The sequence below is a fragment of the Prunus mume genome, linkage group LG8, assembly GCF_029339155.1.
Source record: "Prunus mume cultivar Tortuosa linkage group LG8, ASM2933915v1, whole genome shotgun sequence".
NCBI lineage: Eukaryota > Viridiplantae > Streptophyta > Magnoliopsida > Rosales > Rosaceae > Prunus > Prunus mume.
In genome coordinates, this window is record NC_142705.1 from 15,810,363 (window position 1) to 15,871,310 (window position 60,948).

At 38.5% G+C, this 60,948-nt stretch overlaps 3 protein-coding genes and 2 long non-coding RNA genes across 5 annotated transcripts; 3 read left to right on the forward strand and 2 right to left on the reverse strand.

The window, feature by feature from the left end:
• The first annotated feature begins 10,302 nt into the window (after positions 1-10,302).
• On the forward strand, positions 10,303-13,157 carry BOP2 (Ankyrin repeat family protein / BTB/POZ domain-containing protein). Its single transcript, XM_008242510.2, has 2 exons — positions 10,303-11,092; positions 11,975-13,157. Exons 1-2 carry the CDS (start codon positions 10,595-10,597, stop codon positions 12,986-12,988), a joined length of 1,512 nt encoding a protein of 503 aa, XP_008240732.1. The 5' UTR covers positions 10,303-10,594; the 3' UTR covers positions 12,989-13,157.
• Positions 13,158-33,243: 20,086 nt separating this feature from the next.
• LOC103339237 (uncharacterized) lies at positions 33,244-36,248 on the forward strand. The gene is made up of 3 exons (XR_514664.3): positions 33,244-33,576; positions 33,682-33,772; positions 36,064-36,248. It is a non-coding gene; the product is annotated as an uncharacterized LOC103339237 (long non-coding RNA).
• An 11,153-nt stretch (positions 36,249-47,401) lies between these two features.
• On the forward strand, positions 47,402-48,481 carry LOC103339236 (uncharacterized). The gene is made up of 3 exons (XR_514663.3): positions 47,402-47,572; positions 47,661-47,751; positions 48,226-48,481. It is a non-coding gene; the product is annotated as an uncharacterized LOC103339236 (long non-coding RNA).
• Positions 48,482-48,801: 320 nt separating this feature from the next.
• On the reverse strand, positions 48,802-53,955 carry GLDH (L-galactono-1,4-lactone dehydrogenase). Its single transcript, XM_008242509.2, has 6 exons — positions 53,237-53,955; positions 52,860-53,110; positions 51,945-52,130; positions 50,865-51,267; positions 49,566-49,706; positions 48,802-49,175 (listed from the first exon to the last, which is right to left on the reverse strand). Exons 1-6 carry the CDS (start codon positions 53,882-53,884, stop codon positions 49,017-49,019), a joined length of 1,788 nt encoding a protein of 595 aa, XP_008240731.2. The 5' UTR covers positions 53,885-53,955; the 3' UTR covers positions 48,802-49,016.
• A 1,553-nt stretch (positions 53,956-55,508) lies between these two features.
• Positions 55,509-58,139, reverse strand: LOC103339234 (SEC14 cytosolic factor family protein / phosphoglyceride transfer family protein). The gene is made up of 3 exons (XM_008242508.3): positions 57,793-58,139; positions 56,382-56,646; positions 55,509-55,936 (listed from the first exon to the last, which is right to left on the reverse strand). Exons 1-3 carry the CDS (start codon positions 58,034-58,036, stop codon positions 55,702-55,704), a joined length of 744 nt encoding a protein of 247 aa, XP_008240730.2. The 5' UTR covers positions 58,037-58,139; the 3' UTR covers positions 55,509-55,701.
• Positions 58,140-60,948: the final 2,809 nt, after the last annotated feature.

Consider the following 60,948-nt stretch of genomic DNA (forward strand, 5'->3'; position numbering starts at 1 on the left):
ACAATCATTGATGGGTTCAAATGTGTGTGTGTGTGTGAGAGAGAGATATATATATATATACACACACACGCACACATGGTAGCTTGTACGGCGACTTATTGTTGATGTTGACTCACCTAAAAGATGCGAAAGGAATAAAAGAAACGGTTATTCAAAAGAGCTGTAGACGAGTTAACTCGTGCTTGAGCAGACAGAGACGTTTTTCGCCTGTGCCTAGCTGCTCGAGCGGTAGAGAGGTGTCTCAACTGGACGTAGGCGCTCGAGCGGGAGGCACGAGTCCAATGCAGATCCTTGGCGAATTAGGATAAATTTCTTCCTAATTTTGGGGGTTTTTTTAAGTTTCCTATTCCTTGTATGATTGTACTAAAGTCTTATAACGTATAAATATGCAATTTAGTGCTAGGGTTTTATCGAACAAGTACAAGAGAGAAAACTAAGGCATCAAATTGGGTTTGAGCCAAGGGTGAGAGAAAAGAGTGTGAGAGAGCAAGTGGGGTTCTTCATTGTAACAAAATGTGCTCTTTCTTACTGGAGAATTTATCAAAGATCAGCAAAGACGACGTAGGCACAATGAAGAACCTCTATAAATTCTTGTGTTCTTTATATGTGTTTATTTTTCGGTTGGTGTCTGTGTTTTATCTTTGCATGACTTGTGTGTGGTAGTTGCATAGCCCATCAACGACAATGTCTTGGAGTGTTTTCGCACAACAAGTGGTATCAGAGCCGCGGTTGCGGGGAGTATTAGTTTATGCCCAAATGCTCTTATAACTTCTAAAGTGGCAGTGTGTTAACGATGTCAAGCGACAAGGAGGGAGGAGAAAGCTCCCAGACAAAGACACCATGTGTGGCGAGTGTGAAGGTCTAGTTGAAGTCATTCACCGGCAACGAAAACTTCATGCTTTGGCAAAGGAGGATGAAACACGTCCTTAAGCAGCAAGGTCTCAACACAGTTTTGGCACGCAAGGAAAAGAAGCCAGACACCATGACGGATGCCGAATGGGAAGACCTAGAAAAGTTTGCTAGAGGGTCCATCGAACAACACCTCATTGATGAAGTGTTGTGTAAAGAGATGGAATATATCCCGAAGTAGACATGGGATAAACTTGAAAAGATGTTTGCATTAAAATTGCTGTCCAACAAGCTTTTCTTGAAGGAAAAGCTTCACTTTCTAAAGATAGAGAAGGGTGTAAGCATGATGGAGCACGTGAGTGTCTTTAATAGGTGTACTGCGGACTTGCAAAGATTGGATGAGATTTATAAGTCGGAAGACAATTTCATGATGTTGTTGACATCTATGCCTCCTTCTTATAAGCACTTCCACATGACGCTTATGTTCGACAAAGCAAATTTGAAGTATGAAGAAGTGATGAAAGACATCCTGATGCATCACAGAATGGTTCAATGTTCCGGTGATAGCTCTCAAGGTGAAGGTCTTATGGAAAAGGCCAGAGAGAAGGGTTGATCAAGTAGGCACGAAGGCAAGAAGAGCAATAGGAGAAGATCAAAATCCAAGATGAAAGATGGTTGCTTTGAGTATGGGCCAAAAGATCATCGGAGAATAATTGTCTTACATGGAGAGAGAAGAGAAACAAAGGGTAGACGTCGGATGAAGCCGATCTTTTATTTACTGATATCATTGTTATTACTGATGCACTTGCTATCTCTTCCAGGATTTCATCTTCTGATTGGATTTTGAAATCTGGGTGCTCATATCAGATGTGTTCAAACAAATCTTGGGTTGACATATATATCAAACAAACAAAGTATCGTATTAAAACTACCATGTGTTTGTTATCCTTAATCTTATGAGCTAGATCATGCATGCAATGTATTAAACCCACACACAATCACACAAGTAGTCTAGATGCAAATTCTAGAGATTGACAATCAAAAGAATTAAACATATAGAACCAAATAAACCAGAGATTAAAAATAATTCAATATGATAACTTGAAATTCAATAAGTTTGCATCCAAAAATATGAATATTTGAATTAGGGTTTCATTCTAGCCTTTGCAAATAATTTAGTTACATATAATCATTGAAATAAAGCAAAACAAAATCATAAGCAAGACAAGATGGCTACATCAAGGGGGCTCCAAGGCGGGCAACAGCTGCTCCAAGCTCCCTCCCTCTCTCTCTCTCTCTCTCTCTCTCTCTCTCCATTTAGGTTGATTTGGAGCTTAATGAGTTAACTCTGCATAAGCCGCGCATCTCTTCCTTTTAGAGAGAGGAGGAACATCTAGTATTTCTCCTAAAATCACAAGGACTTAGGTTTTTTTTTTTTAATATTGGCCTTGTTGAGATTGTTAAGAAAATGAATGTGAATGTGTACCATAAGATATCGCCATACTTTAGATGTGTTTGTTAAGAGTCTGATTCCTTATCATAGTAACACTTCTAAAGAAGAATACCTGCATTCAAGGGGAAAATTCTTTCCAACATGGGGAGAATGATGCAGATTGTGTCGCAACAAGTATTTGGACGTGATTGACTAGTGTAAGGATTTGGAAAGGACGGTTACAAGGAGTGGTGCTCATATGGGACGTGTTGAGAGTATTTGTCCCACATTAGAGGATAGAAGTCTTGCATAAGTGCTTAAAATCTTGGGTCTCTACACGCACTGTTAATTGATTCCAAATTGAATGCTCACATTCTAATTATGATATCAAAGCATACTATTCACAAGACAACCATGGTTGGTGGAGCATAATAGAAATACCAAACAATAATTAAGGGGCAAGGTTTGTGATTGCCCAAAACTAATGGGCTCTTCCTGCAACAAAAATTAGGGATGGGAATCCGACCTAAAAGAATTAGGGATGAGAAAACGACAATATTCGTTTCAACATTCAGTCCGTGGCAGCATTGTCGTTTATTATACAGTGAACTCTGGGTCTTCTCCTCCACATGGACTTCATTTGGTGGCCCTTCCACGAACTGCACAATTCATGTCCCTAATTGAGGACTTTTTTTGTCCTCCTCTTCCTCATTTTCGTCTCATATGCACTCTTCGGGATACCAAATACTATTGCAAACAGTTTCCATTTGTTTGTTTGTTTTTGTTTTTTTGGGTATCAGTTAATAGTAAAAACTGAAATTAATTGTTATATGTGCAAAATTGTCATCATCTTCTCTAATGTGTTCATGATCCACTTTTGAAATTTTAGTATATCTTAGATTCCCTCGCCTAATCCTCTTCGCATGTTACCTTTTTCATAAAAATTAAAAAAAAAATATAGATTTTTACAAGCTAGCATTGATTGAGAGGAAATCTTGCATGGTTATATATAAGCTTTGTATTTTCCTTTGTTTTGCTTGATGAAAATGAGAAGTCAATATCTGAATGTGTCAAGGGGAAATGATTTTCATGAAGACCATGGGGCTAATTTGCACTTTCAGATGTTATACATGTGGCTGTCCACATATCATCAAATGTTAGTGTTTGTCACCTTTAGGTCAATCAGCTCGCCAAGTCAAAGCTGGCCAACCTTCCAATATTGGACAAAAACAAAACAGAAAGAAAATGTCTTCTCAGAAACCCATTTGAGAAAAAAGAAAAATGGTCTTCTCGGAAACCCTGAGGTTGGGAAATGGGGGAGAGAGAGAGAGAGAGATCATTGGTGGAATGTGCATTAGAAGAGGGCTATAGACTTTGAGATGACTACAATAACATTCCACCACTAGATATAGAAAAATAATTGTGGGTTTTTGACCCTTTAGCCTCCACACAAAGAAAAAAAACCCAAATGTCATTGATCTCACGCACTTCCAATTATGGAGTTGTCATTTTTTTCCAGAGTAACAAAATATCTAATCACCAACATACTCACATTCAACATATAGAAAGAGATCGTAGAGTAGTTCAACGGTAGCAATCATCGGATTTTGTTGACTTTTGACTATAGACCATATGTGGCATTTGAATGAATTGTTCTTCTCTCTCTCTCTCTCTCTCTCTCTCTCTCTCTCTCTGAGGTAACAAAATGATTTTTGAAGCTGACTTTGATCAGTCTAGGATTTGTACATTTTTCAAGTCTCATAGAAATGATGCATCTACTCTCCAGCTAGCATATCTGAATGAGGGTCTACTTTGAAGACTATGGATAACCAATTAAATTTATTGGACATGGGATGCAATTAAGGACAGGCCATTTCAAAGTGGTCAATCAAATCTTATCAATGTTCAACAATTAGCTTGCCAAACTAGGTAGGGCATAAGAGTATCTTGCATAGATCTCCAATTTTCGTAGAATGGAACTTCCACACAATTAGACCCTTTCATTGTTGACAAACTAATTTGTATACCAATTTATAGCTAACTTCAATCTGCATATGTACTGTTGTTGTCACATCTTGTTTCGCAGTTATAATTTGTTGAGATTATTGCACATTAATTTGTGCATCTAAGTATCGACCATAATGTTCAGGGTTCACAATATGATACTTCTCTTAATGTTGAAAAATATTCGAAATTCAAATATAAAAAGCACCGAATGTGAAGCTTTAAAAAAAAAAAAAAAAAAAAAAAAAAAGAAAAAAGAAGAAGATAAAAAGAACTGAATGTAACTTTTACCATATATAGTGAAACGCATATACTGCTGCCATGCCATGTACTAGTAGTGGGGAGAGCCTTTTGCTAACATAAAAAACTAGCAAATTGGTTTTTGGTAGAAAATATGTTACTTAAGCAAGGGATAAAGTGAAAATAATAATAATAATAATAATAACAAAGGTTGAAAAGACTCCTCAGTGGACAAAAAGGACAATACAACATCTTCTTTTGTGATGCCTAGGGATTTTTATACCCTAATCTTAAGGCACCTGCAAAAAGGAACGTGTAGAGAAGACGCAAATGCCATCCATTTTTCGGGAAAGTGACTGCTAAATTATACACGCTTGTCTGCGGGCCTCTCTCTATCATCCATATAAACACATTAAATATGTTAGGCCGTGTCAAAACTCAAACCTGAAAAACTGGCTTTAACCAAAAGCTACCTCTCACCTGCCACATTCACAGATTACATTCACTCCAAAAATTTTGTATTAGTTTGGTAAATATAGTCCAAAAAGCTAGCATCAATGGTTTCATCAACCATGTGATGAGGTTTGGAAGATGATCATGTTTTCTTTCAAGAGTTTGGAAGATGTTTCTTTCATGAAAAGATTTGACACTCGTAGGGTTTGATATGTGATCAAAATATGGGGTCAAATGCAAGATCCGAGAGTTTGGAAGCTGTTTTAATCAACAGACAGAGAATTAAATTGGTTATGTTTAATCTTCAGGTTGCAAGAAATTAATTTGTTGGGCTACTTTGACTGGAGATATATACCGCGTATACGTACATCTAAGTGACGATGAACTTGTATTCTTAATTACTCTAAGAATTTACAGATGCACAGTATACTGTCTGTATATAGGGTGACATTACAAGAATGAAAATAGGACGATCTTTGTTGAGAGAAATCATAACATTTCCTACTGTTATAGGTTGGAAATTATATTCCTTTTTGGGTATAATGTACTTGGAAATTATTTTGCACTACTGACAAAAGGAAAAATACAACAGTTATGAGCAAGCTTGGACATACTCTTCTTTCTGTGAATCTTTTTCCTTTTCCCTTCCAAAATAGTCAAATTGAAGAATATAGCATTTTAGTTTTAATTTTTTTTTCTTTTGGTTATCTTTCTTTTTTTGTTGTCCAAGTTAGAAAGGGGGAGGGGGGTTTCTCACAAACATACTGCCAATGTATCATGGGAGTTCAAACCTGAGACAACTTGTTTTGCAAGTTAAAACCCTTTTTCACTCAACTAGACTTTATTGGCTTTTTCTTTTGGTTATCGTGAGAGTCTGATATATAAAATAATTATGTTAAAGGTCGGAGAAACTAAGCGGTCAAAGCCGCTCAAACAACCATTAAACTTACATCACTAAAATTAAGCATGATATGAAGTTAAGCCTACAAAATTCAAAACATCCAAAATCCTGAAACAACCATAAACGTCCTAAGTGAAACAGACTCTTGTTGTTTATTTACCCCTCAATCGGCCTTTTCCCTATGATTGGGGACCTTTTATTTTTTTAATTTTTTACTTATTTAGGACGTTTTAGAAGTCCAGCAACTTTTATCCAAATAGGCTTTTAGCACTCACTGCTTATACTAAACTATGTCAATAGGTAATACCACAACAACTAATTAAGCTTTTCGTTTTTATTTATTTATAGTAATATACCTGCATTTTTATTTAAACATTTTGTCTTCAAATTCTATGGTCTAACGGCCAAAAAAGACAACAATTAATTCATGAGTTATTTACACTAAAATCTCTTCAGATTTTTGGCTTTGTCATTTGGAGAATTTTTTAATATAAAAGGACGGAGGGTTTTATTTCCCCTTCTGTTTTTCCCATGTGCCAATAAATTATCTCATATACTTGAATTGACTAAACATTGAAAATCAAATAATTTCTTATTTTGAAGCCCCTTTTTTCATGAACCAAACACACCCGTAATTTATTCTCTATGCCTCCAAATTAATGATCATAAATTTGTGCCTAACTTTCCTTCCCCCCTCTAAAAAGACCTTAGCCAGTTAGCCGTTCTCCTCAAAGCCTTTTCCAACCCCGAGTGGTTGACTCTCTTCAGCACCAAGTGGGGTTCTCCCACCACTCAAGTGTGAGTTGGTCATGACACATGTGGTCTTATTTCCTACTTTGTCTGTTTTTTTTTTCCTCCTTTCTTTTTGTTTTTTTGTCTGTTGGAATTTATTTCATATTTGTTACTTAAAAAAAAAATTGTGGAGAGAGATAGACTGTTTAAAGTAAGAGTTACTAATGAAATTTACTGAGAAAAAATATAATATAAAAGAGAGATCCAAAATGTGTGCACAAATTATAATTGGAGTATTAAATTAACCCTAATTTTTAACCTATTAATATTGAATTAGTTAAAATTAATAGGGACCAACTAGAGGGTTGATTTAGTAATTTTGTGAATAAGTTTAAGATTAGAATTTGACCCCAAAAAAAGGTTTAAGATTAGAAAATTTTTGTTAATTCCTAGTTTTTCATAAAATAAGCAATTCTTATAGTTTGTTGTCGTGAAAGCATTTACAAACATTCCAACAATGGGATAAATCAACAAGGGTGCGAATCACAGTGTGAGAAAAAGAGAAGTACGTAGTGTGTGCTTTTCCTCTTTTTTATATGGGAAATTTTAAAGAAAGAGAATTCGAACACAGAACGTTGGATGCAAACGTGATTTTTTAAAATTATTTGAGTTACAAACTCCTTACGAAAGAGATAATGTATATTAAATAATACACTATGTATTAAACTCGTACAATACTATGTACTCAGTGTTGGCATTTGAGATGTACATGTAAATAAATATGTATAATATGAGTAAATTGTTACATAGGTCGTTTTCACAAGAAGACAAGAGAGAGAGAGAGAGAGAGAGAGGAGCACAAAAGGAGTGGTGGGGAGAGTGAAAAGACAAGTCAAACGTCAAATCGGAGGTCTTTGGTATCATAAGACAGTCAGTGGGTTGTGCTGTCAATCCAAAGGATTTGATTTCTCTTCTTCTTTCTTTCTATTTATTAGGGGGCAAAACAACAGCTTTCTTTCTTTTCCCAATTTTCCATTTTTCTTCTGCTTCTTCCTCTTTCATCTTATTGTCCCAAAAATAAATAACACTTAGCTCAAAATTAAGTAACAAACAGTGTTCTAGGTCTCTTCTGTTGCACGTGACAGGCCTTGTCTCACGTGCACACTACCATGCACTGGTATCAAATTTAATAAACTTGGTGTTGTTTGGTGGCAGCAGTCCCTATATATATATATATATACACACACACACACATACACGAATATGTGAATCTTGAACCCCCAAAGGCCCAGCCGACACGCTTTCCCATGCCCACTTTCATCTCTTGTCCACTCTGTCGTCCCCCAGTCTCTCATATGCCCTCTTCAATATTTTATTCAAGTAACATTTAACCCAGCAGAAAAGAATGTTTTGACAATTCACATCTAAATTTTTATTTTATTTTATTTTTGTTGTTGGTTTCAAATTCAATGGAGGCTAGAGGGGACCTTCCAAGTGCGGGGATAAAACTTTCAGAGAATATTATGTTTTAATTAACTTAATTATAGAGGTCGCTCACTTGATTATTATATATATTTTCTTAATTATTTTATTTTTTTTCCTTAGAAAGTTAGCTCATTAACATTAACCACCCAGTTAATTAGCTTAAACTTGATTTAACTGCCTTTCCACGAAGAGACATTTAACCGTTGGACTCAAAATGGTGTCATTGGTAATCATCATGGCTGTTTTCGAAAGTTGGTGTTTGATTGTTATGCATCAATAAACACAAACCGGACACAAAACTATTCAATATTCTTTTGTCCCATTTTGTGTTTTAGAATTCCAAAATCCTCTTGCACCAAATTTGTGTTTATCTATGTAAATTGGCAACCCTCACTTGTGATAATTAGTCTTAATTCCAACACTATCACAAATTCACAACATAAAATTTGGAACCAACAGTTGGAGTTAAGTCGATCGAAATTGAGAAATTGTTGTAATCAGTGTTGAGAGTATCCCACATTGAAGGATGAAAGTTCAATTTAGGAGCTTCAAAGTTTTGGGTCCTCAGTATTCATTGTCAAATGGTTTAGAATTGTATGCTCACGTTCTAACATGATATGAAAACATACTATCTAAGTGAGATTCGGCTGGATGGTGTTAATTGTATTGCAACACAACCATAAGTATACATAGCCTAAGATAATGTCTACCTAGAAATTTGGACAATGAATTTTGAGGAAAAACGACTAAAGATCGAGAAAAGAAGTAATGGGCAATTGTAACAAATTACTAAAGGATTTGGACAGTTTGATGGGGTAGTTAGGTGTAGTCTTTTAGTGCATGCCTCGCTTACATGTAAGGAACTAATGAACCACTGGTGCCATGTGAGTATATTTACCAAATAAATTTTCTTGACAGAAATGGACATACAGAGAAATTCGTAGCTTAAGTTTCACGGTATGTATATGCAAAACTTCTACCATTTTAGTCCTTTTTTGGTCGGATATGATACTTTGTTTCTTTCTATATTATTAAAAATATATATTTTTTAAATTAATAAAACATCTGTCATATGCGAGATTTGAACTTGAGAATTCTGCTAAAAAAGTAAAGATTGAATGCCATTAACTAAATAATCATTCTACGTACTAATGAAACTATCAATATGATTACTTTATTTTCATCATTATTTTCAATACTTTACATTTGGTGGAATTCCAAACAGTGGAGGAACCGAAATAATAATAATAATAATTATTATTTTTACATTACAACAGCAGCATAGTCACAATGGAATAATTTCAATTCTGTTTTTTTTTAACTTTTTTAGTTCTTGAGGTTCTTATGGGATGATGGATCATGGATCTAAATCACATCTGTTGAATGGACAGATGGAAAGGTAGTGCAAACTGCTAGAATGGCTACACAAAGTCTCCCCTCCCCACATTTTCTCTTTCCTTAGGACAAAAGAAAAGAAACAAAAAGAAAAAAATAAAATAAAGTAGAAGCTGCAAAATAAAACGCATCCAGTTTGTAAAGGTTTTATTATAATAATTAATATGAAAGAGAGTCAGGGATAGATATTTCAAAATGCGAGTAAATATAGAGGCTCGGATCCATTTTGTCACACCTTATAGTTCACATGCTATAAGCTTAAGTAGGGCATGAAAAGCCAAGCACACAAGTAAAGAGAAATAATTAGCATGTATTAATTGCACTCTAAACCTTACCCTATGATTGAGAAAAGTTAAAGAAATACAGGCCTCTAGAGATGCATAGAGGCTAAAAGTGGTTCGGGCCACATTAGTCATTAGTCTAAGAGCAGTCAACAGAAATCAGGAAAAAAATGATATCCTAATATCCAATATCCCCCACTTCCATAAAAGGGTGAAAATTTAAACTTGTTTTTCTGACAACTTATTTCTATAATGAGGTAATTACTGTTAACTTAGGGTTGTTGATAGTAAAACACGGGGCTAATCATGAATGTTAATGATATAATATGCAGCCAAAAAACAATATTATTATTAATTAAATAAAATAAAACCTTTTGTTCATTTTCTCTTCTTGAATTCCCCTCTACCCCTGACCCCCTCCCATCATTTTCTCCCCTTTCCCATCAATTTTTTAACTAATCAATTATTTTATTTCTTTTTAGATTTCTTTTTTTAAATACCACAGCCGCCCAGAACAGCCACCCAATTTGCTCTCTCTCTCTCTCTCTCTCACACACACAAAATATCTACCAACACACACACAAACACAATATCACTCCATTGAGACAAAAGAATCTGTCAAAAAACAATAACAGTAGAGAGAGTTCCTCTTCTTCTTCTTCATCCTTCAACAGCTAAACCAATCAATCCTCCCAAAAAGTAAGAATTACAGAAAATAAACATGAACCCATTACAGTTTTAGCTCCTCTCTCCAGCTCTCAATTTCTCTCGCTCCCAACCCTAAAAAATTGCCCTTACCACCATATCCAGAACGAAAGCATCATGAGCAGCCTTGAAGAGTCTCTAAGATCTCTGTCCCTAGACTACCTAAATCTGCTCATCAATGGCCAAGCCTTCAGTGACGTCACCTTCAGCGTGGAGGGTCGTCTAGTCCATGCCCACAGGTGCATCCTAGCTGCCCGGAGCCTCTTCTTCCGCAAATTCTTCTGTGGGCCGGACCCGCCTTCGGGTCTCGACCCGATATCAGGGTCGAGGATGAGCCCTGGTGGCACGTCGTCCTCGTGCCACCGTGCGGCCAATTCTCAGCAGCAGCAGCAGGTGATACCGGTGAACTCGGTGGGGTACGAGGTGTTCTTGTTGCTGTTGCAGTTCTTGTATAGTGGACAAGTCTCGATAGTGCCTCAGAAACATGAGCCAAGGCCTAATTGTGGAGAGAGAGGGTGCTGGCACACGCATTGCACCTCCGCCGTTGATCTTGCTCTTGACACTCTTGCTGCCGCTAGATCCTTTGGTGTTGAACAACTTGCATTGCTCACTCAGGTACTGTGTGTTTTGTGTGTGTCTAATCACTCACTCTCTCTCTCTCTCTCTCTCTGCTCTCTTTCTTGGTTTTTGTGTGTGTTGTTCTGTCTTATGTTTTGTGGGTTTTGGGAATTTCTACAATTCCTTGGTTTTGATTTGGTGTTTCTCTCTCTTTTGTTGATACTGGTTTGTTTTTTTCTCTCTCTTTCATCACCTCATTTGTTCTTTGTTCTCCAAACTATTGGTCTTTATGATGAACTGGGTGAAGTTGGGATGTTTTTCTGTCCAATCTCCAACTATTCTCCCTCCCAATTTCTCTTTTTATTTCTTCTTTTTAGGAGTAGCATTGTCTAATTATTTTATTTTGATTAACCACAGTACTTACAATAATCCCTTTTATGGTGTGCTTAATTATATTTATACCTCAGAGGGCTCTCTCCTCCTCCTCCTCATTTTCTTCTTCTTCTTCTTCTTCTTCTTCCTTAGTGAAGGTTGTATTGAACTTCCTTAGTAAAGGAAAGAATACATGTTTTTCTTGATTTCATGTACCATTTCGCAAGTTTCTTGAATTTGGTCTTTTTTTCTTTCTATCTTTTAATTGCACATCCCTGACTTTCTAAATTTAGATCTTGATATCCAGTCTTGTCTTCCACAGTAAAACACCACAAATCTTATTTGGTTTAACTGCAAAGGAATACAAAATTTTAAGAAAAGGACTCCTATAGCTCCCCCACACATAATTTTAGCACAAAAACATCCCATCACTTTTATCAATACAAATCTTATTATTAATAAACAAAAACATCCCAAAAGTACATCCGTCTCACTAATGGAATTCCAACTACACTTCTCATCTATACATGTCCTTGTTTTTTTTTTCTTCTTCTTATGTCCTCACAGAAGCAATTGGCAAGCATGGTGGAAAAGGCCTCAATTGATGATGTGATGAAAGTCCTCTTAGCTTCAAGAAAACAAGACATGCATCAACTCTGGACAACTTGCTCTCACCTTGTTGCCAAATCGGGCCTCCCACCAGAAGTCCTGGCCAAGCACCTCCCCATCGATGTCGTGGCCAAAATCGAAGAGCTTCGTCTCAAATCCTCCCTCGCCCGCCGCTCAATGATGCCTCATCACCACCACCACCATCACCACCACGACCTCGGGGCAGCAGCCGATCTCGAGGACCAGAAAATCCGCCGGATGAGGCGGGCATTGGACTCATCCGATGTCGAACTCGTCAAGCTCATGGTAATGGGCGAAGGCCTAAATCTCGACGATGCATTGGCATTACACTATGCGGTCGAAAATTGTAGCCGAGAGGTTGTCAAAGCATTACTAGAACTCGGAGCAGCAGATGTTAACTACCCGGCAGGGCCAGCTGGCAAAACCCCACTTCACATTGCATCCGAAATGGTGTCGCCCGACATGGTGGCCGTCCTGCTCGACCACCACGCCGACCCGAATGTCCGGACCGTCGACGGGGTTACTCCCCTCGACGTATTAAGAACCCTAACTTCAGATTTTCTCTTCAAAGGGGCCGTCCCGGGACTTACCCACATTGAACCAAACAAGCTCAGGCTCTGCCTGGAGCTTGTTCAATCTGCTGCTCTTGTTCTTTCCCGCGAAGAAGGCAACAACAATGCAAACAACGCTCCCAATTCTTCGAATTCGACCGCGATCTACCCGCCTATCAACGACGATCACCACAGTAGTGGCAGCAACAGCGGCAACATTGGCAACCTAAACTTGGATTCTAGATTGGTGTATCTCAATCTTGGAGCAACTCAAATGGGGTCTAGAAATATGGACGGTCATGATCATCAAGATCATGATCATCATGGGAGCCATAGTAGCCATAGGGCACAAGGTGGCTGTGACCCAGCAACAATGTACCACCACTCTCATGACTACTAGCTATTTTATTATATTATTTTGCTAAGACTCTTCATGATCAGTTATAATATTATTATTTATATATCTTCTTTTTTCTAAATAGATGCATCCACTTGGATGGTCATGAAGCAGAAAAAAAAACATCATCAAAATTTCATGAAATCTAATGTCTATGGAGATTACTGGATCATCTGGTTTTGTTTCTTTGTTTTTTCTCTGCTTCTCTGTGGTTGCTTCTGATATTTTTTTGTAGGCTTTCGTCGATCGTTCGTCGTATGAAATTGGAGCCATGGGGTTGAATGTTGATGACACAAATGGAGAATGTGAGATGTTTGCTAATGCATGATGGATCCATGGAGATTGGAGAGAGACGCAGGTCAATCTTTTCAACCCCTTTGGCCTGTCATCTCCTTTGTATTTATTGATCTATCTAATTTCATCGCGTATTTATTATGGTCCTTATATTTTCTTGTCCCCCACCCACCTCTCATCATCCCTCTATACATATTATATTCACATTATTTTATATTATTTTCTTAAATCCCATATAAAAAAATGTTCATATCTGATTTAATGATTGACATAATAATTTTTAACTTCTTTTTATGGGAATTTTCAACTTAAATCCTGATTAGAATAAGGTTATGGGTATCTTCTGGTAGGGGTATCTTGCTCCAATTTTAATGTGTAAGGCTTTGTTTGGACCATGGGCACTTTCACACAGGGAATTATAGGGAAATGAGCTGTCTCTTCCTCCATTTTCTTATTACTTTTCATACAAGTGCAATAATCTGTCTGAAGAAAGTCTTCATTGGCTGTAATTTTGGCTAATTATTTTTTAAAGGGACGTACGAGAACTCTAGGCTATGGACAAATTGAGTGGTTGTCTTGCATGAATGCAACAATTGAGTGTGACAGACAGCACCCTACAGACTAGAAACTATTGGGTTGTTTTTTTTCGTGTCTCCCTGTAGTGTACCTTATCGGGCCCTCTTATATATTATCCAGAACGCTTCCACAAGCTTAAGGATAAAACCCTAGTTTTTTTAAAATGTAGTTAATTTTTGTCCAGGCCTACGGGGTATGTATTGTGGTCAGTGGTCTATTGTAGATGTAGATCTCTTAATTAATTAGCTACTCTCTTTAATCTCCTGCATGTATATGATTCTTTTTTTATTTTCATTTTTTTTTTGGAAAATATATATATTTTTTTCACATCAGCTTCGAACTAAAGGAAAAAAACTATAATCAAAGAGGGTTCCCTTAATTTAATTGACTCAGTAATCTATGCCAATCAATTTGGTAAGTGCAATAAAGAAGAGAAAACATGCATTAATCCATTTTAAAATTTGCTTATGGATCTTTGAAAGTTTCCTGATTTCTTCTGGTACAAGTGGTGTTTAGTATAAAGCATTCTGGACGTCCTTTGCTTGATTATACCATTTTATGCAAGGTATATGAATTCAAGATTTCGGTGTCGAGACGTATACATAATTCAGATAACAAAAATACATTTAATGCCGAAATCGGATATCTCTCAGTTTCTTATTTCTGATTTGACTCTAGCTGATGAGCTATATTCTTGGTTTTGTTAGCCTCCAGGTAAATGTATATCTCTTAGGCTGATTATGGTTTCTTGTTGAAGTATATATTCTTGGTTTTGTTAGCCTCTAGATACGCAGCAAGCAGCCGTTAACCATTATTATATAATAAAAATTCCCCCATGCATACTGATGATACCAAAATGAAGAACATTTTGTATGATGCAGATATAGGGCTTAAATTGTATGTTTAACATGCAAGGAAGGTTTCAACTTTCCGAGATATGCAAACGTTCTTAATAGATATTGTCTTTTGAAATCATCGCATCATTGGCAATCCCCAAAACTTCTTGCACTTCTCTGCAACTAATTAATTTCCACCATCCATAGATGATCAATATTGTCTTTAATTTTTTTTTTTGGTGGAAGTGTGAGAAGCTTTCTCGGGAAGATAACTATCGTTTTCCTTCATTCTTTTGTTTGCCAAAAGAAAGAACTAATAAAAACAACAAAAAGTGAATCTGCCAATTAGGCATTAACATTTCTCTAGAAACTTAAGCATGACAAAATTATCTTGTCGAAGATAAAGAAAGAGTATATAAAATTGTTTTGTATGTAATCATGCAACATTCCAGTCGTCTCTCACATTCTAGCTCATGCAAGTACCAGTATGGGAGTTATGTATTGTGCCATATATATAAGCTAGAGAAGTACCGACATCATTGGATGTTCATGTAGAACTACTTGTCTTATAATATGTCAAGTTTGCATTTTGACATGTTGTTTCCCTCTTTTCAGTCGGGTAGGTCGATTGAAGGAATTTTTAGTCCTCCTTTTAATGGAGTGTGCGGCGTGCCACTAACAAGCTACAAATTGGGCTTCAATGGAATGTGAGTAGATGATGCGTCCATAATCTGACTCTAATCAAACAATTGTTCGGCCGAGAAAGCAACCTAATTACGGCCTGAGTTCTTTCGCTACCTCGAGGTTAAGGCTTTATGTGAGCAACCAAATGATGTGGAGTGGGTGTAAATGAAACGACACTACCAAAAAAAAAAAAAAAGTGGCATCAATCTCCATTATTTGGTGACATTTGGTGACTAATGCAAGGGTGACTAAAAGCTTTAGTCACCTTTTTTTTGTAGTGCGAGAACAAGGTGCGTAAAGTAAATGTGCTTCAATTCAAATATAATTGAAAAGATGAGTGCGGAAAGTAAAATGCATAAATTAAATAATTTAAAGACAAGTGCGCAAAGTAAAATGCATAAATTAAATAATTTAAAGACAAATACGTAATGTAAATTACATAAAGTAAATAATTCAAATGTAAATACATAAATTAAAGTGCGGAAAGTCAACTAAATTAATAAGAGCAATGAGGGGTAAACTAAGACTTGAATTGAAATGGAATTGAAAAACAAGAACAAGAATGTAAATGCATAATTAAAATCTACGGGAACTAAGGTGGAAAAATAAGAACTAGACTACGTCTGGGATCTTTCTCTCTTCCAAAAGCTTGGTATTTATAAGGGTTTCGGTGCATCTCAATTAGTATTCAAATCTGTCATAATTTCCTTGTTGATAAATATCATTAATTCTAGTTGATTGCTTGAATCGTCTTAGTTGACCCAAAATGCATTCAATCCCCTTGATTCATGCTTGTGGTTTAATCTAAAAAATAATGTTGATTTGATTTTCATTCCATCTTGAGCTCTTTCATAATAACTTCAGTTGACCATCAGGTTAGCATAATCCCTTATATATGTGCATTGTAACATGTGTGAAAATCCTTATACGGATTATCTCTCCTCATTTAAGCCTCGACTTATTTTATGCATTCAGTCGTATCTAAAGGTTCTGCTATATGCTCGGTTGTTTTAGGCGATCGGCAGTTTTCACATGCTCCACCAATTTTACATGTTGCTGCATTTCATAAGATCGGCCGCATTTCATGTGTTCACAAAGATTTAGGTTTTTGGCCGCATTTATGATTTTGGGCTTGTAGCCAACCTTTATTAATTAGGGACATTTGAACATAGCTTGGGGCCCAAAGGTAATTTGGGATTGCTCGAGCATAACTTGGGCCCCTTATTAATTTAATTGTCGGATCTTGGGTCTGACTTGGCCATTTCAACCATGCTCAAACACATGCTTTCACTAAAATCCTGTTTGTAAAAAAAAAAAAAAAAGGAGGGAGGGAGGGAGAGAGAGAGAGAGAGAGGCATTGAATTATAACAAAAAATATGTGTTAAATATTGGAAATTTTTGTGTTCATTTATGTCGAAAGAAACACTCTTACGAGGGTGTATTCAATTAATATTTTAAATGAGTTATAAAGTTGATGGAGTTTAATTGAATTTAATTGAGTTTGACTGAATTTCACAAACTCCACATAGATTTTGACTGAATTCATGTATATATGTTAACTGAGTTTGTTAGACTTTTATTATTGATTTTAATGGAGCTTATAGCACTCAATAAAATAAAAAATTTGTAACACCAATAATGCAATTATATAAGAATAAAAAAAAAAGGTGGTGGCAACGACATGTGGTGGTGGTGGTGGCACTGGGGGTGGCAGCGTTGGTGACAGTTGTGGTGGTGGTCATGATGGTGAGAGTGGTGGTGGAGGTGGCAGCGATGATGGTGGTGGTGGCAATAGTGGTGGGGATGGCAATGTTGGTAGGGTTGGTAGTAGGGGTGGTAATGGCGATGGCATGGGTGGTAGAGGTAGCGGCAGTGGCGGTGATAGCCATGACAAGATGGTGGTAGTAGAGGTGGTGAAATCATATCTTGATAATAAAAATAATATATCTATCAAAATCTTTGGGGGGAAGCAAAGATTTGTCATGGCCTAATAATAGTCTAAAATCAAACGAAATCCACCACTTTTTGTATTTCCTTTAAAATCAATGAGTTTTTTAATGCACCCAAACTTTTGCCGAGTCTTTCAAAGTCATGATTGAACATATCCAAATTTGAATGGAGTTTAAATTATTATTTATTGCACACAAAAGCGTGCCACGAAAGGCCTGACCGTAAAAAGTCTATATCATTCAAGGCGCATAAAGCATACTGTGAAAGGCCTAACAGAGTTTACAGCTTGCATAGCGTGCCGTAAAACACTTTTTAGGGCATAAATTGCACGCCCTAAAAGAGTAATTTCAATCCTTTTTAAGGCGTTTAGTCTAAAATTTCTTGCTCCTATCAGTGTCCCTCCTATATGAGCCAGCCTGAACATTAATAGATCACTACTTCCACAATCCAAGCTTTCCTCCAAACCAAGAGTCTCCCTCATTTTTTGCAAAGCTTCAAACTTAGACCATTGGCTCTTACTTCTAGAACCCTTGTTACCGTTTTCATTAGCAATAAACTTGGATTTTTTTCGAGCACGCACATTAATCTAGGGCCCCTTCAACCCCGTTTGCACCATCTGTGTTAGCACCAGCTGCATCACCTAGAGCCATCTAAGCAAGATCAGGGACTTTCATCTCATAGTTCTCTTTCTAGTGCCCATAACAACCACAAAAGTAATAAATATCATGCAAGTGTTTGCATTCAATATTATACTAGGTTTGATTGATTTGGACAAAAGCCTCAAATGGCTTGGTCAATTCTAGGTCAATACAAAGGTGAGCAAACTTCCCCCCCTCTTTGAATATCATGCTTTATTTTCATCATTTTTTTAAATTTTCCCTCCATGTTGGAATTTATGATCGGTACTACCATTTTACCAGGAAAAATGGAATTTGCCCAACGATTTATAGGTCATATTCAAGATCATATTGTACAAAACCCGTTAAGGTTGTTGTAATGGGTGCGTCTGTTGGCTTTTACAACTTTACTATAAATGATCAAGATGATAGGGTAGCCCACAATGGAAAATTATTCCAAAATCCAAATGGTGATGGTATAGATCTGATACGCCTACGCATCCAAAGGACCAAAATTTCATTCCATAAGCCACATATCGGCTCAAAAGAGGAAAAATATATTTTGACATGCTCTGTGGGACACACTATATGAGGGATCAATATCAATGAAACTGTTCCTATCAGCTGATGAATCTCCTTGTGACTTGGCCAACTAGCCTAGGGGAAAAATCTCAACTATAGAACTAGGCCCTAAGCTCTAAAAGTCTACATAGGGTGGGGTGAAGTAGGCTATAGGACAATAACCAATCTTTTTAAAAATTAAGTTCTTTAAAGGCACACAAGCACAAACACAAACAATTTCGTGGTTAATAAATTAAAACCAGTAACAACGGAATGTAAATAACACACGAGAATTGTTGACCTAGAAAACCCAACAAGGGGAAAAACTGGGGGCACCAAGCCAGGAGAGATCCAATCTACTCAATTAAGAAATACAAGAAAAACGAAAGAAGACTTAGCTCATCTATCACCTATAGGCAGCTACATTCCAACCTTTCTGCAATCACCTTTTCTTTATCTCTTAGCAGCAAATCCTCTCAAGAGCACCAAGCTCTAGTTGCATGTAGTTTGATGTATGAAGTGAGTTGTGGTTTCACTAGTTCATCTATGTCAATCACAAAGTATGATTGAGCTAGACAAATGAAACCTAAGTGTTGTGATGATTAAACTAGAAGTAGTGAACTTGAAGCATATAGTTTAAACCAAAATAATAACAATGAAACAAAACAAATGGTCAGCTGAAATCTTGTAAATGTTTAATTGGAGAAAGCTACATGTATACAATCAATCGTATACTCACAAGTAACATATACTAGCTGAACAAATAATAATGAACTCAAGCAATGAAAAACATTTAGCCATAAAGAGTATAAATCAACTTGGGGAAGCGTTTATGTGTATGCAATCATCCACATAGCCCTCAAGTGGTCAAGAGTGGCTAAACCAGTAAATGAGTTCTTGAATGCTCAAAGGCACATAAGAAGTTTTTTCAAAAACCTTTGAAATGATTCTGTTGGGCAAGTAGAAAGTGAGATGCAGAAAAGTTTTCTAAAAAATGAAATGAGTTCCTTTGAAAAACGCCAGCCGAGGAAGAATATATAGATTCTTTGAAACATTTTGTTTTCAAGACAGCAGCCCCACGTTTTGAAAGACCAGCCACAAGAAACACAAAGGAAGAGAAATGAGTTTTTAATTTCTTTTGGGAACCAAATGCACTGACACAACACCAAGGCTTTTAGAAAGATGAAATAAAATAAGCCAATATTGTTTTGATGGGTTGGAATCAAGAAGCTGCATGCTTTTGAAAAAAGAAGTGGAGAATGTTTTCTTACAAGCTTTTAATAAAGATGAAATAAAATAAGCCATAAAACCAATAGCTCATGTCTCTAGCAAAGCAAAAAAGAAAAGAAAGAAGGATAAGATACTTCAAAGGAAACAAATGGGTTATGAAAAATAGCACACATGTTGTTTGAAATAGTTTAACCAAAAGAAAGAATAGAAGGTTGGCAGACAACATCATGGTTAAAAATATTAGGCTTAATATCACAAAACGTCCCTAAGGTTTACGAAACTATCAAACTACATCCTTAATGTTTTCTTTTTTTGTTAATCCGTGGTCCTTAAGGTTAGTATGTGTGATCACAAATGGTCTTTGCCGTTAGGTTCTGTCAAAAACTCCTTTAGTTTACTGACGTGTCATATATATATCACAAAACATCCATGAGGGTCACGCACCTACCACAAATGGTCCCTGCGAAATTTTTTAATTTAAAATTTATAAAATTTTGGTTTTCTTTTTTAAATTTTATGAATTTTAAATTATTTAAAAATATATATTGTATTTTAAATACATGTGATACTATATTATTGGAGATGTGGGCTCCACATATATGCCACATTAACAAACTAATGGAGTTTTAAAAAAATAATTAAAAATTCATAAAACATAAAAATGGAAAAATCAAAGGTTTAGGGTTCATAAATGGTCCTCAAGGTTAAAATCTTCAATAAAGGGTTAATGACTCAAATGACCCTCAAAATTATATCCGATTTACATTTTGATCTCTCAATTAAATTATTCGTTCAAATGGTCCATCAACTCTATATTATTCGGTCAGTTGGTCCTACCTTTACATTATGTCAATGTTTCTGTTAAATATGAGGGCAAATGGGTCATTTTGCACGTTAAACATAAATAAATACTTAAAAATGAAATAAAAAGCTCTCTCTCTCTCTCTCTCTCTCTCTCTCTCTCTCTCTCTCTCTCTCTCTATCCCTCTCTCCCCCTATTCCCCCATGACCACCACCCTCAAGCTCCAACCCCCAAACCCATCCCACAACCACCCTCCACCCCATACCCCATGAACCCAGAACCCCAGCTCCTCCCCACCCTCCACCCGAGCCAGCAACTACAGAAAAAGAGAAGAAGAAAAAAACCTTCCACAGACCCTTTCCCAACGAACCTAGAACACCAACTCAACTTAGCCAATCAAACAAATTCTTTTTGGATATGGCTATTTTAAACAAAGGTGAAAGTTTTAAGGAAAAGAGATTTTAAATACTATAAAAAAACTCATGCTTGGTCAGACAAAAATAAGTGGAGAAATAAAAGATTGACCAAGGAATAAAATACTAATACAAGGATGACACATAGTAGATTAATAATTCCATAGAATGTATGAATGGTTTTAAAAACAAACTTAGAGAAATATGTTGCAGCATGCAAGAATGAACTTTGGATCAATCCAAGTAAAGTATGGATTAATCCATGTGAACAATGCAAATGATTTTACCTTTTGAATTGCAACGAGGAGACTTGGAAGCCTTTCAACCCACACTGATTCTAACCTAGAATCTACTTAATATATTACAATGATTTTTTTTAGTTTAAGAGAAGAGCTATACAATAAAGGTCCAAATAAAAACCTTACATCAACCTTATCATGATTATCATCCACAAGAGGAAAATCATTGTATTAATCTCAACCCAATCTTGATTGAGAAATAGGTGACAATTCAACCTTAGAGTCAAATTCTCAGGTTGAATTTCCTATTGAGAACTTCTCATTGGGTGAGGAAAATGAGTCCACCTACGGAGATGAGACCTAAAAGGTGACTGAGGAGGAGGATTGAAATATGGTACAACCTAAGGCGACTATCCTAAGAGATAATGGCCTAAATCTAGTGAAAGAAAAGGTTGGAGAACGACCCAATGTGCTGCAATATTGATAGACATGGTTGTAAGAGAAATGTCAACATAGCGAGAGAGTGGTCGAACTTCAAGAGAAGTTTTAGATGAAAGAATTGGAATTAACCAAGGATGAGGTTGTGGCCTCTCTAGAAGCAACAACGGCTGCAAAAGATGAAAATGCACCGAGAATAGATGAATGATGGTAATGGTACCAAAAGAGCCAATCTTGGAGTTGGAGGCTCATCTGACTGAAGCTTTCAAGGAATATAATTCCTAGGTCAAGTCCAGGCAGCCAACAAATGTGGTAGATGAGAGACCACCAAAAGTTGAGAAGGCTTGGTCTATTTAGCCAAAGGTCTAATCGCCCCTAGCCAAAATCGAGTTATGGCCAAGGTGGTTAACCAATCATGATGTAGAAAGGAAAGAAAATGAGGACCAGGAAATGGTCGAATATGTTAAGGGATAGAGGAAGACCACTTCATGGTGATTTTAATACCAATGAGGTAGAACAAGGGCTTGAACCTACAACCAAATTAAAGGCTAAATAAGCCTAATAAAATCTCAAGCAGACCACAGTTGAGGATGAGGCGCTCTATGGGAATGATGAGTGCCTCGAAGAATTCCTAAAAGAAATTATGGAGCATATGAACAATCATGAGAATATGAAAAGGCTGGCCAAGTTAGAAAGTGCTTGGAAGGTGGGTAAGACCAAGTTGAAGTTTAGGGACATTGATGAGGTTGATGCCATGGTGGTCACACTTCTGTCGTTTTCCAAAGCTTAGCCGGGCTAACCTAAGTCCATTGAGGGTGATGTCTTTGATGAGGTCAAGTCAATGGTTTAGATGAGCAAACCAAAAGAAATCTAAGTAACTTGAGAAGTTCTAAATGTAGATGTGGCTCAACCTCAAATAATTGTGTCAAGGCTGAATGAAAAAGGTCGAGAAAATGTGTTTTATGAGATGTTGCCAAGAAAATGGCTACCAACCTTAAGCCCTTACATATATGTGCTTTTTTTGATGGGGTGATAGTGAGCAAAGCTGAAATTGATACGAGGCCCACGGTGAACATCCTTCTAGCTTCGATTATGAAGAAGTTGAAGAAAGGTTCGAATAGACGAATTCCCACCGAGTATAAGCATAACATATTTGTGATATCCATGACTTTACTGACTTGACATATGTACCTAAAATATCAAAAACTATGAAGAGTAAAGTCAATCATTCAACTAATTCAATCAAAATTATGGAACTCATTAATCATGTGCCACTAATGATTTACATTACAAGTTTCATTGGAGCACTTTTAATAAAGATTGATTTTCTGCAACATATTCCCTCCGTTGATGGGTGGACCCATTTCACATCTCAAACTCAAAAGATCTATTTGTGCAGTCATTTCTTAAATAATTTTTTTTTGTACAAATATCACCTAAACTTGACATTTTGAAGCAATGTGTTAATGGTTCTAAAATATGCATAAGTAGTATTTTGAACGGAAAAAAAAGGAAATTGAGCTATATATGACACGCATTGCTTCAATTTTTCTTTGTTTAAGGTGACATCTTACAACAAAAGCTACAGTTCAGATGGCATGGGTAAAATTACAAATCTTATTATAAAATTTTCATTTATGTTTCGTTACAAGTGGTGTTATAATCCAATCAGTCTGGCTCAAGATGAGGATGAGCACAGTAGAAGTGGGACATCACAATTGAAGATGATGGGTGGTAGTCTGGTCCATTGTTATTTGCTGGAGATGGGCTTTAGGTTTCACTATCAGGGCCCAACCAGCCACACCCAAGATGAGGGGCTGTAAATATAAGGTGTTGTTCTCACCTTTTTTACCATGGCTTCAGCCTTATTTCTGTTGCCGCTCTTCTCTTGGTTCACTTGAGCACTATCTCTCTCATCGCTCTACTCAGTTTCTTCAAGTTCATCTTTATGTTTCCTTTCTTATAAGTATTATGTTATGCGTTCTCTCGCCTTTTTCATTGAATATTATACATTTTATTTTTATTTTTATTATATTTCTTTTCCCTCCATGTTGGAATTTATGAATATTACTACCATTTTCCAGAAAAAATGCAATTTGTCCAACAATTTATAGGTCGTATTTAAGATCAGATTGCACAAACCGTTAAGGGTTGTTGTAATGGGTGCGTTTGTTGGCTTTTACAACGTTACTATAAATGATCAAGTTGAGAGGGTAGCTTGCGATGAGAAATTATTCCACAACCCATATAGTGATGGTATAGATCCGACACGCCTACACATCCAAAAAAAAAAGACCAAAAGTTCCTTCCATAAGCCACATTGGCAGAAAAAAGGAAAAACATATTTTGGCACGCTCGATGACACACACTACATGAGAGATCAATATCAATGAAACTATTCCTATCAGCCGATGAATCTACTTGCGACTTGGCCAACTAACCAAGGGAAAAAATCTCAACCTTATCCTAATTCTCACCCACAAGAGGAAAATAATCATATGGATATCAACCCCAATATTGATTCGGAAATAAGTGACAATTCAGCCTTAGAGTCAAATGCTCAAGTTGAATTTCCTATTGAGAACCTCCAATTGGGTGGGGAAAATGAGTCCACCGAAGGAGATGAAACGCAAAACGTGACTGAGCAGGAAGATTGAAATATGGTACAACCTAAGGTGACCATCCTAAGAGATCATCGCCTTTATCCAGTGAAAGAAAAGGTCAGAGCACGACTAATCATGCTCCAATAATGATAAACATGGTTATAAGAGAAAAGGTCAACATAGCGATGCCACATTTTAAAGTGGTCAAATTATCGAACACCAGCAAAGGCCAAGATTAGCCAATCAGGGGCATATATGGGGCATGGAAGGTGGTCCAAAGAGATGGCCAGAGATCATCTGGATCGTACTAGTCATACTAGTACTTCAACCTATTGCAAAGCGAATGGCAAGATCTATGTAGAGGAATAATGATGGGCAAATGAGAGGCCAACCCAACTTAATCGAGTGGTCAACCTTCGAGAAAAGCTTTAGATGGAAGAGTTGGAACTAACCAACACGGAAGTTGTGGCCTCGCTAGAGAAGCAACAATTGTTGAAAAGATGAAAATGCACCGAGAATGGATGAATTGCTCAGTTGTGGTTATGGTCCCATATAAGCCAATCTTGGGGTTGAAGACTCATCTGCCTGAATCTTTCAAGGCAAATAATTTATAGGTAGAGTCCAAGCAGCCAACAAGGGTGGTGGATGAAAGGCCACCAAAAGTTGAGAAGGCTAAGTCAGTTTAGCCAAAGGTCTAACAGACCGTAGGCAAAACCAAGTCATGGGCAAGGTGGTTAACAAGCCAAGGTTGAAAAGAAAGAAGAGGAGGACCATGAAATGGTTGAAGATGATAGGGATGATCCTCAGATGAAATATGAAGAGCCAAAGGTAGAGGAGGACCAAGTCATGGTGATTTTCATACCAAAGAGGTAGAACAAAGGCTTGAACCTATGACCAAAGTAGAGGCTGAATAAGCCTAAGAAAATCCTGAGCATAAAGGTTGAGGCGTTCTATGGGGACGATAAGTATGGTGATGGTGAGTGTCTCTAAGAATTCCCAAAATAAATTATGGAGCATTCGAACAGTCATGAGAATATGAAAAGGCTGGCCAAGTTAGAAAGTGCTTGGAAGGTGGGTAAGACCAAGTTGAAGTTTGGGAACTTTGATGAGGTCGATGCCATGGTGGTCACACTTCTCTTGTTTTTCAGAGTTTAGCCAAGCCAACCTAATTCCATTTATGGTGATGTCTTCGACAAGGTCGAGTCAATGTTTCAGATGAGCAAAATAGAAGAAATCTAAGTAACCTGAGAAGTTCTAAATGTAGACATGGCTCGACCTCAAATCATTGTGTCAAGGCCAAATGAAAAACGTCGAGAAATGTGTGTTATGAGATGCTGCTAAGAAAATAGCTACCCACCTTAAGCCCTTACAAGTATGGGCTCATTTTAATGGGGTGCTGGTGAGCAAAATTCAAATTAATACGAGTGCCCATGTTGAACATCCTTCCAGCTTTAATTATGAGGAAGTTGAAGAAACATTCGGATAAAGGAATTCCCATCGAGATAAAGGGGATCACCCCACTCCAAGTCAAGGTGGGCCAAAAGTTCAAAATGCAAACCTTCTTTGTGGTGGAGACAATTGGTCACTACAATGCTTTTTCGAGCTGACTTTATCATTCTCTACTTTCCTTTTTCCCCGAGTTGTAAATTTAATTCTTTTGTCACTATGCTAGCTTGTTTAAGTTTGGGTAGAGGGCTTGATGTCCATTTGCATAGTCTTAACTATCGTGTGTGCCTTATCTTTTGCATGTTGAAAGTTGAGATTATTCTAGCGCTTATTTGCAGGTACTGTAAATTGGGAAATGTTCCAATTACAAGGGAGACTTTATCGAAATTTCGGTAGAAGTCGAATTGTCTATCTGTTTAAATTAGGGTTTTTTTTAATTTAAGTGGGTCCGATATCGGCCATATATTAGACGAGCAATAGGGTTTGTCACAGATTCCAATGGGAAATTAGGGGTGGGTCCTGTCAGACAACTTGAACACATTCACAACTTTAAGACTCTAGCTGTGATTTTGCTAATCCACCTTTCAATCTTTCTATTTACAATTTTTTTTTTTGGTGATTCTCCCACTTTGTATCTTATTTGTCTCCTATTTCAATATATGGTTATGTCTATGTATTGAATGTGTAATGGTGCATCTTATAGGCTTAGTGTCCCTCTTTGATTCACTTGGTTGTTTTGGCCAGTTTGGAGTGTTATTTTTGTTGTGCGACAACACTTTAAGACCTTGTCATTGATGGATTATGAGGCGGCACACACATAAATCCTTACGAGGTTCGGCCTCGTGCCTACGTCCTCTTGGTAATCCACCCAACTTGAACTCCCTTAGCTCTCACAAGAACCCCAGCTCTCTTTTCTCTCATCCTTGCTCAAACTCTTGATGCCCTTGTAAACACCCTAGAATTCCCTCTTGAATTCTCTTGTGTCTCTCTCTTAAAATTAACATAGCCCTAAAATCCTATTTATAATGCTTAGGACTTTAGCCACAAGTTAACTAGGAATAGGAAACCAAAACCCTATTAAATTTGGCTAAGAAACCCCAATAAAATAGGAAATCACTTCAATACCCGAGGAAAACACGCGAGCCACTAAAAAACCGATCGATTGAGCGTTCACTTGCACTTGTCAGTGCTCTAGAGCTCACTACTCAAAAAGATCAATCGCTTGGCTCTAGTCATTGCACCTTCTTCTCCTTCAACTGCTCTTCTTTGCAGCCCCTTTGGTTCCTTCTTCCTCCCGCATCTGTAGTGAGCCAATCTTTAACAATTTCTTATGTAATTTCTTTGAAAGTATAAGTATACAAATTTGTTTATTACCTTGATGTTTTGGGAATTTCACAATGATTAAAAACAAAGTGTTAACATGCAATTAGAAAGAACGAAAAAACAAAATGCAAGAAGAGCTAAAAACCGCTGAACCTATTCCCAATTAAAACTTGACACTTGAGTATCCAATTGCAAATAGTCCATAGCAATTGGCTTCATTAAATGAAATTCGTCATCGAGAACTACAAATTGGAACCCGAAATAAATTGGAAACATAACAAATAGTCACTAGTTATGGATAAGCTCCTAGCACGATAGATGCACACTTGTAAGAGCTATTCCACCAATTGCCCCAAGCTAGGGCAGGGCAGGACAGGACCTAAGCCCAAGTGACGCCTTCTAGTGGGCCAAGCTTGCCCAGGCAAGCATCGTCCCCGTGACCGGGCCAGCTTGAGGAAGAAACGAGCTCGTGCTCCAGCCCGTGGGTTGCTAATGCTAGCTTGACTTTAGCACCCAGGTTAAACTTTTTTGTTGCACACGTCAACGTTAAAAAAAATTTGAATTTACGTGCGTTGACGCCTTGGTCGCCTTCAGCCCGATGTCCGCCAACAGTAACATGCCACGCGGCGCTTCTAGTTGCTCTGATAATTTTTTTCCTCAAATCCAATGCTTGTCCTTTTTTTTTTTTTTTTAAAATTTAAAAAATATGAAGAAAAAAAATTACCAAAAATTACTGGATTTTTTTTTTCTATAAATACCTACCAATGTTGTTCACTTTCAACACCAAATCCTCATACATTATCTTCTCCTTCTATTGTTTTCCACTTTCTACACAAAAATTTCTTCACTTTCAATTTTCATTTTTATTCACCCTCTTATGGCATCTTCCATAAAAGTCGGAGGGATGTGGACAACTATGAAATATGTTATGTTGTGTGAGTGTTAGGTCCAAGATTGTCCAGTCACGGGCAATGAGATGAAATTTTGTCATATGTGGAGAAAAATTCATGCCGAATTTTGTGAAAGATTGGGTTCTGCTAGTATGGAAATGACATTGGCTAGTAGGTGGAAAATTTTGAATAAAGAGTTGGGGAAATGGAGAGATGCATTGGCAAAAGAAAGGGACAACCATCGAAGTGGCAAAAATCTTGGCAATGAGGTAACTTATTTGTAATTTCCATTTTATTAAATTTAATGTCCTAATTTTTGTTAATGTTTATTGCATTTCCAATATTTTTGTAATGTTACTTGCATTTTCATTTTTTTTAAAAATATTTCTTGCATTTTCAATATTTTATTAATGTGTCTTGCATTTCTAATTTTTTTTTAAAAATAGATTATGCAGGCACAAATGTGGTTCAATGCCCTTGGGCAAGGCAGAAAATCTTTCAATCATCAACAATGTTGGGAGGTGGTGAAAAATTGCAAACGATTTAGAATTATTCCCACAGGTCCGACTGTTGTGTTAAACGAGACGCCACTCCATGATTAAACAGCATCGGATTCGCTTTTAGATTCCCCGATGAGTCAAGACTCACCAATCCAAAAGGAGTCGAGGCCTATTGGTTGAAAGGCAGTGAAGGCAAAGAGAGGGAGTAATTCCAGCAATGATATTGCAAAATTGTTGGAGCAAATTGCAAGGAACGGCACCATGACAATTGAGTTAGACATGAAAAAAGATGCGGAAGAGAATGCAATGAATGAAGAATATGCAAGAGAAAGGGAGCATACACGCAAACAAGACATTGAGAAGAAGAATCGGGAAACCATGACCATGGATACAAGCCATATGTCCCTTGAAACAAAACAATTTTGGAAGCTAAAACGAAGGGATGTTATGAAAAGAAGACTTTTCCGTGACAATGGACCTAGCAACATCGATTGGTTAAATGATCAAAACTATTAAGTTAGTTTGCTTGCCTATTATTTAATTGTATTGCTTGTTTTGTATTAAAGTAGTTGTAATTCTTAATTAGTTGTATTGCTTTCTTTGAGTGAATAAAGAAATCATTCAATAAAATACATTTTTATTCAACACATTGCATACATCAAACAAAAGGCAAGGAAAAAAAAAACCACAACCAAAGCATAATTAAAAGTAAAACATCAACACAAAGCAAAATTAAAAACAAATCATCTTCACTTCACTTCATTCACCTTCATTGCCTCTCACCACCCATAAATGCTCCATCAAGTCAACTTGACGTTGTTCATGAATATAAGATGATTGCATATCCGTATATCGATCAATCATATGGTTCATGAAACGACCGTCCCTAACCAACGGTTCATGCTCCAGTTGTTGTCCATTTGGGCCTATGGGCCTTTCATAAATTCTTGTCAAGGCCGTGTTCATAGGATCCGGTTCGAACACGTTTGGAGTAACATAATCATACTTATCCTCCACAATCATGTTATGGAGGATGATGCAAGTCATCATAATGCTCATCATCAAACATACGCGCAGCACCCCTAATAATTGCCCATCGAACTTGGAGGGTACCAAAACATCTTTCGACATCTTTCTTGTAACCCTCTTGATAGGCAGAAAATAATTTTTCCTTCTTAGATCGAGGATGCAGAATTTATTTGACAAATGTAGTCCACCTCAGGTAGATGTCGTCTGCTAGATAATACCCATTCCAGTAGACGGTATTGTTGATTTCATAGGTGATATTCGGGGCTTCACCTCTCAAGACATCGTTGAATACCAGGGATTGGCCCAGCACGTTCAGGTCATTTTGAGATCCGACAACTCCGAAGAATGCATGCCAAACCCATGTATCGAATCCAGCAACGGCTTCGAGGATGATACTTTTTTGCCCTTTCCTATTTCCATAATCTCCTTGCCAGACAGTTGGGCAATTCTTCCATTGTCAGTGCATGCATTCGATACTTCCAATCATGCCTGGAAAACCTTGAGCTTTAGATTTTTATAGAAGCCTTTAGAGGTCCCTAGGCGTAGGTTTGCAAAGGTAGTCCCTGGTATAGACAGTTTTGATTACATCACAGAATCTGACTAGGCTCTAGAGTAGTGTACTTCCCCATCCTAGCAATCTTATCTACCTGATCAGCAGATGCACCATACGCCAGCATTCGTAAAATAGCTGTAAGCTTTTGCTCTAGAAGAAGCCCCAAAACCGCATCAACATCACACTTCTGAACGAAGTATGCATTATAATTGCAAACATTATGTATGACTTTATTGAACAAATGAGGTTGCATTCTATATCGCCCTCGAAAATCAACATTAGAGTACATAGAATTTGGGATAAAGTAATCTTCCAAAAGATTCTTACCCCAAGAATACCTATGTCTATCCACGTTCGGGCCACAGTGGCGGCCTTGGCTTGATAGTTCGAGTATATGCACTGCCATGGCAATTTGTTCATCATTTTCTTGCTGCACCTTTTTTTCTTCAGCTCGTTTACACATTTTTTCTTTAAATTCTCACTCTTGCCTCTCCAAGCATCTCCTCATGTCTGACATTGAGAGTGGAGTATGAAATTTAAAATCTGAGAAATGAAATGATAGAGAAGATCTGGTGTGAGAGGGATGTTATGAGCCTATGGTTTTATAGAGAAATTTAAAAGATAGAGATGACTAGTGGCGCGATTTTCGAGAGTGAAAATCATATCTAAATATGAGATTTGTATTTTATAAGAAACATCGACACGTGGCACTCGAGAATCTAATTCTAAAATCTTATCTGAAATTTGAGATTTTTTTAAAAAAGTAAATATTGACACGTGGCAACCGAGAATCTTATCCAAAAATTTTATCCGAAAAATTCATTAGAATTATGAGATATGAATTTTATAATAAATATTGGCACATGGGAACCCAAAATCTTATCCGAAAATCTTCTCCAAATTAATTGTTTAGGTAAAAAAAATAAAAACTATAGGCTAAAAGTGAATACTATTTGCCCTTTGCCATGGTAATGGGTGGAAACACACCTTGCCTTTTGCAAGGGCTTTCACTATTTATGTGAATAGTAATAGCCATTGCCTCCCCTTTCTCTTTGGCATGTCAAATGGGTGAAAGTGCTCTAAATACATATTCTTGCATGTGTGAAATTTTGGAGGTGAAACCTCATATACGGTTTGACAAAAAAATAATTTCGACCGTGCATTATTTCGAGTTTTTGGCACTTCGTATTGAAGATAATGGTGTGAGGAGTTTTTAGAAATTTTTGGTGTACATTTAAGTTTTTAATTTTTAATTTATGAATTTTCTAAGTTTAACAATAACAAAAAATATAAATGTAAATAAAACGTACCAGAGATTGCCAGAAGAAACCCTATGACACTAGGTTAAAGAGAATTAACTTTTCTCGCTAACCCTCTTCCTCCAATTATTGCTTTTCAATTTCCCTTGAGTCAAAATATGATTCTGGCACTTTATAGTCAAAGATAATGTTGTAAGGAGTTTTTAGCAAATTTTGGTTTATTTTTCTGATTTTTTAACTTAATTTTTGTGAATTTTTTAAGAAAAACAATAACAAAATATAAAAAGAAAACTTAAATAACAAGTGGCGGCACAAGAGAGTGACACATTTCAGAAGAATTGAAGGCGCACCACTCAGACGCTGCGACATGTCATTGTCTTCAACTTATTGTTATTTTCAATGTTTAAACTTCCAAAATTCATAATAAATTTATAAAACTCATAAAAAGAAATCAAAATTATGTGAAATCATTATGACATTTTCTCCATATTTGAAGCTTTAAAACATAATTTTGATTTAGAAAACAATTCAAATAATTTCTCAAACAATTTCAAAGTTTGAGAGAATTAACTTTTATTTTTTGCCACAGTCATGCTCCCATAGCAATCTTCGAATAAAGACATTCTCATAATTATATTATACAGTTATTCTCTCATCCAGATGTCCTCACGTTATTATCGTGCGAATGTCATTGTAAACAGAAAAGAAAGCATGGTAGTAGAAAATATATGGCGTCTGCATAATAATAATGACATGACGTCCGCATATGAGAAGTTCTATATACATATACACACACATGTGAATACCATAAATACAATCACAACATGATATGGTCATTCACCAAAAAATACCATCCATTTCTCTGAACACTAAGAAAATTCATTTAAAATCGAAACAGGTTCCATTTACCCATGAACTGTTGTCGAAAAAGTCCAAATAATTTTAAATCAACAAAACAATTTATAAACCACATCAACATGTTAATCATAATCCATTAACATTAAGCAAATCCACATTATAATAAATATAATACTTGTGATTTAATCACCTCTCGTCCACGAATCCACAATCTTAACGAGGAACTCTGGTCATGGTTGAAATACTAAGAAGCAACTAGTTTGCTTTCATGGTCATATAATTATAGGGAGTTTCACTAAAACACCCAAAATGGAGGTTGAAATTATAAAAAAACCCAACACCCAAAACACTTTATAAACACATCCAAAACTCATCATTACACACACTCAAAACCCATTTATAAACACACCCAAAAAGTTGATTTTGGAGTTGATTTTGGGTGTGTTTCTATGTTTAAATAGTGCTTGGGTTTTTTTATAAATACATGTCTAGGATTGAGTTTATTTATAAATTTATAATAATTATATTACTTCCATCACAATAATCTTCAAAATAGTTGTTAAAATTAACCCTAAACCTCAGGTTAAAACATTGCAATGTTTGCCTTTTCTTTGGTTGATTGTCAAGTCAACTGTTTTATGCCCATATGGCACGTTTTGAACCCCACTTTTATACTGATGTGGACAAAAAATTTGAGCTGCATGAGAAAATGAAAATCTAAAATTAAAAAACTCCAGTTGTCTCTTAAAAAAATATTAAAATTTTAAAGATAAATTAAAATATCGCAGCTCATAGGAGCATATGTCAACCCCTTGTTCTTAATGCATTTCTTTTATAAAACAGTGGAAGCATATATTCTCTGTATAAATAAGCATTAAAATTGCGAACAATTATCACTGATTGAAAACCTGTGTAGAGAATTCCTGTGTTCACACCTTTTATCAACTCTTTTTATGCTTTTTCCACTGCTTTTTATTCTCCTCTTCAGCAAGTGAAGAATCCAAATCAAAATCAACCCACAAGTCTTTTGGATTTAAGACCCTGTTTTCTTGCCTTTTATTAGCCTTTCCTGCTTTGTTTTGGAATTGTATGACGTGGATGAACCTTGCTTTATTTCAGTGTTTTAATACAAATTTTGGCTCACCAATCTGGCTTCAAACAATTGATGCTGAGAAGATGATAGTAGCCAAAAGTTGAAGGACGTATCTGGTGCCCTTTCTCAAGAATCAGAACCACATGTCAGCTGGACAGATTCATAACCAAACTCAAATCCACAATATGCTCTGCCTTTAGAAAAAGGCTCTTTAGACATTACATTACTAGAAGCCGACCAATATCAGAATCTTTACACATACAGATTTATACTAGAGTCACCTAGACACCGATCTTTGAATCGAATTTGATCTTTCGTCTTAAGTTAGATCATAGCTTCTGCTGTTTCTTCTCCAAGATGGCCAAGACACAGGCACAAGAGAACAAACCTCCAGCAGGTACCTTCTTTCTGTGCGACAAATTTTATTTTTATCCTTATGATATGGCAGGACTCACTTTTGTTTTGTTTTGTTTTTTGTTTTTAATATGGTTTTGGTTTGAAGGAAACCCAACTGCAACTGAGAATCTCCCAACTGGGAAGAAGTTTAGCCCTCAGACAAAAAAGAAAGCGGACATGTGCGTTATTGAGGGATGGTAAGTTGTTAGACATCTTATGCATCAGTTATTTTTTCCTTTCAATCATCATTGTAAAAATTTCCTAAATCTTAGAAAAGCAGGAGACCTGCTACCTAGTGTGTAAAAATTTCCTAAATCTTAGAAAAGCAGGAGACCTGCTACCTAGTGGGAAAGAGTCTTGACTTGTAGACCAATGGTGTTAAGTTCTAACCTCATGACCCCTTGGTAGCGTGTGTGTGAGCAACCCCATCCCCTTTGTAGTTTAGACTATCGATTGTATTTAAATAAAAAATAAAAAAAAAGGGTGAACTACACTAAACCCCCCAACCTATAGGGTCATTTACGAGTTTATATCCGATTTTGGGGACATTTACGAGTATATACTCAATGTCGCGGAAAACCTACAATTTGCCCCCTCTGTTAGCGAGATCGTCAGAAAATCCGTTATCTGCCTATGTAGCATTTGTGGGAACCCTTTTTTAATTGACGTGGGGTCCACGTGGACAAAAAATTAATAAAAAATTATGTAAATGTTAAATATATTTTTAAAATCATTAAAAAAAATCTCATCTCCTCCAACCCAGCCAACCCTCTCTCCCTCCTGACTCAACCCCACATCTCAGCTACCAGTCTCTCGTCGCCACCCAAAGAACCACCCAACCATCTCCCAAAACCCACCAACCCAGCCTCCAGTGCCAATTCAGATGATGAAGATGAATTGGAGGGGAAAATTTGCAAACCCATGTCCGCCATCTTCTCCTCCCTCCCTTCACCATGAATACCCAAAAACCAAAAACAGAATACCAGAAGAAAAAAAAAGCTGCACGAGGAGGCGTCCGCTGAGGAGCCAACCCTTCTGCTCCTCCCGACACAACTCCACCTCTCACCACCCCTCTCCGTCGCCCACCCAAAACCCATTGGGGAAAAAACCATCAGACCCACCCTCCCTCCCTACCCATGACCTGAATCTCTTAGCCCACCCCAGCCTAACACCACCCTCAAGTCTTTGAGCCCCGATATCCAACACCCACCCTCCACTAGGAACCCACGCCGCACACCCAGCCAACCCCGTGAACTTCGCTGAGGCTCCAAAACTAAGAAAACAATAATTAAAGAGGGAGAAGAGCACGTCAAAGTCTCATTAATGCAACACCGAATGAGAACTACACCAAAGTGCAAAAACAATCCAGGAACCAGTTCGTTATTAAAATCAAACACATGCATTGGAATCTACAAATTGATTAACTAAATTTTCAGAAACACGTAAGCTCTGTAAATGATGAAAAGAGATATCACAAGCCAAAGAGGCATGCCCTTGGAAATTACGCTTGAGGCTTTTAAAACCCCTACCAAAAAAAAAAAAAAATCAAAAAAACCAGGCCAGTCGCCATAACCCACCAAACTCAAATCGATTTCAAAACCTAATTTGTACTTGGTCAATTTATTGATCAAATTTGAATTTGAATCCAAACCCTAAGGTTGCAAAACACTAAAAAGCCTCAATTTCAGGCTTTGCTCGATTAAAGGAGGAGCTTTATGCGGCTTCGCTCGATCTGAACAAGAAATTTTCTTCTTGTTTAGGGCACGAATAAGACGACCATCCAATCCGAGGCTTTCGAATGTCTGCTCCTCTTCGTCATCACTTTCAATATCCTTGGGTGGCTTCTCCGTAGTTTCAGCCATGGGAGAGTCTGTAGACTTCGAAGTTTTGATTTTTGATGCGAACAAAAAAATCGAATTGGTTTTGTTTTTTGCTTTTGGGAGAAATTGGGAAGGAAGAAGAAAGACAGAATCTGGGTAGGGTTTTTAATTTTTTTAATTTATAATTTAATATATTTAATTTTTTAAAATAATTTAAAAAGTAAATTTTTTTTTTATTTTTTGTCCACGTGGAATTCTACGTCAATTAAAAAATAGGTCCCACAAATACCACATAGGCAGATAACGGATTTTCTGACGATCTCGCTAACGGAGGGGGCAAATTGTAGGTTTTCTGCGACGTTAAGTATGTACTCGTAAATGTCCCCAAAATTGGGTATGAACTCGTAAATGACCTCATTGGTTGGGGAGCTTATTGTATTTTGTCCAAAAAAAGAAACTCGCAAGCCAAAATCCAATTGAATTACTGCAGAAATTAGTGGACTTAATACCTAAATCCCCAAATTACTGCATCCCCGAGCACTATGGATCTCCTCATAGTGGAACCTATTCGTCCTATACCTGTAGCATTCAAAACTGCCTACTTTTTTCCCTTGTCCTGTCAATTGATGCTAATCATTTTGTTTCTTTTGTGATATCTATTGGTGCAGCCTCTTTGCCTTATTCTGCTGTTGGCTTTGTGAGGAATGCTTCTGAATTTACTATAAGCACGACTACCATAATAGCTTCCTAGCTTACTCTTGTATCTTTGTTTAGCTTGGGGCGGTTGCCTGACTGTTATTATTTTTCCGTGTATCCCCATGTTGTAATAATATACCATCATATTTTCCTTTTCTGTTGTCTTCTTATTTTTGCCTGTGTCTGTCTGTCTATTCTCCTTATACGCAAGTACATTATACAAGTTACATCAACGCAATAAGAACATTTGACATACACCCCACTTTTTTGAATGGGTTAAACAAATTTTCTACACAATATTTGCTCACTATTACTCAGGGTAAAAAGATGCGAGGTACACATAGAACCCTAATTGAATTGTTTTGGCACTTCCCAATTTTTCAAACAAGTAATTTAGATCGATACAATCACACGTGAATACCATCAATACAATCACAAGATAATATGGTCATTCACCAAAAAATACCATCCATTTCTCAAAACACTAAGAAAATTCATTTAAAATCATAACAGGTTCCATTTACCCATGGATTGTTGTCGAAAAAGTCCATATAATTTTAAATCAACAAAACAATTTATAAACCACATCAACATGTTAATCATAAGCCATTAACATTAAGCAAATCCACATTATAACAAATATAATACTTGTGATTCACTCGCCTCTCGTCCACGAATCCACAATCTCAACGAGGAACTCTGGTCATGGTTGAAATACTAAGAAGAAACTAGTTTGCTTTCATGGTCATATACTTATATTACTTCCATCACAATAATCTTCAAAATAGTTGTTAAATCGACTTGAATTGACCCATTATCCCTGAAACGCATCGGGACTACCTCAATACCTGTATACCGCCGAGGAAGGATTGCCGTTTGGAAGGCAAAGTGGAGCTAGACCAGTGCTACCCCCTTGCACCCCCTTCAGCAATTTGCCCATAATGCAAATGATTACCGAAACTGAGCTTCTAGCCCTAATAACTTATCTTCGGCAGAATATGGCTAAACTACAGGAACATAACAACCTACTCTCATCTAAAGTGGACGAAACCCAGCAACTGCTCAATCAGCAACATACGCAAAACATCCAACCCACTCAATCCTCTGAGAGCTTGCAAACTTGGAGTCAGTAGAGAAAAAGCAAGAAGAGGGCAAAGGCAACGCTTGCGCCCTCCAAACAGCTGGTAGTCCCGGCTCCCAGAGACCAACCCCATCTACCAAGGAGAGTTTACACCGATTGTCGACATCGGCTTAACGAACAGGGAAGTCGAAAGACAGAGATCTCCGATTAGGATTAATGCGCATCTAAGGGACTCAAGGATGAGGGTTCTCGGGAACAAATCACCCATTTGGAAGGTACGAGGACTAGAATCCACGACAGAGTCAGACAACAAGTACGTCCCCTCCAAGACCCAAGGATCAACCTACCTTTCGGCAACTCCTACATGATACTATGAGGCCAAGCTATCGAGTCCACTGAGACATTCGGAGGACTATGGTTTCGAAGAGATTCCTAGCCGAGATCCCGTCATCCGACTTATTTTTCAGAAAGTTCAAAAGATGGAAAATGATCGAACCCGCTCTTAGGAGCCCGATTGGGAAAAGCTTCAACCAGGACCATTCACCGAACACATCAAGCATTCCAGGCAAGACAGGGATGTGTAGCCTCTTCGCATACTGTTCTACACTGTAGAAGACCCTTTGACGATCTTCACTCTTTCCATGCCGTGGGATGTAAAGGTCTCGACGAGGGCAATGCATGTCGTTCCGTCTGCGCTACGGAGCGGCCTTAAATTGGTTCTACCGATTGGAACCAGAGATGGTAGACTCCTTCGATGAGTTGAAACAAATTTTTCTCAATCACTTCATGATCTAAACAGACCGTCTATATTCTGCCGATGATTTGTACACCGTTCGGCAGAGGGAGGACGAGCCTTTAAGGGAATACGCCGAGCACTTCACCATGAGTACTCAAGGTGTCCGAAACAGTTGACAGGCAGCCTATGACGCCTTCAAGAGTGGTCTTCGGTCTTCACACTTTTGGTACCGTGCACAGAGCAATGGCGCACCTACGATTTAATTGATGAAGCAAGCAATAATCTACGCAAAGGTCGAATACTTCAACTCAAAATCTGGGCCTTTGGCCAGGCAGGAGGAACCGACATTAAAGAATTATTCAGCAGAGAGGTAACCCTACACCCCGATTGAAAGGACTGATGGGTACCCTGCAAGTCAAAAAAGGAAAGATAATTCTGACGCTCGACAAGGACACCTAAAGAAGGGAAAGAGGAAATACGGTCGAAACGACCTCTGAGGGCCATTACCGAATCATGACCGCAGTCAGGAAGTTTTAACCTTATTGAATACTACCTACGAAGCCGGTCTAATGAACGAGTAAGAGATAATACCCAAACTGGTTAACCGGAAACCCAATCGACAGGACAATCGAGATACCGAGAAGTTCTACCGATACCATTAGCACAACAACCATAATACCAAAGAGTGCATAAGTCTGAGGAAAATCGTCGAGCATTTGATTCAGGAAGGAAAACTAGATCAGTACATTGCCGGACCACCACAAGCGCCAGCTCCGAAGGTAAATCGGCAGATCAATATGATCAGCACCATTAGTGGAGTTCCCACACTCGTCGGTGTATCCAATTGGTCGAGGAAGCAGTACGTTCGAGCCACGCAATACCCTCAGGTCTTCGGCATAGAGGTCAACCGGCATCATAAGGCACCGAGGGTTACTTGGGAACCCATCACATTCTACGAGAAAGAAGAAGAAGGGATCCTTTATCCCTATTATGACCCGATGATCATTCGAGCAGAAGACGCCGACTTCGATGTCGAACGGGTGCTGATCAATACCGAAAGTTCGGTAAACGTAATTTTGCCAACGCATTCGAGAATTAGGAATAAATGATGGCTACATCAATCTGCAGCTTGACGCCCCTGCTCCTTATCTCGGGAACTTGGTTCAACCCGTCGGCAGCTTTAGTTTGCATATTGCCTTCGGCGTCTCCCCACGAAGGACGATGAGATATGACCACTTCCTCATTGTCGACTGCCTAATAGCATACAACGTCATAATTGGGCAAACGACACTCACCGGAATCAAGGCGCACCTGTCCCCGCACATGTTGCTGATGAAATTTCCTACTAGCTTTGGCACGGGAGCAGTTTGAGGGGACCAGCTCAGCGAGCGAACTTGTTACGCCATAGCTCTCAAATCAGCAACCTCAAAACTGCCAAGTGAGACCATGTCAGTGCTAGGGGCGCTGAACGGTACGAGGCCAATCGACGACCCAAGAGAAAAAACGCCCAACTCCTCAAGCACAACCCGCCGAAGATTTGGAAAAGGGAGTGTTAAGTGATTGGCAGCTCGATCAAGTATGTCAAAATCGGCACCACACTCGCCTCATCCCTTCGACCAAAATTTATTGGTTTCTTACAGCATCACTCGAAAGTGTTTGCCTGGTCGTATGATGATATGCCAGGAATTTCCCCAGAGATCATCACCATAAGCTCAAGCATCTCCCTCACCTACAAACTTGTGCATAAAAAATGCCGTTCGTACGATGCCGAACGGTATGAAGCTATGAGGGTTGAGGTTGACAAGCTCCAGACTATCGGCTTTATCAAGGAGGCCACGTACCCAGTATGGCTGGCAAACTTTGTGATGGTTCGGAAAGCGAAAGGTGGGTGGCGAATGTGCCAAGACTACATCGATCTAAACAAGGCCTGTCCGAAGGATAGCTTTCACGCTGCCCCGAATCGACCAGCTCGTAGACGCCACTGCCGGTCATGATACAATCAGATATTCATGAACCCTACCGACAACGAACATTCGACATTTATCACGGACAAAGGATTGTATTGCTACAACGTCATGCCATTCGGCCTGAAGAATGCGAGGGCAACATATCAAAGGCTTGTCAATCGAATCTTCGTTGATCATATCGATAGTACCATGGAATTCTATGTTGACGATATGCTGGTAAAAAGTAGGATGGCAAGAAAGCACCTATGCAACCTATCTCTCATGTTCGACATCTTGAAAAAGCACCGAATGCAGCTAAACCAGATGAAGTGTGACTTCGGCGTGTCTTCCGGAAAGTTCCTCGGCTTCATGATCAGTCAGAGAGGAATCGAGGCAAACCCCGTGAAAATCAAGGCCATAATTGACATGGAGAGGCCGAAGACACAAAAGGACATTTAAAGTCTTACCGGATGTGTCGCTGCCTTAACTCGCTTCATCTCCAAAGTCACCGATAAATGTGTACCATTCTTTAAAGCCTTGAAAGGGGGCAAGCATCTTGTCGCATGGACTGCTGAATGAGATGAGGCATTTCAAAACTTAGAGAACTACATAAGCAAAGCACCCATGTTGTCAAAACCCTTCCTAGGGGAGGTTCTGTTTCTTTATCTTTCGGTATCTCATATTACCACACTCAAGATTAATACAAAAACCAGAGAAGGTAGAACTACCGATCTTCTACGTCAATAAAGCACTGCAGAGCGCAGAGCTTCGGTATCCTCCCTTAAAACAGCTAGCCCTGGCTCTCGTTATCTTAGCTCGACGACTTCGTCCATATTTCCAAGAGCATGAAATCACGGTCTTAACTAATCAACCTTTTCGGCAGGTGCTCTAAAAACCGGAAACATCCGGTCAATTGATCAAATGGGCAATCGAGCTAGGAGAGTTTGACATACAATTGAAGCCAAGACCTACTAAGAAAGGACAGGCCGTCGCTGATTTCATCTCCGAGCTCACACCTCTGATAACACTCGTGTTGGCAGATTCATGTATCGATGCCGAAGAAACTGGGGTGCCAAGCGCCATATGTTTTGATCCTTTAATTCCATTGTGGATCTTGCATGTCGACGATTCGGCAAATCAGCAAGGGTGTGGAGCTGGCCTTGTACTTACCTCTCCAGATGGGGTTAAGATGGAATATGCCCTCCGATTCAGCTTTCAAACGTCGAACAACGAAGCAGAGTACGAAGCCCTCTTAGCCGGCCTTCGGTGGCCAAGAGCATGGGCTCTAGGCAGATTAGCATCACAGCGACTCCCAACTCATTGTAAACCAAGTGACTACCGATTTTGCAGCCAAGGATGTATCCATGTCAGTCTACTTGTCATCACCACACCAGCTACTTCAGAAGTTTCTAGCTTACAAGATTCAGCAGGTACCTAGATTCGAAAACAGTCATGCCGATGCACTCACCAGACTAGCTTAGCTTCGGCAATAGACGACAAAGTCGATAGACAGGTTCCAGTAGAGATATTAACTCACCTAAGCACTACGACGGTTGACGTATGTGCCATGCAGTACGAGGACACTTGGATGTCACCAATACACACTTACTTGACGAACGACACCCTTCCTAAACAAAGCCCAAGCAAGGAAGCTACGGTTCCGATCGGCTATACCACGCCTTACCTAAAATGCATCACTATCGAACAAGGGGACTATGTCCTTCGGGAGATCCGCAGTGGCGTATGTGGTGACCATTTTGGATACCGATCGCTGACACATAACGCCTTTTGGCAGGGGTATTATTGGCCGACTATGCATCAGGACGCGAACGCACTAGTGAAGAAGTGTGACAAATGCCAACGATTTGGTAGTGTACCCCACATCCCTGCTAAGCCCTTAACACGATCGTAAGCCCATGGCCTTTCGCCCAGAGGGATCTGGACTTAATTGGCCTAAAGGCCAAGTCAAGTATGCTATGATATTTGTGGATTACTTTACCAAATGGGTCGAAGCCGAAGCTCTAGAAACTATAACAGCAGCTAGAATGGAAGATTTCATCTGGACTCACATTTGCTGCTGATTCAGATATCCCCTACGCAATTATCACTAACAACGGTAGGTAGTTTGATTCGAAACTCTTCAGACAGTTCTGCACTCGCCTTAAAATCAATTTGTTTTTCGCTTCACCAACTCACCCCCAATCAATGGCCAAGTCTAAGCGATAAACAAAATCATCAAGAAACTATTGAACCGGTAGCTCGACAACGCCAAAGGCGCATGGCCGAAGAAGCTTCTCAAAGCACTATAGGCCATCCGGACATCCTTCTGAACGTCCACTAGGGAAACCCCCTTTTCTCTAGCCTTCGGATTGGAAGCCATCATCCCTGTGGAGATCGGCGAGCCTTCCTACCGAACGGAAAGCTTCGCACCAAAGGCGAATAAGGAGGCCCTTGCTTTAAGCCTTGACCTGATCGAGGAAACGAAGAGCGCAAGCCAACGTTCGGAATGAAGCCTATAAGCAGCGCGTCTCTCGGTACAATGACTCGAGGGTTTGATCTTGCTCTTTCCGAATCGGGGACCGAGTCATGCGAAAGGTCTCTCTAGCAATAAAAACCCCACGGAAAGGGCCCTCGGACCTTCCTGGGAAGGACCATATGAAGTTATCGTATTCTCGATCGGGAACATATTGACTGAGACTCCAATGGAAAGACCCTCAGTCACCCATGAAACGTTGAATATCCTGAAGTATTACTACAAGTAAGGTTCCTTAGCCAACAGCAGGTTAAAATTGTAAAACAATGATCTATCGATTAATGGTTCACTTGACAATATGCTTTTATTAGCCCTTGGCAGTATAATTGTTTAAATCATAATCCTATCGACAGTACATTCCGGATTAGTTATTTACAAAAGTGTTAGCTATCGGCAACAGCTATCTAACCAGAAGTAAATAAAAGTTTGTCAAACAGACGGCAATAAGAGAAAGAAGGATTCATGAGCTTAGCCAAAATGTTGAAAACAGCTAAACATCAATTCAAATAGATGCCTTCGGCATCAAGGTGTTTGGGACAAACTGCTTTATGGCAAATACAAAATAAAAATGAAATTACAAATTACAGAATATGACAGCTCAAACGGTAGCCCTTTCGATGACCACCTCGATGTTCTTATTAGCAGCGCCTCGCCGCAACCCTGAGGTCGAGCAACTTCGGAGCATCCTCCCCTCATATTCATCGATCATCTCCTCCAGAATGCCTTCCAAAGAAGGAGGAGAATCGCAGCAAAGTTCGTGTTCACGCCTGTGGTTGAACCGCTTGAAACGATAAAGAAGATTCGCCATCTCCAAGCCTACTTCATCGTCGAGTAGGGCAGTGAACTCGTCAAACAAACAAGAACCCCGACGCCTCCCGAATCGCAACCTCAATTTCTACAGCCTTTGCCCGCTCAGACTCTTCCCATGCTGCCGTGATGGCCTCATTTGTCGCCATCACCGCGGCGTCCGAGCCACCCTTATCTCTGCGGCTTGGCCTCGAAACTTTGACTTGCCATTCGGTAGCCTGTTTGTCCTTCAGGAGATGAGGGTGATCCTGGAGAGCCTTGCCTATCTCGGCAACCTTGGAATAGCCATCCTCATAAGCCTTTTTGGCGCGCTCGGCAGCTGAGATGGCCCGCTTCATGCACAGCTACATGTCCATCGATGCTTGGAAGATAAAGCCAAAAGTCAGAACAAGTGTAAGAGCTAACGACAAACAAAATGAGGGTAGAGGAAACTTACAGAGGCCTGGAGACAAAAGGCATGTCTGGCCTCCTCCCGAAGGACCCTCTTCGGGAGCTCCTCGATCTCTGACAACTCCATTTACGAACCAAGGATCATGTGTTCGCAAATTGGACCGTTTCGGTGGACAAGCGATATTGATAGGTTCGGTAGGGCCATCATCGTCCTCGGCAGCAAAGACAACCCTCTGTCTTCGTGATGCTACCGTTATTGGCCACTTCCCGGCCGTCTTAGAGGCAGCAGCCTCAATAGCTCGCTCGCTGACGGTGAGTCACTCGGCCGCACTGGCACCAGCTCGGTACTCACCTGCCTCATCCGATCGACAAGAGTCCGATCCTCCGGATTAACCTCGCCATTTGTATCGAGACCGCCTCCCGCCGCTCTTTTCTTCTCTTTCGTGCCCATCATCGCATCTTTTGGAGGATTCCTTCGTCCTCTTGGCTTCGGAAATCTTCTAGCTTCACATCACTGTACAAACCAAAGACTGATAAGACGTCGACATATCATAAGTGAATATACAAAACAAACAAAGTGCACTTACTCTCGATAGGGCTGACTAGAAGGGCTTTGATCAGGTTCTCGATAAAGAGGAATCCCAAGTATACCCCAGCAGCGGGAACCTTTAGCCTCAATTTATCAACCTGTCGAATCTCGGATTGAGTTGGGTTTGGCTACTTCAGTTTGCCTGCAAAACAATAGAAAACGATTAAAAATCTTTTAGAAAAGACATATTAATAACCTGCCGATCGACATGCTAATGACCTACCGACAATCTGAAAAACGGTGGGAATGTGAAAAGGGACGAGTATTCCCGAAGGCAATTCCCAATTGCCAGATAAAAGCACTCGCCGATTCCTCCAAGACTTTTGAGAAGTTGACACGGCACTAACGAAATGCCCTCGTTTGGAAGCCCTGAGATAGTTGGCTTGAACCCAACCTCCATGATCAGCACTCTTGGACTTGATGACGCTATACAGGTAGGAGAATTGCTCATAGGAAGGCTCCCCTTCCTTGGCAATACCGAATGCAACAATCACCCTCATTAAAGCCACCAGAAGTTGGGACATTGGCCGAGCATTCCCTATTTGGGCGAGTATCTTCTGCATGGCAGGTTGTAACGCAACCAACCCCCTACGTAAGAACGCCGTGAAAAAGACGACATCACCATCCTCCGGCTACCTTGAGAGACTCGGTAGGACCCGGATCCTCATCTTTAATGAATCCGGGATATAGTACTGACACGGCTTGACTGGCTCCCTTACGGTCATCTTATTAAGCTCCAAATAGTCTATGCCGAACAGATGCTCCTTCGGCACGCCTATAAGTACCCTAGGGTTTCGATGAACTATGGATACACTAAGTTGAGAAAAAGGTTTGCGCAGTTGCCTCTCCACGGCCAGGTGGAGGTCTCCGATTGATGACTGGTGTGCTCATCCAGACCCAAGTATCCCCATTTGGAACTCGCAGTGTCTGGTTCACACCGCATGATTGTCGCCGCTATACACCACAGCCAACGGTACTGGCTGCCTTGTCATAAGTCCCTTCTCGATGCCATGGGTAGGAACGGAGCTTGTCCCCTCACTGATATTTCGACATCGGTATCTTCTCCACCCTCGGCATCAAGGCTTATGGCCTCACTATTTGTATCCCCCTGATCGTCTGATGACTCCCCATCGAACGCATTGGGCTCTCTCTCGAACGGAGACTCGCTATCAGACATCTACAAAACACAGAAAAAGGAAACTAAGGGCCATGCAGAAGACTAGCCTACCGATACCTACATTGCTACCTATAGCAACTAGACTACCGAACGAAACCCTACTTGCACAAAGTTCAGTCTAGCTCATGCCAGGGAAGGACGTGCACAGAATAAGTAAAAGTATTTAAAAGAGTGTCGAACGGTACCTTATCTCGAACTATGGATGAAGGAAAGTGGCATGAATTGCTGATCGTCCTCGTCAAAAATCGCCTTGACTACCGATTGGTCTCATCAGAAATTGCCTTGACTACCGATTGGTTTCGTCAGAAATCTCCTTGATTGCCGTTAGCCCTCACTGGAAATCGCCTGGACAAAGCTCTCGCTTCACTCACAAATGCAAAGTGAACTTCTCATCCAGAGCCACTCCTATTTATAGGGCAAGGGATTGAAACAGTATGCGTCGGGAAACCAAACTATGCATTAATGGTGTTGCTCCGCATGAGTGGACACGCCACGTGTCGCTCGTGCGGATGTCCCGACAAAGACGCGGGACACGTAAGATAGAGTGTCATTCAGCCTCATCACTTCGCCAAAGTAGCGACCCTTGAGTTCATGGGTGTCCGCTCCGAATAAAGAGGTGCAGAAGGACAAGGATCAAGCACCACCCTCTGCTAAATCATCAAACGGTAGAACAACACTTCGATTACCGAAGAAGGTATCAAGTCCCCATCCGAGAACGCTCATATGAGAACTTGGGGGACTCCTGTTTATACCAAAATGAACAGCCTATAAGGACCAGCCGCGTGGACAATATTGAGCCTGGCTATGGTGGCCTTCGACACCTTACCTACCGATCTAGCGATTAGGGCAACTCCCTTCTCCAAGAGACGTGGCATGCCCACAATCAACGTCCACAGTCCCACATCGAAATTATAAACAATATGCACACCTCCCAATGCCTATAAAAGAGGACCACTATCCCCAAATGGAGATAATCCGAGCTTACGGCATACAGCCTATTGATCTGTTAGTTTAAGTTTTCTAAATCCGTACTTACTTAAGCATTAGAGAGCCTTTGGTCAGTACCACACCGGTGCCTAAGGCCTTACCGAGTGTTTGTTGTCTTGCAGATCACACGCTCTACCAAGGCCCAAAGCATAATGAAGGCCCAATATCACTAAGTTGAGCCCAAAAAGTGTTGAACCACTTTTTCGCATCAACAACAATGTTTGCCTTTTCTTTGGTTGATTGTCAAGTCAGCTGTTTCATGCCCATGTGGCACGTTTTGAACCCCACTTTAATATTGATGTGGACAAAAAATTTGAGCTGCATGAGAAAATGAAAATCTAAAATTAAAAAAATCCAGTTGTCTTTGAAAAAAATATTAAAATTTTAAAGATAAATTAAAATATGGCAGCTCACAGGAGCATATGTCAACACCTTGTTCTTAATGCATTTCTTTTATAAAACAGTGGAAGCATATATTCTCTGTATAAATAAGCATTAAAATTGTGAACAATTATCACTGATTGAAAACCTGTGTAGAGAATTCTTGTGTTCACACCTTTTATCAACTCTTTTTATGCTTTTTCCACTGCTTTTTATTCCCCTCTTCAGCAAGTAAAGAATCCAAATCAAAAGCAACTCGCAAGTCTTTTGGATTTAGGACCCTGTTTTCTTGCCTTTTATTAGCCTTTCCTGCTTGCTTTTGGAATTGTATGACGTGGATGAACCTTTGCTTTTTTTTAGTGTTTTAATGCAAATTTTGGCTCACCAATCTGGCTTCAAACAATTGATGCTGAGAAGATGATAGTAGCCAAAAGTTGAAGGACGTATCTAGAGCCCTTTCTCAAGAATCAGAACCACATGTCAGCTGGACAGATTCATAACCAAACTCAAATCCACAATATGCTCTGCCTTTAGAAAAAGGCTCTTTAGACATTACATTACTAGAAGCCGACCAATATCAGAATCTTTACTCCATTATACCATTATAGGGTCATGAGCTCTCTCTCTCTCTCTCTCTCTCTCTCTCTCTCTCTCTCTCTATATATATATATATATATATACGCATGCACAGATGAATCAACATTTACACCACCACATACAGATTTATACTAGAGTCACCTAGACACTGATCTTTGAATCGAATTTGATCTTTCGTCTTAAGTTAGATCATAGCTTCTGCTGTTTCTCCTCCAAGATGGCCAAGACACAGGCACAAGAGAACCAACCTCCAGCAGGTACCTTCTTTCTGTGCGACAAATTTTATTTTTATCCTTATGATATAGCAGGACTCACTTTTGTTTTTAATATGGTTTTGGTTTGAAGGATACCCAACTGCAACTGAGAATCCCCCAACTGGGAAGAAGTTTAGGCCTCGGACAAAAAAGAAAGGAGACAGGGGCTTTATTGAGGGATGGTAAGTAGTTAGACATCTTATGCATCAGTTTTTTTCCTTTCAATCATCATTGTAAAAATTTCTTAAATCTTAGAAAAGCATGAGACCTGCTACCTAACTAATAAGTCACCAACGGGGTCTAGCCCAGTAGAAAAGAGCCTTGACTTGTAGACCAATGGTCTCAAGTTCTAACCTCTTGGCCCCTTGCTAGTGTGTGTGTGAGCAGCCCCCTCCTCTTTGTAGTTTAGACTATCGATTGTATTAAAATAAAATATAAAATAAAAAAACTCGCAAGCCAAAATCCAACAGAATCACTGCAGATATTAGTGGACTTATACCTAAAACCCAAATTTCTGCATCCCCGAGCACTATGGATCTCCTCATAGTGGAACCTATTCGTCCTTAGCTTTGTAGCATTCAATTCTGCCTACTTTTCCCTTGTCCTGTCAATTGATGCTAATCATTTTGTTTCTTTTGTGATATCTATTGGTGCAGCCTCTTTGCCTTATGCTGCTGTTGGCTTTGTGAGGAATGCTTCTGAATTTACCATAAGCACGACTACCATAATAGCTTCCTAGCTTACTCTTGTATCTTTGTTTAGCTTGGGGCGGTTGCCTGACTGATTATTTTTTCGTGTATCCACATTGTAATAATATACCATCATATTTTCCTTTTCTGCTCAGTCTTCTTATTTTTCCCTGCGTCTGTGTATCCACATATTGTAATAATATACCATCATATTTTCCTTTTCTGCTCAGTCTTCTTATTTTTCCCTGCGTCTGTCTATTCTCCTTATACGCAAGTACATTATACAAGTTACATCAACGCAACAAGAACATTTGACATACACCCCACTTTTTTGAATGGGTTAAACAAATTTTCTACACAATATTTGCTCACTATTACTCAGGGTAAAAAGATGCGAGGTACATATAGAACCCTAATTGAATTGTTTTGGCACTTCCCAATTTTTCAAACAAGCAATTTATATCGAGCAAGCCCCAGAAAAGATATGTTTCCAATGCACATCGAGGCCTGAGAATCAAAGTCAATATATTTGAGATCGAATGCTGTGTCCAAAAGGCTTTTCCTTTTTACCATTATCAATAAATGTAATAATACATCACATCGGATCTCATGATTCCTCTTAAATTTACAGTTATATTCTTAGGTCTAAAGATACTCGAGGCAGATTTGGCGGATTTTTTTTTTTTATTGAAGCCAAAATGCATTCAAATTTAGTGAAAAGCCATATTAATCAATAACTAACCACTGAAGGATGCTTCTCAAATGGTGTCCGATAATGGGAACAGCTTTTCCAGCTTGTTATTTGAAAGGATCCTGCTCGGGTCCAACTCCTTTCGTGCTTTATTGTATGCATCAACTGGAAAACGCTTTCTTAGCCTGGCCTGGAGAGAGGCAAGCTCTTCTTTGTCCTTTGGAACCTGTGCACGATATGCATGTCTAAATAAAATGCACAACAGTGATAACATAACATGTTTTATTCAGCCATTTTACCAAAGATAAATTGGTAGAATTCCTAAAAGAAGCAGCTTGATCAGCTACAAAACAACTTTAATCTGGACACGTTACAATACGTGTTGCCTTAGAAAAGAATTTGTTGTTGAGATTGCAAGTGAATGCAAACCCTATAAAAAATTAAGTTTGCTAAGATGTTGGAAATTTTTTTTTGGTCAATGGATGTTGGAAATTTAGCATGAGTTTGAGGGTATTAAAAACAATAAATTCACTCTTCAGGATTTCATAATATCATGGTGGTAACATCATTTTAGAAAGATTCTACAAAGACAATCATCTAATATGACATTTAATACCTCAATCTTTGCCCAGTGTTCATAAGCGGAATACTTATCCCACAACTGTACTTGGGTCAGACGCCTGTAGTGGAAAAACTCTTCTGTAATTTCCTTTCTTTGGCGGGCATCCGTTGTAGGAAGGTACATGATTATACCAACCTGATACAAAATTTAAAACAGCTTTTACACATGAGCATTGTAGTTGGTAACAGCATTTGATAAGAGTTAACTAATTCCACATACATGTAACGTAGCAGAGATATGTAATATTTTGGCCAGGGTGAGTATCCAATACAGATACGGCCCCAAATATGGATATGGATACTAATATGATCATTGTATGTTACTACACTTATTTACTTGGTGGTTGATTATTTTTTGTCACATTTAAATAATTTTCACAAAAACCTTTTTCTCAATTGTCCAATGCAAAATTAAGTATTTACTTTTAGTAGTTGAAAAAATCTAAAAGTACCATTGGGCGATTCTATTCCTATTAAAATTGGGTGCGCATTCTTAATTTATAAATTGTATATAGTGTTGAGAGTACTGTACCACATCGTGGAAGTAAAGCCTCGCAAAGTAGTACTAAGATACATGATGCCCCTGGGCATCTCTACCCATTGTCAACTGTTTTTGGGTTGGATGTAAGATACATGATACTAAACAAGTTAAACACGTGTACAAAATTACAAGATACTATAGTACCTCATCTTTTTCATTCTTTGGAGTTTTTTTTTTTTGGGTCATAGACGAATTAGTTTTTGACGGACTTCTCGTTCATCCTACATAATTTCTGTCACTTTACTCAAAGTTTGGTTCTTATAAAAACAAATACATTGAAGTAGGTTGAATTCTCATAAAGGTGGTAAATGGTGACCTATTTCAAGTGGGTTGTATCATGTCATATCATTAACAAGATCCATTTATTACACGGGTCAATGGGTTCTGGATGAAATCTGTTTATTAACAGATTACACAGGTAGAGATGTGTTACCTATTTAATAAATATGTCATGTTCATGTTAGAACCTATGCCAGAAACACCAGCAATAAGCACAAACATCCTCCATATGTTCAATGTAAAGGGAACATACTTTTACACTAAACCCCAGAAGACTTGTACCACCAATTCATCTATCATGCTTAAACAAGGTAAAATATAAAAAACCTTAACCCTAAAATTGTCTTGTATGCATGGTCAACAAGTGATTAACGTTTTTATACCACTGACACCTTTCTAATTCAAGATATGCATAAGGAATTAACCCAAGAGATATAAAGAACAACGCGAAGAAACATTGGTTCATGAAATTACCCACGAAAATATATCATCGTCTTTTGTACTTGAAGCTGGACTCATGGGGCTTTTAGTGCATGCTGTCCAGCGCTGCTCTATTGGAGCAGGTGCTGGTACCTCGTTCTTCTCTATGAGCTGCTTTACATCTTCTATGTATTCAAGGTCTTTCAAGCTTGGTTTGGAAAGGGTTCCAACTGGAAAACAAGTTTCTGAAACCCACTGTTGACCACCACAATCAAAGCCCAGAATTTCATCACTCCATCCCACTCTGTATCCCTCTGACTTCCTCCAGAATTCAGCCTCAGCTTGATTAACTTTTACAACATGATCTTTGTCGAGAGGATCTAGGGCAAGCAGTTTATCTCTCAACTCTGTAAATGAGAGCTCATTTATGTCCACGTCATTCTTAACTGGAACTACACTGCAAGTAAAATGTATAAATGGTTAGCTGCAACGAACAGATGAATCAACACAATAGCAATATGGGAGTTTTTGAGTATATGAAGCAAAAAAGAACAGATAATAGAGGAAGAAGAATGGAGGACCAGTAATCCGTTTTATGCTAACACAACAACACCAAAGACAGCTCTAGGAGTTTGCAATCCATGCCCACCAACCTGCATACAACATTCCAGTTGGGATTTCACGACCTGGGTTGACCTTGGTTAAACCAACCCCAACCAAGCTTGCCCAAGCTTACAAGAGTATAAGCGTATGCATCTATATTAAGTGCTAATGAGTATTGTCTTAACAGTAATATAAACAGAGTTCCAAGTTCCAGTAGTAAGAAATCTAGAATATCAAAGCCACTGAACATTGAAACAGAGAAATGAAAGAAAAAGAGCAGTCATTTAAGACCATGTTGCAAAGAGTTTTTGTTTCCCATTTCACCACATAGCTCTAGCAGTACTTTGATGCCTTTACTTTATTGCACTTGCACAGGTCCTCTAAGCCAAGAGAATATGAAAATAAAGAAAATGATAAATGATAAAAGGGAATAAGAGACATTCAGCCTGTACAGCTTATTGTCCTTCAGCTCAAACAGCAGAAAATATCTTGCTAGATTATATGGTTGACAGGACCAGGAAACAACTTTACCTGCACTTCTGGAGGCATTCCTTGTAGAGATCTCGAACGTGCTGTATGGCTTCATCACTGCTATATTTGGGTTTGAACTTTGGGGGACCTTTCCATTTTGATACAGGGTTACACGTCACAACCACAACAGTGTCGCTATATGGAATATAAAGGTACTTCACATGTTTATTCTCAGATAGTAATTTCCTGTGAAACAAACAGATCATGTATCATTCATTTCCTGATTCCATATCGTGCTATAATATTAATGGTGCATAAGCGCACAGTAGTCAAAATACGAGAGAGAGAGAGAGAGAGAGAGAGAGAGAGAGAGAGAGGGAGAATTCGTTAAAAACAAGCAAAAACAGGGCATACAGAGTGAGAGAAGAATTCGTTATAAATAAGAAAAAACAGTACATACAGCTTACCCTTACTAATCAATGACTTCTGAGATTTAAGAACCACATGTATATGTTGATGCATCAGTGATCGACAATTTTTATGTTTCACCGGAAAGTGTTGCTATCACTAGCTGAAATGACCATTCTTTTATAATGTTGTATTGTTAGCAGCTGTGAAGTGAGACTAAAATTTTCAAAATTTGAGCTTTTTCTAACTTACCTTTTTTGTGAGTGGTTTTTATTGTAGTTTCTCTTTTTTCTTCAAAATAAAAAATCACTAGATGAAATTCAATGAAGGGTTTGCATAACAAGCCACCAAATCTCAGCACTCAATCGAAGTGTTTTCACCATCCCTTAAAACATTGTAAAACCCTAGCTCCAAACCAAACAATGGTTGCCTCACACTCAATAGTTTTCATATTTCCATAAACTTGTTGCAATTTGCAACTTGCAAGCAACACTCATGCATTTTGTACTTACTATCTGAATGAAAGATAAACCAATAAATCTAACAATGAAAGGAATAAATAATTACTTATGATTTTTCTTGATCTCTTCCATGTTTGAAACAGAAGTGTGCTCTACAAGCTCCTGTCTCTCAACGCACTGGATGGTGACTTCAGCAACCACTCCAAGGCCACCAAGGCCACACCGGGCTAAATAAAACAGCTCTGGATCTTTCTCTTTAGAGATTTCTATTGTTCCCTTAGCAGGAGTGACCAGCTTCATACTGATCACCTGTTCATCCATCGGAGGCAATTTTGCACCAGTACCATGTGCACCAACCTACACGCATATGAACATGAGGCAAAGAGAGATCATATTAGCAAAAATCAAAATGTGATGAGGCCAGTCAATTGGAAAGAGTTAAACCAAAACCCACATCAAACTTAACAAAAAAAACAAACCAACCTGCAAAATGCCACCAATCTGCTGCTCCCTAATGGAGGCAAAGTTCTGCAGAGTAAGGCCATGTTCCTTGATCCCATCCACCAATTCCTGCACCCTTATCCCAGCTTGCACTCTCACCCTCTTCTTCTCCTTATCCACCTCCAAAACCTTATCCATCAGCGCCAAATTGACCATTCCAGCCCTGGACAATCCAATCCCATTCGGGGACAACCCGGACCCGACAGGCCGAATCCGGGTTTTCTTCTCATGGGCATCCTTGACAACCTTTTCCAGCTCCTCAAGGGTCTCAGGCTGGTGGAAAACCCGGGTCTGGACCTCGTGGGTCCCGCTCCAGTTGGAGACTGTGTGTAGCTCCTCGGGCAGAGGAGCATAGCGGAAAATCTGGGCTTTTTTGTGCTTGGCGTTTTCAGGGAAAGGGAAGGAGTAGTAGGTGGCTGCAGCGGAGAACAAGACGAGGGCTGTGTAGCCCAAGTACTTGCGGAGCTCAGAGGCTGATGAAGATGCTGATGGCGATGAAAGACTGGAACATGCGCGTGCTGGGCTTAATGGGTTCAGTGGGTTTTGGGGGATGGCGGTGGAAATGAGCGGCTTGAGGTGGTTGTGGTGGAGGGACTGGAGTGAGCGTCTGAGAGTGAGAGCTCTGAGCATTTTTCCGTTTTTTCCTTTATTTTTTTTCTCCCTCTGTTCCTCCTTCCCTCTTTAGTATTTGGGATTGGAGAACTTAAAAAAAATAGCCAATTTTTATCCATTTTAAATAGGGAGTTTTATTAAAACACCCAAAATGGGGGTTGAAATTATAAAAAAAAACTCAAGCACTATTTAAACATATAAACACACTCAAAATCCATCATTACACACACTCAAAACCCATTTATAAACACACCCAAAAAGTTGACTTTAGAGTTTATTTTGGGTGTGTTTCTATGTTTAAATAGTGTTTGGGTTTTTTTATAAATACATGTCTAGGATTGGGTTTATTTATAAATTTGTATTTGAAATATAGCAAAAAACTCACGTAAATAGACACAAATGCCCTCAAATTTAAAACCCACATAAACATTTATAAAAAAAAAAGCCCTATTAGACTGGGAATTTTTGTACATACGTTTGCAAAGAGTTCGTTTGCAGACATATTACTGCCATAGTCAAACGGTGAGTGCAGCTCTTCCTTGGCTCTTTGTTCAGTTTCTTCTTCGTTTCTTCGTTTATTCTTCCTATATTTATAAAATTATCAAACTTCTGAAAGTTTGTTTTTATCAAGTATTTATAAAATTAAAAATGGTGTCCCGTTTTGTATCTTTTAATCCTGCATCGTCCGGAGTTTTAGAGTGCTTAAAAACTCGCTTTTCCTTAGTATTAAAGGTAGTCACCGTGAAGGTTACAATTTAACGGGAGAAAAAAAAAAAAAAAGTTGTCATCTAGAAAAGAGGAATCGTATCTGTGTAATTTACCCATGCCAAAAGATACGATTTATAGAAGGAAACATCACCGATGCCCTTTCTTGGGTAAGGTAGGAAGCTGCCAGAGAGGAAGCCAAATAGGGCCTACTTGTGGCCTTCCTAACACCAATCACCTTGTTCACGATGCGTGATGTGAGACATGTCATTTGGCAACTTGGCTTAATAGTTTTCAAACCAGACAGCCTATGTTGTGCAAATCATTTGCGAGAAAAGTGTTGGTTTTTTCTTTGTTTGCTTATTAGTGGCATTCTGCCGCTTGTTTAAGTAATGCCTTCTTTTCCTCCTTTTTGTTCTCTCTGACTTCTTTCAGTCTACAAATACAAAAACAGACGCATATGTACATATACATATGTATGCTGGAACTTCCATTTATTCATGCCAGTGAATTATAAAATTGAGGTTCAGTATCACACCTAATACCACCACCAATCTTGAACGTGCCCAAGTATCACCACCAACACCAGCATCACTCATTTATAATAGATTGATACCTCTAAAAAGATGGACATTAAATTCCGTAGACTTTTAGGTTAGCCAAAAAGATAAACATTAAATGCCATCGACATCACCACCTCTACCACATTGCGATGGCCATGACCATAACCACCCCAAACACCTTAAGCACTAGCAGCCTCACCATCAGAAAAGAAGAAAGACATAAAAACAAAGAATCTACAAAGGAGACAAGGCCTCCAAATCTAAGCTAGAGCAGAACGGTCAAGCAGCAAGAGTTGAAACTGACTGGGAGAGATAAAGGAGAAAACGAAACAAAGCCTGGAAGTTAAAAATAAAATCTAATACCCAAAAGCGTATAAGATAAAAGTATGCGTAAACTATAGTTGTATTCGTAGTACGCAATAATCAGCATTTAAGAGCACAAACTACTCAACACCACATCAGTATTATTCTGTACAAAACATGCATACATAGGATAGCCACCTATCAAGCCAACTTATTGACGCCTAAATCCCAATTAGTAGGGAAGGGCTGTTTACATAGTACCAATTACGACGTATATTCTCTTGATGCCCATCTCTCCTCATACCTTCCAAATGAGTAGGCTGTTGACGGAACCTCAATCATGTGAAGAGGGTCAGGTTCAATGCCATAATCTGTTAGCGGTCTATGCTCGAGAACATCATCATGACCTTTCACGAATTCAGGAATCTCCACCTCTCCCTTCTTTACATCCTCCCAAAGGTACTGCAGGCGGCTTACATACTTGATTTTCCAATATAGGCTGCAAACAAAGATATTTTAAGAACAAAAACGAATACCACATCGATTATGCTTCTCAATTCACTGTTGGCTGTAACTTAGACATGGATTCAATAGGGAAATATAGTCATTTGAGGATGCTTGGGCATAATCTGCATGACTACATAGTACATCCTATAATGTTGCTTGAAACATAAATTGAAGAATTTCAACATCAGCCATCAAAATGATTTTTTTTCCTACTTATCTCAAAGACAGATTTGTCTAAATTGCAGTTCATTGAACAAAATAATCACCAAGTTTCAAGACAGTATTAAGCAAAGTCAAAAGACATGTCATTAATATCAAAATACTAATCCACAAACTCTCCGTTATATTCACTAATTTGTTTGTTTTTTATAATAATAATGATAAGAAATCATTATTATATTAGATTGAGGGTTTACAAAGTATACGAAATCACTCACCCTCCAGTTAAGAAGAATCGGCCAAGAGTGGCAAAGACAAGTCTTGATCGGAGCCCAGGGTGAATGAAGTACACAATCTGAAGCCTGTCCTTCAAATATGAAGGAAGGTCTTCATAAATCCACCTTAAGATAGTTATGCCAGGGGAGTTATCCTCCTTTTGCACAGTACTATGCATGTAAACAATGCAGTATGGCCCTTCTGGAAGCTCACTGCATAATTTGTGGAATATATACCTCTTTAGCCTATCTCCACTAACAACTGGAGCTGCAGAAAGAAAATCAGACAAATTAAAACAATTGTCATGTGACACAGGGTTTTTAAAAAGTAGAATAAGGAGATTGAAAACAAAAAATCAAGAATTAATTATTTTCCCACCAATATAAATATAAAAAAGAATTTATCCAAACCAAAAGGAAGCAAAAATCCATCTTCTTTGCGAATGTTAAATTCAAAACCAGACATAACAAACCCCTAAAAAGTTTCAACTAAGATAATATTCCCTCCAAACAGAACCCATTTCACATCAGCATCAACGCCACCATTATATCCGGCCATTAAGAGTATTTAAAATTGACTTTTACAGCTCAAAAACCAATGGTCAAATACTCCCACATCATGCCCGAATCCCTGCCATCTCACATTTGCAAACATCCTAAAAGCAAAAAATACCTTATACAGAGTACAAGAAGGGAGATATCCTATCCCTTACAAAACTGAAGACCCTTTTTTTCTTATTGAATTATTGAGAAAGATGGTTTATGCCAAACAGGCTGAAGTCAACTACGAACAGGACGGTGATCACCAACCCCTAATTTCTTGCTTTGAAATACTAAACCTGACTATATAGAGTGTGTTATATTTATCACAAAGCACAAAGTGCAATTTGTTTCCAACGAGACACATCTAGAAGAGAAAAACACTTTAACTATTTCCAAAAATTAGCAAAATTAAGCAATCTAAGGTAAGTCCCTGCCACAAAAGGTACTATTCTATTAACAGCTTCTACAGTTCACAGAACAGATCATTACATATTTCAAAAACTAAAAATTAAGTAAAAAGCAGTTCCATAAAACCCAGTTGTTCCATACCAAGGGAACCACAAAACCCAAAAAGATAAATAAAAGTGAAGGGTTTAACCTAAAAAGAACACAAGAAAATTATCAAAAACACAAAGTATTTTACCCAAAAAACTGTCAATTACCCAAACAAACATAGAAACTCTTCAAATTCAAACGAAACCCCGAAGCCAAAATAATTAGGACATGCTTATATAATCAGTTAACTCAGATATGGACGAGTAAAATACACATATCAGCTGAGAAACAGGTTTTCATTTACGCAGCTAGTTTAACTAAGGAACAATTCACCCACTGTAACAACAGATAAGGATAGTTGGATCTGTTTGTTTACCGGGAAAGTATTTTCCCACTATGCGAAAAATACGATTTCCAGACTTGTCATGGCCCTGAACACGAAAGAACTGCAAGAGCTCGAGATCGGAGAAGTCCTCGTCGGCAATAAGGTTCTGAGGGCAGTCGTACCAATTCTCTTGTTCTTCGACCTCTCTTTCTTGGTTCGTCAAGAATGGCCTCGCATCTATACCCAGATCCGATGCCAGTACCACCACCGAGAAGTCCTCCGGCGGGCTACCCATCTCCGGTTTGGTTGATTTCTCGCGCTTTCTCGCGCTTTCTCGCACTCTCTCTGTTTTTCTTTGTGTGGCTGTGTGGAGCACCGTAGGACGGAACCGAGAGTGGTGTTGGATGTGTGGAATATGGGCTCAGTTAAATTGGACACGTGGGATGATTTGATACGGTAACTCAAGATTTGATTGAAGAATATGCAGCAGTGGCAGACTGGGAGTGGAAGTTGTTATCAAGACCATGTGTTTTGAGCACACAGGATTATGACTAACTGTTTATATTTGTTTTTCTCTTCAGATATCACCAATGATGCGGAATTCTTTTGAACGGATAAGGCAATAATGTTAAGGAAGGTAATTAAGAAAAAAATGTTGATTTAATTACCAAACCACTCATACTAATAAAATTATCTTTCTAAGGTCATCTCTAATTCTGTTGGGGCTAAACTCAAATTTTCACCTTCTAAAATATAACTATTTATGATTTTTAGGACTCAAAAAAATTTCCTCTCCAACCTTGCAGACTCATAATTTGAATCCGCAACTTTATTAAATTGTTTAAGAATGATTAATCCTTAAAAAAAAATTCTCATTAATTTTCTCGACATTATTTTTGTTTCAACATTTGTGATTTAGGGCTCGTTTGGGAGTGATTATGTAGAAGATATTTTACTCATTAGTGATTTTAACATAATCACTTTATGTTAGTAGCACTTTTGCGCAAAATCAGTTCATCGTTTGGCTACCAACATAGAAGTGCTTTTATATTGTAAAAAAGTGATTTTGATGTTATTCGTAGCGTTTGGCTTCCCAAAGAAAAAGTGTTTTTTTTTGTTGCCTTTTTTTGGTATTTTTATAATCAAACATTTTTAAATTGATAACCCCAATCACATAATATTATATCTTGGGCATTCTTAAACGAAAATTGAAAATTTATAGCTTCAAATCATACTTCTTGAAAAAAAAACATGAATAAATATTTTTTGGGATGAGAAGATATATTGTTAATCGACACAAATATCAAATAGACATAAGAAGATTTGCAATTGTCTCGCGTTCGTCATCCATCTCTCGTGCACGGGTTACATTTTCTTGTACAATAGTCTCTTCCATACTAGTCCTTCCATCATCTGTTTGGGGAAGTAACTCTTCATCATCATCATATGGTTGGAACTCTACATCCATCATTGAATGAATTCTTATGAAGTTATGGAGAGCCATTGAAGCGATAACGACTTGTACTTGTTTTTCCAAAGGAAAATTATGAATTTGACGTACCATTCTCCATCGGTTTTTCCAAACACCAAATGTTCTTTCAATTGTGCATCTTAGAGATGAATGTCTGTGATTGAAGATTTCTTTTTTCCCTCTTGGTTGGCTTCCTCGTCGGAAATCCGGAAGATGATATCGCTCACCCCTATAAGGGCCTAAATATCCTTTCATTTGTGGATAGCCAGCATCAACCAGATAATATTTACCTATACATGTGAATCAATAACAATATTAGTATTATTTGCCATATTTGATATAAGAAACATATCCAAGGCGAAATAGTAAAGGAAAATATTGAACTTGATGACATTTTGATTACTAACCAGTAGGTGGATGTGGAAATTTCAGTGTCTGTATTCTTAAGGCCTCCATAAATATACGTGCATCGTGAGCAGCACCCTCCCATCCAGCCCAAGCAAATGTAAAGCACATATTAAAATCACATACAACCATGATATTTTGGGTAGTAATGCCTTTTCTACCAATATAAGGTACTTGCCTTTCTCTAGGCACAACAACTGGTACATGTGTTCCATCAATTGACCCAATGCAATCTTTAAAGTATGGCCAATATCGATTATCATCTTTAATTTTCTTTGGAACTCTTTTGAATTCAGGATCACTAGGACTTATGAGATCAGTAGCCATTCGAGATATAGCTTCTAATATTATCCCAAACCACCTTGACACAGTCTCCCCTGAATGCTGGAACCTTTCTTGTACCATTCTATTAGTAAAGCCATGACCTAATGTGATAAGAAACATTGCTAAAGCCTCTAGTAATGGTATTTCTCCACCTTCTTTCAAACCATAGGTACTTGTAAGGGTCTCCAACAATTTCTAAAACACATGTTTTTCCATCCTAAATTGTTCATGACACCTTACCTCATGGCCATTCAAAACTTCAATTACCCATTTATAACCAGTATGAGACGAAGTCCTACATGGTTCTTTATCAACATATTTAAGCCATTCAGACACAACCATCACACACCCTACAGATATTAAGTCATAAAATTCATCATCACTATCATCTGACAAAGAGTCAGTATTATCACCATCACTGTTGCTTGAACTCATGTTTGTACAATTGAAAAAACCAAATAAGCAAAACAATATAAGCATCTTCCCAACAAAAATAACCCATTTAGATAATGTAAACAATTCAATAAATGTCAAACACAAAATATGTCCACCATTACATATTGTAAAAAATAAAATGATAATAAACTAATAACATTCCAATACTGAACCGATAAAGCTTATAAAATAAAGTGTGACAGATTAAACTTTCTTGTTTGTAAGCCACATCACTTGTCGGTTTGGTTGTTTTAACGCAATAAACATCTCCCTATTTTTTCTTTCAGTTAAGATATCAGCAGCTTTCATGAAAAGGTCATCATCATTGACAATTTCTGGAATTCCTTCAACCACCTGCATCACTTCCTCAATGCTACAACCAGCCTTGTCTTTACTTTTAAAAGTGCTACTTCGATGTTCAATTGCATGTAAAATAGAATCTAACCGCTTCGTCACCTTAACCCCAACTCCAGGTCTTTTCGAATCTCTTTTCCTTTTATTGTCAGTTTCAACATCAACTATTTTATCAAGTCCAGCATTAAGATCAGTAGGATCCCCAAACTCATCCTGAT

Excerpts from the sequence above, each read along its gene's own strand:
- BOP2 (XM_008242510.2), top strand. The coding sequence starts at position 10,595 with ATGAGCAGCCTTGAAGAGTCTCTAAGATCTCTGTCCCTAGACTACCTA. Across the intron at positions 11,093-11,974 it reads AACTTGCATTGCTCACTCAG|AAGCAATTGGCAAGCATGGT; the intron begins GTACTGTGTGTT and ends ATGTCCTCACAG.
- GLDH (XM_008242509.2), bottom strand. The coding sequence starts at position 53,884 with ATGCTCAGAGCTCTCACTCTCAGACGCTCACTCCAGTCCCTCCACCAC. Across the intron at positions 51,268-51,944 it reads GAATGCCTCCAGAAGTGCAG|TGTAGTTCCAGTTAAGAATG; the intron begins GTAAAGTTGTTT and ends TTTTACTTGCAG. Across the intron at positions 49,707-50,864 it reads ACGATGATATATTTTCGTGG|GTTGGTATAATCATGTACCT; the intron begins GTAATTTCATGA and ends ATTTTGTATCAG.
- LOC103339234 (XM_008242508.3), bottom strand. The coding sequence starts at position 58,036 with ATGGGTAGCCCGCCGGAGGACTTCTCGGTGGTGGTACTGGCATCGGAT. Across the intron at positions 56,647-57,792 it reads AGTGGGAAAATACTTTCCCG|CTCCAGTTGTTAGTGGAGAT; the intron begins GTAAACAAACAG and ends TTCTTTCTGCAG. Across the intron at positions 55,937-56,381 it reads CGATTCTTCTTAACTGGAGG|CCTATATTGGAAAATCAAGT; the intron begins GTGAGTGATTTC and ends CTTTGTTTGCAG.